The following is a 72,089-nucleotide window of genomic DNA, read 5'->3' as shown; positions in this document are numbered from 1 at the left end:
TCCACATCAACTTGTTGTCTTGATTTTGAGAAGCTGTAATGGCATTGCAATGATTTTAAATGTCTTATCATCAAGTGAGCTGTTTATGGCTGTCAGAAGGAAGCTAGGAAAATCTCAGCGGGGAAGCTACACCAATGGCAACAATAAAGAAAAAAGTTAAATGTGCAACAGACAAAACCTGCAACATGATGTTAATGGATCATGCCACGTCAGCATGATAGCATGCTGTTTCAAGCACGCTCATCAAGAGGATAGACAAATGATATCTAGCAAAACAAATTAGTACCGTAATGGTGCTACACAGCCAATGTTAGCATCAACATCTGCAAAAGTACTTGATTCATAATGATAAAGAAGTTTGGTGGTTACTGGTTGCAGTGGTGAATGTGTTAACTACTATTTGGTTAGTGGTCCACTGTGCTACCACCTAGTTCACCACCGCTCCACCATAGAACACATTATCTTTGTAGTAAGATACATGTATATGTACAAAATAAGTATGGATTCATTTGGTTTCATTTGTGTGGTCACTACTGTAGGATTTGGTCCCTTGACTTCTAAAGAGTGAAGCTATTTGGGCGTAGCTATTTAATTTGAAAAACAAACAAAAACCCACATTTCTTGAGGCCAATAATTCAATATAATACAGTATATAGTCAATGAAGAGTAAAACCTTTCTCCTTGATAGGATGGCCTAATTAATGGCAAGGATAATGAACTGAGTCCCATTTCATTGGACACAAAGTGCAAGACAGCAGCCCCATTATCCTGTTGATAACTGAAGTGTCCTCCTTTTCATCTCCACTCTTAATGTCATCAAATACCATTACTGATTGTCCAATTTACAGAGTGCTCTGGGATCTCACTGCTTGTTGAGGCACGGAAGTGCATCACAAATATGAGGTGAATGCTCAGTGAGGTGCAATCAGTGATGGGCATCGCAACACCCAGGGATATTTTCCACCTTACTTTTTAAACATGGCCTCATGGTATTCTGAGGTTGGAAGTTGCAGAATGCCAGTACAGGTTAACATATCTGATGCCCAGAATATTTTACACTTAACAGGGTGGTGTAGGAAAGGTGAGTTTGTCAGAGATTAGTTTTGCTGGAATTCGCACAGATTAAATTATTTCAGTGTTGAACATGGGGGACAATGAATACCAAAGAAAGCTATTGCTGCCAGATGGCAGCAGGACCAGTATCCTCATGCTTTAGAGATTGTAAAAATGGAGGTCAGAGTCGAGTAACCCTGGTGGCTTGGGTAAGTGAACCAAGATTGAGCTTAAGAACAACTTAGAGTTTCCTGATGCAGTCTGATATCATAGATACAGTATGTTCCTCCTATGTGTAATCTACTCACAGCAGAAGAGCTATAATGTATACTGTCATGCTTAAGGTATAATTTTACTTACTATACAATACTAATAAAATACATCCTGGCCTGTGGTTTTATTGAAACCCATCAATCATTATATTAAATAAAAAATATCACCACTACACAAATTTTAGATCATAAATTTCAGCAAAATAATGTATAATATATAGCTGTTCAATTGTGTGGGATATTGTTTGGATAAAAGTGCAATACTTTTAGGTTGTCTTACACCCTTTTAATTTGTGTCTATCAATTAAATCAATTTTAACTGTGGAATAGTATCCACACACAGATATGACACTGATCTTGGTCTCTTTGTTAAACAGGGCAAGTATTATTTTTATTATCCCTGCACTAGAGTTTACACTTCATTCCAGATAACTGAAAGTAATATTTAAAGATATAACTCCTACTCCAGTAAATAGCATTACCTTTTTGCTTGCAATTCTGAGTTCAGGAGTCCAGGAATGTAGGTTAAAAAAAACAAAAAACCTTTGCTTTGTATCTGCATAATTTCTATAGCAGCCAGAGGCCAAGCCCACCTCAGATTTTTGACAAGAGTTACACCCTCGTTAGAAAGTCTGTCTTTTATTTTTTAAGTGGAAGAAATTTTACATAAGACCAGAACAGTGTGGAAAAAAGAAAAATATGGTTGATATTGTATCTCCCTGTAGAGGGACATGAGAATATCTGATAAGAGGAATTCATTCTCCAATGAGATGTATACAGTATACTTTAGCTTGTGGTTACTGTTTTAAATATCTAGGCCATCATGTGTGAATCTGAGCAACTTGCTACTCTTGGCAAACAAGCTATTATTTATTTAGTTTCTATAAATTGTATGTGATCTCACAAACATAAGTTGGTCTACAACTGTCACCAACATAAAAAAAAGTGTCTTTGACATCATCCGTGGACTTTAACTTTAGTCTGCTACTGTGATTGTTCTGAGTTCTATCAAACAACAGCTGTGTGGGAAAATATGACATTGCAATAATTTTAAAAGGCACCTAACTTGTTGCCACATTGCTGACTATAAAGATTTTCAGATGTCTGTTGTAATAAAATAGATGGGCTGAGCACAAATAAATGCTTTTTGTGTTGATGAAACAGTACTGACAGTTGGGGAAGCATTACCGGTGTGGGTTTATATTCTTTGGGGATTATGAGGAATCAACACAGCTGCAGTGAAGGTGGTGTTAACAGAAGCAGATGTTATTTGTTTTAATACTTGGAGGGAGGGGGGTGTTGCTGCTGCAGGCATTTTTGCCTGAGACTCATTGTTTTTATTCCAACATAGCCTTGATATCTTTTTCAATAAACCGTCTTGGTAAACATACATGTTTCGTAGGTGTAGTGTTGAAATACAGTATAGGTCTTCATTAACGCAGACTAAGGACTTATATTCTGTTTTCATTTGTTTTCACATTGTAATAAAAATAAATTAGTCAACATATATTTACAGAGTCAACCTTAGGCAGTTGTAATACTACTGGACTTGGTGGACCAAGTGGAGGTTTTTGATGATAAATACAACAAATTACCCCCAACTGAATGGCTTTTTGTGATTTCTGTGTGACTGAAGCCATTCACCATTTCAAGTTTTGATCTGTATATTTTATTATTTATAGAAGATTATAGATTATTTGAATTCTCATCTTAGATCTCTTTTCAATCTGTTTACAGATATTTATTTTATTTCATCCTATTTTAACTGGGCTTGGTCAAGGTGCATTGAAACTCAAAGTCCAAGTACACCCTTATCTTTTCAGTTGATCAAAAACAATATTGCAGTAGGCACTGTATAAATCTTCAAACATTTTGTATGCCCATAAATATTGCTAGATTTTCATCTAGGACATTTGGCGCTGGCCAACAAAAAGATACCATTAGATTGATGGGATCACAAGAAAACACTGTGCCTTACTGAGACCTTGGGTATAAGACCATTAGCATTCATAATCTGTCCATGTGTGTCACTTGATGTTGAAATGAATACACTGCCTCAGCTAGGGTACATCACACCTCTATGAATAAGGTGACCAGATTGCTTGTGTTCTGATTACTTCAGGAGATAACATATACATTAAAGGAACATACCTGAAACTTAACCAAGGTCAAACCTTAAATGTATGGCACAGAACAGATCCTAATACTAGACCTGAAGTTTAATATCTAACAAGCAATTCAATGTGGTTAGAGATAACTGGGGCATGATGTATAGCATGTGCCAAGTTACATCATCTGACTTATTTGTTGCACCACCATCTATATGCTGTTTCCAGTAAATCTTCTGTTGATATGGCCTTTTTGTGTCCAAACTGAAAGAGAACTTGAAACAGCATCACATCAGGTGCAAATACAACCCACTGCTTGTAAACAGTAAACGAGGACAACTCTCAGCCTCTCGCTGCAGAGATACAGGTGGAGAAGGCTCTGTGCTCTTTTAAAAGTGCTGATTCTGATGTAATATTGACAGGTGCTGAGCCAGGCGAGGTCTTTGGGTCTGACACATTAAGGTCATATTACTTCCCTCCAACCTTTCTGCCTCTCTGACTGAGCTGAGTGCTAAAGATAGCTCTTGGCCAATGCAAAGGCCCAACTGTTACCATGTTGATGATTAAAAATTCATGGACCTTTAATGTTAAACATGGCAAAGGACAATGGGACAATACAGGTTTGAGACACAATGTGTTGGGAAACCAGTGTAAAGATGTCAGACAAACAAAACCTGTCCTGTCTGTCATTGTCAGAATGGAGGTTTATTACTTAATAACACATCAATACTTAGGTAAAATTTAAACACAGCCATAGGTTTGATGTTCCTGAACAAATTTTGTGATTTGCCTTACTCCTTTGAAGTTGGACAGACAATACCTTATTGAAGTGTCAGAGCAAAATTCAATATATCGTCTTGGCAGCATAAATAATGCATTACAGGCTCTTAGGGTAAAAAGGAGAGGAGGTTATAAATATGAAACATATGAGTTGTATTGACAAGGCCTAGCCAAGCTGGCACCCGTCATCAGGAGAGCTTGCAGTGAAACAACAGACAAGTGTCCTCTATCATCTTTGCCCTTCATTGGACTTCAGAGGTCGCATTTGTACACATTTTGTGAAGATGAAATCTGCTTATGTTGGACGCTTGCCATATACTGCTTACTGTAATTATTGTAAAAGGATTGGATTCTTTAATTCTTGATTTTTGAAAAGAGGGAAAAAGATAGAAATAAATAATTAAAAACTAAGCAAAACAAACAAGCACAGTATGTTTTGGGCATATTGAGCGATGCCCTCAGCAATAACACATGGATTCTGTTGACAGGTTTTACCCATGTGTCTATTTTAATATTGTAAACGACAACACCAGCCTCCTTGTTCTGTCTTTTCCTGACATTCAAATGTGAAAAAAGGGGGGAAAAAAAATACTAGGATATGTGTTCAATATTTTTTAATTGGAAAGGGAATAGAATGCTTTATTTGAATTCAAGGAGCTGCCATGATTTTTGAGCCAACTTCAAGACAAAATTGTAATCTAGATCGATGATATTTCATTTCTGTGCCCGGATGATTGGTGATCTGTCACAGTGGCAAAGAATTACTTTACGAGCTTTCCATAAGTGCCGGCTGCTGGCCAAATGGCCAACTACTCATTTAAGTCCAGCTGGCTACAAAATTTTAGATTCAAATAACGTCATTTCAACAAGTTGCAATTTGTTGCGTGTATACATTTTATCACCACTAGTCTCCACTTCAAAACTGTGCACCATATGCTCTATATAATGTGTATGTGCACACGCTAAAACAGACAGTGTTGTCAAGATAACATGCCTATGTCATATTTGAAAACGTAGCTATGCTATGTGCCTCAAACTGTAATATTAAAGTTGAAAATGTCCTAGAAAGCGCTTGTATTTTTTGCAAATATTATGTGGACTAATGTCAGGTGGCCCAAATCATGTTTTGAAAATAAAATGTGATGTACTGGAAGTTCCTACAGTAATAGTATATATGTTTTTCCTCAACCTACATTTTATCCATGGTTTACATTTCTGTCTCTCAAAGGAGTTTTAAATCGAAAGCAACTGGACTTGGTTATTTGTCTAGGAAGACTGGTCCTGGTTCCTTCTTGCACCTGACCAGGCTGGGACTGGTCCTGGTCCAGTCCCAGCCTGGTCAGGTGCGAGAAGGAACTGATGAAGCCTCTTGGATGAGAGGTGAAACGTCTTCCTAGACAAATAACCAAGTCCAGTTGCTTTCGATTTAAAACTCCTTTGAGATACTATGACCTGGACAAATGAGAATATTCACAGGCTTTACATTTCTGGTTATCCTGTCGTTGAGTAATTTTATCCTACTTTGTGTGTGTGACATGTCTAGTGTTAAATCATACCTACTTAGCTCCCATAGGCTTTGAGTGTATCAACAGAGAAGAAAAGGGAAAATTATGTTCCCACCCGAAATGAAGTTAGTGTGTGATCGAAAATAGTACCTTTGCTTTTCTATGAGTCATTTACAAAGAAGTCTCTTAGGTAGTTGATTTACACCTAGTTCAACATCAACCCAAGGCAGCATGCAATTTGAACTCTTTCAGTTGACATCAGCAGTTGTGATTTTCATCATTCATATATCAGAGCCAACATAAAGGACTTTTATGTTTTCACAAACATATGAGATGCCCCCACTAGTGTGATGTGTATGGACAGTTTATAGTGAAACATGTTGTTTGCTCCTTTAACTTGCAGATTTTATGAAGGAAACTGGAGGGATTATAATCAAAGAGTACTCTCATAAATACTCTCAGTGCATACTCATATTAATAAAAAGTGTACCCTGTGTTTCCTCTTTTCTTTTTTGTTAACTCAACATCTCAACCATTTTATAATAAACAATCTCAATACATCTTCACAATTGAACAACTTCACACCTTCACACCTGTGAAATATAAGAGGGAAAGAAAAAGAAAAGCTTCTTTTTCTCATTCCCTTATATATCACAGCTTTATTCTCCCCACTTGGGCGGTACAGTGGTTCGTGCTGTCGCCTCACAGCAAGGAGGTTCTGGGTTCTAACCCTGGGCTCGGGTCTGCATTGGTTCCCTCCGGATACTCCCATGGTCCAAAGACATGCACATTAGGTTAATTGGTGACCCTAAATTGCTGTAGGTGTGACTGGCTGTTTGTCTGTATATGTCAACCCTGCGATAGACTACCCGGCCAGCTGGGACTGGCTCCAACCCACCCGCGATCTGGATTGGATAAGCAGTATAGATAATGGATGGATGGATTTTCCCCACTTATTTCATTTACTATAGTCTCTCGTGTCATCTCTCCCCTGTGTGTGTCTCACTGACTGAAGAGGATTGGCTGTGTTACAACGCATGCAGTTGGTCTGTGAGTTTCCTGGGCAGCTAAATCAGTGCCCTTAAGGCAAGAAAAGCTGTGCCGATTAAAATAGAAACGCTCCGTCAAAATTTAATAATTCTCAATAATTTAGAGGTAATAGGTCCAGGGACTGCTGAAAGAACATATGTGGTCATCTTTCTTGGGAGGACAGTCTCTATTTAGTAAAAGCTGTCAAAAACATAAAATCCTTCACATAGTGTTATTTTGTCAATTTATAAGTAAGATGCTATCAAAATACAGTGGAAACCACTTATGATCATATCTGTCCAGGGGAAATTGATCACTATAAGCACATGGTTATTACACTTCTTCTTTTCCTTTTTATTCCTCATGTAGATTACCATCTAATTTGTATATTTATTACATAAATATAAAGTAATGAAATGGACAGCTTTGCTATTTACTGATTTTAACTTAAAATACCAAACTGTGCTGTGAACTTCTCCTGCACCAAGCCCAGTGTAAATGGTCAGGGTGGAAGCATTACACTCCTCTCACAGCAGCAGGTAGGTTATGTGAGTGAGCGGGGACGATAATTACTCAGTGTAAAAGTCCCAAAACGTGAGCAGAGCAGGAGCGGGAGGGCAAAAAAACTCACTGAAGCATGGAGGTGAAGATATCACATGGCGCATGACGTGTGTGCGCAGCAAGTGCGCACACACACACACACACACACACACATGTGCGTGAGCTTATGATGGGAGTGCAGGCAGGGATGGTTGTTACCGGTTGCTACCCACTGTGGCAGTCCAAAAACATTGTACAAATATGTTAGAAGAGAATCTGAGCATATGACAGGTTGCTGTAGTAGTAGACCCAAAATGAAGACTGTAAGCGGACTACTTGGTTACTATAGGTGTGTTATTTAAATAGCATTTCTGTTGGAATAATTCTATCCCAAGATTTTTGATCAATATAAGCAAGTTCTAGTGGAATTATGGTTTGCTTACTTCTGCTTGCAACTCTAACTAGTCTATATTCTGTTTTAAATAGTGAACTGTGCTTGTACCTTGCCTTGCAAAATATCCACACGTCAAGATATTCACTCCATATAGATACTTTTCAGAAAGTAACAGTCAGCTATTGAAGAGACTAGTGTGAAGCCCTATCTGCTTACTTTCCAAGCTGCAACTCATATCAGTTTTCACCTGGTTCTAGTCATATCTCCTTTGCATAATCCTTTCAGAGGGTAAGAATATGTTCTCACGTTGTAGACATGTACCGTAACTTCTTCAGGAGACCAGTGTCAAGAGCAGCAAATAGGGTTTTATACTTCCAAAAAAGTTGATTTCCTCTGGTGTGTTTCCCAATTCTGCGACCCCACTGTTGAGCTTTTGTCACTTTTCTGTCATTCCTAATTATGTCATCACATCCTCATACTGCTCCCTTGCCATCCTCGAGCCACTTTCCCCACATCATTCTGGCACCTATCTGCCACCTTTTTCTCACTCCAAGGACTCAAGCACAAAAAAGAAAATGCACTTTTGTGAATGACCTGACTAAATATCCTGGCTAAAGGCACATCCTTTTAAACCAGTGGTGAGAAAGATTTAACATGTTTGCCATTCTGTCAGTGTAACAGCAAGACAAAAAATAACAAAATAAAAAATAAATAAATAAAATAAAAAAGGTAAACACAACAGCAACAAAAAAAGCAAAGGACCTGATTATCCTTCAAGACTTCATTTTACTCTTGTAATCCATCTAATCCTTCGAGGTCAAAGCTATGGACCTAATTTTACAAGGATAGCACATTCAGTATTATGCATCGTTAAGAATGGTAAATGCAGGTAAATGGACTTGTTAGCATTAAATTGAAAGCTCGCAATAAAAGCAATGTCGGACAAAACACTTGCGGCAGACTTATTTGGTATTATGATATCCAAGGTTTTTGCAAAATATCAGCCCTAATAGTTTCATTTTTATCAGTTGGCAAAGTCCTTGACACAATGAGGCTAATGCTCCCTCATTCAATGAGATTACTTGTATTTACAGGATTTATCATGTTCTTTGCTGCTTTTTATATAATTACTATCTTTATCAAGTGATTAAAACACTCTGCCTTATATATTGCCAATGAATGGGTTTTTTCTTTCCTAAATGCTACATGTATTTGTGAAGCTGACAGTTGTTTCTTGCTACACAACCTCTACCATCTTCACATTGTCCGTTTTATATGTTCACTCTGAAACTTGCTGTCTCATTTTTTGCTTTGTGAAGAAAGTTTAAGACTGACCAAGTGTCTCAATTAATCAGACCTGTGGGATGCTGTGCAATCCGTTTTAGTGTAACTCGCACACTATTCATTACATAACTGGTTAAAAATATGTCCACTTGTAAACACTTTGAAAATTTCTTGGTGTTTTTGGCTGTTGATTTAAAAAAAAAAACAAAAAACAAAAAATTTTATAGACTACAATAATCAACAAAGTTATTCACAGTAATAATGAAAATATTTGTTAGTTGCAGTGATTATGACCTAGCGGGATGCTAGTCACTATTGTTATCCGTTAGTTGTCAGCCTATGGAGTCATGAACCTCGAGCATTACTGAAAGTTTCTCCAAAGTATTTGATCCAGCTCCCTGTGTCTACCGACTGTATCTCAGAAAGTACAGCAGGTAGATACACCCCAAGGAAGTGTTGTTCAGAAGCTTACTAGCTAAGCCCAACAACAGCCATGTCAGTGCACCAGCTCTGGGCTTTGTGTCTAAACAAAATCAAAGCCTTGAATCTTCTTTCTCTTTTGGCCAACCTTGGGAAAACTTGCATTTTCACATCTGGATGGAGCTACCTCAAGACCAAAGGAATATTCTATTCGTGATTTGCTTTCAGAGATTGCAGCACATGTGTATCGCTGTTAACTGGGCTGTGGAAAGATGCTAGTTAGTGTGAAGAGAAGACACTGTTGTATTATGGGATGTCTGTGTTGAGCTACAGGCAACCCACAGAGCTTTTTATCTGGCTGTGCAACCTGGCCGGATGGCATTCTCTTGGCACGCCATCCTTGTGACTGGCCACTTGGCTTGTTGCCCAGGGATATTTGGCTCGCTGTGCACAGCAGAATCACCCCATCCCCCTAATTCCCTGCTTTACTTCTCTTTCCCCCTCCCTCTCCACCTCTCTCTCTCACTTTCTCTTTCTCTGTCTCTCTCTCACTGGCCACTTGCCTAAGGACAACTGCAGTGCTTTGTGTGGCCTAGCGGGTGTCTTTATAGTGGCTTCATGGCCATGGCTTGTAGGAAGACAGTGCCATGATAGCTACAGACAACCACACAATTATACAATGTAGTCAGTAAGTCAGTCACTGCAAGGTGGCTTTTTGCAATGCATGAGTCCCTATCAGCTGTGACTCACCAAGGCACCAGTGTAATTCAATTGTAGGGATGGCCTTGGGTGGTGCAGAATCAGGGGACATACAACAGCTTATTATCCACCTCTCTGACTGTCTATCAAATTGATAGCTCACTCTTAGTGGCACCTCATTGACATTGTGTTGAATGTCCTGTGTCTGCCCTGCTTAATTGAACACAGAATTACCCTATTTGGACACGCTTAACAGAATGGAGCTTAACGAACGTAGAAAATAGAAGATTAGATCAGAGCTGACCTCTGGAACACACTCCATACACAAAAGCCAGAGGCTGCAGTCACAGAGATTATTAAAAGGGGGTGGTATGAACATTTTGTAATCTGTCAAATGCTGGCACTGCAAAATACACATAGAAAACTCAGTGGCCGTTATTCATTTACTGTTCTATGCAGAACCACTGTTTTTTTTTCATGATTTTATAAAGTTTCAGGAAATGTTCTTTTGGAAGGAATGGAAGAAGCAAATTCAGAGAGTTGGATGCAAGTTGACACCTCTTAAAGATTTCATCCATGTGTTTTGATGGAAGTGGGCACTCATCTTTTGTTTATTTTCATTGTAAGCAGGTTGAAAGCGAGGGCAAGCATTTCATCTGTGGAACAGAAAATAAAATGTCTATCGTAAACGCTCAGTTGTGCAACTCATACAAGACACCTAATGAAGGGCATCCAGAGCTGTTGCAGTAATTTCTCACCTCATGTTGCAAGGCTGATGCTTTGTCATTGTTAGATAACTGAAGCATTCCTTTAATGGAGTGTGAATTATTCTATATGTAGCTGCCAACAGGAGAGATTTAGCTTAACGTGAAGACTGGAGATGGGGAAAAAGCCAGCCTGACTCTGCTAAAGGGTAACAAAATCTGCCTACCTGCACCTTCAAAGCTCACTAATTAACATGCTGTATCTCGTCTGCATCTGTACAATTAGCTAAGTGTAAAAACACCAATAAGCCATTTTACAGCTGTTTCTTGGATTGGACTAGGAGCTTCCTCCTCCAGGCTAGTAGTAGTTTATGGTTTCAAGACCAAAACAATGACCTGAAAGATAATAAAATGCTTTGTGGGTTCATTACTACCTGCAACCAATCTTCCCTCCAACCCTGTGACAATGATGACATGGCTTAATTTCATTCTTTGTTAACTCATTCATTCTAGATAAGTAATCTACATTGCTTTCTCAAAGCCTTATGTCCCATCAGGGACGAAGAGGATTAAGATAAAAATCTGTATTGCTACAGCTTATAACTATCCTTCTGCAGAGAAGAAGAAAGTTGGCTTCTTGTGCTAAAAGTCATGATTTTTATGTCAAAATAGTTTGCAAAAACAGTTAAAAATGCTACTCTTTGATATGGGTGAAGGCTACTTTTTTCCCTCTTAATTTTGAATAGGTATGCAATTCTTGGAGGGTGAATTAATTTTATGAAATTGCTCTTGCAGTGTAAATAGCACTGAATAAATAATAATAATTTTAATTTAATAAAAAAATAAATAAATACATAATTTACTGTTGTACTAACACCATCATCAATGGAAACAATCATTATCAGACATTTGTTAATTTTAGTTTTAGCCTTGTATGGGTTAGTGTATGAAAGACCCACAGCCACTTTTGGTGATATGTTAATTGGATGTTTGAGGATTTGTAATGTTTTTGTTTACATTTCCAATTTTTAACAGTTTTTACCTCCTCCAGAGAGGTTTTCCACCAAACCTGTTGGACCTTCCATGGACCAGGGGAGGACCCATTAAAATTTTGAGCTGATTAATTTAAAGGGTCCATAATTCCCTTTTTTTCATCTTTTTTTTTTATTTTTTATTTTTACATTTCCGTCAGTTTCTTAGGAAATCATGTGTGAATCCTGATGCAGTGAAAAGAATTGGATCTATTCATGATGTTGATCTCAGAGTTTGTCGAATTTGTCAAATTGGACAAACTCCCATGTGGCATGTGTCAGAGTGTTGGGCCTTAGAGGAGTTTGCATTCTACTGAGTGCCAGTGTAGTTTTTGATGTAATTAGGTAAGAGCCTGGATTCCCATCCATGTGTGTATGGTATGCTGGTTCATGGAAGTCTATGTGTAACAGCAAAACATTTGGTACAGCTGCCAGCCATCTGTTCAAAGATCTCTACTGCCCTCTGCTGATGGCAAACCTCCTAAAGCTATCAAGCCCAAGAGCCCACATACAAATGGTATGTCTGTACTCAGAACTGTTGTTGGAAAACAGAGACATTTCTTGTGGATAATTCACATGCTGAGGAGCTTAGTGTTCGAATAAATAACTACCATGTAGAAGAGGATTTCCAGCAAATAAAACTGCTACATGTCACATCAGTGGATTTGTCTAAAGAAAAACTGAATCTATATTTCTACATTCTTGCAGTTTTTATATTCTAAATCCAGAAACCTGTATGTATTCTAAAGAAAAATATATGATAATGATGACAAATAATGCAAGTCTTGCAGCGTCTACCTGTAGTGGTTTTAGTATTCCAGTAGATGGAGCCAAATACTTATGAAAGAAATCTACTGTTAGGTTTCACAAACTTAAAGTTCATTATGACACAACATGTTCAAAGAGGCAGCCGACAAAGCTACAAAGTTTTACTTAATGTTGAACTGTGTTGAACATAGATGCTGTGGTTATTTTCATGTTGATAATCAATAAGAAAACCACATCATAACCATCCTAAATGAGCAATACCACAAACCTAAGCTCTTAAACCAAGCTTTAACAAGCTTTTACAGCCCTAAGTAATAGGCAGAAGACAGGTACATGTGCACCTGCGTTATATGAAACCTGACAGAATAATATTTCTTTGGCAGCAAAGGAAGTGGTATTATGCATCATCTCAGGTGCTGTATGTGTGTTTGTATGTGCGTGCATATGCACTCATCACTACAAAGATACCATTCACCATTTCTGAACAGCAATTACATTTCCCCTAAGAAAATTATCCAGATGGGTTTGAAATATGCAATAATTTGTTTCGTCATTATGATGCCCATTCAGAACTGCTTTTGCTTGTAATTATAACAAACCAGGCAGTATGCCATGCCACTGATGCATTCCTTTTGTGCTCAGAAGTAATTTTCTTTTCCTAAGGGAAAAAAGCTGTCTTGTGTTTTTTTAAGTGTTCAACCCACGCCCAAAACTACTAGCCAGTAAAGCACTGAAATTGCTTTAAACCTGGAACAGTGGCTCCAAGATTGCTACTGCTAAAAAAAAAAAAAAATTAAAAAAAATTGTAATGATGGAAATGGAAATCTGCTTTTGTCATTTGCTCTAATTTCAGGAACTAAAAGGCCATCTTTTGTATTTTTTTCAACTTTCATCATTTCAGTTGGTAGTCCAAAAGTGTACAACAAACCTCCTCGGCCGGAACGTGCTCGTTCAGACTGATTTAGTTCCAAGGTAGTCACTGGTTATCATATATTACAGTCTGTGACTCTAAGATAAGATTAACTTTATTAATCCCACAGGGGGAAATTTGCATCGTTACAGCACCAGCAGGATGTAGATGAGGGCAGGTAGCCCATCAAGCATAGTTAAGAGAGAGAGAAAAAAAATCAATCTGACAAAAAAAATATTTACACTGCAGGAAAGGAAAAAAAATATTTACACCATTAGTGTAATTACATGAGGTGCAATATTGCACAATGTTTACATGAAGTGTGGTCTAGTATGGTGAGAAAGAGCATTCTGTATTTATTTTGTGTTCTGGCTAATACACGTTTATGCTTTGTAAATTTTCCATTGCCTCAAAAGCACACATCTCATTTTACAAGGTGTATGAGTCAAAGCAGGTGCCATCACATGTCAAGACCCCAGGATTCAGCTAAGCTTCACAGTATTCTGCTCTCTTCATTAACCCAAGCCTGGCCATGCTGTGACTTTGTCTGGCTCATAAGCATGTGACAGTCTGTCCTAAGGTGTACAACCTGGTTAAAACTCACAGAGCTGTTCCCAACCCAGACACAGCACAGCCAGACCTAAGATAAACTGGTTCAAGCTATGGAATGCATTGCATTGGATGGATGGATGGATTGTAGGTGATTCGAAAACAAAAAATGAAAAAAGGAGAAACAAAGTAAAAGGAGTAGAGCTTGGTCTGAGCTATAGTCATAACAACATCAGTGTCATTATAGATCTCTACCATCTATAACTATAGCTTTCAATTTCCAGCCGTAGCTTCAAATAACAATGCTCTTTGATTTATTTCAAAGCAGATTTTATTTTACAGCATATTTCTTAAGTCTGCCTATATTGGTGCAATGGGGTTTCAGTTGCTAAAGGTCAGTTAATGGAAAAATCAATTCTGTACTCAAGTGGGGTAGCTGAGGCTTTACAAGTAGCCAAATGGACAGTTATGTAATCAATATGTGTTAAAAATAACACCCTTTCAGTTACATTTCAGCCACATTAAGCAGGGAATGGGAGAAATTGGGTATTGGCTTGTAACTTATTCTGGGAAAACGCTGTACAAGAAACGACTATTTTAAATAGTCCAGGCACAGAGCAAGAAAAAAAGCCTCAGGTGGTCCGCCAGTGCTGTCACATCTTGTCTGCATAACAATATTTCACCTGCATTATTGATTGCAGTACTTTGCATCTTTTAGTCTTTTCCAGCCACAATAGACCCATAAAAAACATCATGCATTATGAATCATGACATGAGACCTGTTTCTTATGAGCCTTGCAGGGGGCACAAAAACATCCTAAAAATTAAAGTCTTGAAGTTTTGGCATCAACCTGCTGTCTGCAGCCTGTCTGTGATGATCAGAGCCTTAGGAAGTTGGAGCTGAATTGATGGTGATGGATGTAGCTCCTTTGCAGTTGGAAAATCAGCTTCTGTCAGGTGCTGATGCCACTATTCCATGACCTGTCTGAATAAAGCAAAACAAAAACAGCAACAACAAATAAGTAATTCAGATGTAATCAGTTATTGTTAGAAATCAATGGAAGTAGCATACAATCTACAACACATAACCAGCTAGAGTAACATCCTGCACCTTGTCCATCAGGGGAAGACATCAGCAGTCTTTGTCTCCTTTTATGGACTTTGCTTGAACTAATAAAGCTGCAGTAGCCCACACTTGGTTTACTATCAGGAGTTATCAGTTATGTATTATTCCGTCTGACATGCAAATGTCTTTCTTACATCAAACAGGATATGTTCTGCTTAAGCTCTAATCATGCAGTCACATGTGATTTGTGTGAGCAGAGGAAATTCTCTCTTTCTGCCTAGAAAGCCACTAGAGACCCTGAGGAGAGCAGAAGCCCCATTCCTGTATTCCAGGCTCAATACAGGTCACTGTGGTCAAATTAGTGGCAAGAAATGAAACATAATGGGAATACGCCATTAATGAAGTGATGGAAGAATAATCACTTCTCACTGGGCACATGAATCCCTACATAGCAGGTCAAATAAGGACCATTTTCTTTGAGTTATCCCTCTGGACAGAAAACTAGATTATTTTATGACAAACAAAATCATTTCACATGAATGTTTCATATTCATTAATTACTTTTTTGTAATGTCACATTGGAATATTATTTGTATCACATTTATCATGCACATTTAAAAATGCCTTTGGGCCAGACTTCATATGTGCATTTTAGTGAACTTATTTGTTCTTATGCAAGAATATGTGTTTGGACAAAGGTTATAGTATTGATCATATAATCTATTGTTCTTTAAAGATAGATACTTAGGTTGGGTGATATCTAAAGAACTGGCATATGATTATATCTACAGTGACACATTGTAATATATTCATGCCGTGCACTCTAGAGCAACACCAACACTTACTGCGGCTTTACCTCAGGGTTTGGTCAACAGCTCAGCATGATGGCTGGGCCTTAAAAGCTTCACAGAGCTGGGATTTATTGCTTAGCTGTTATAATTGGCCCGCATTAGATTGTACAGGTGTACCTAATCACCACTTAACTCTCTAATTTGCAATTTATAGAGTTCTGATTCAACTTCGCAAATCAAGTGTCACTTTCTTTTTAACAATGATGGATTACTTCTACAGAAAGAGTTAGATGTGTCATTAGGTTTTGCAATACTTAACAAACTCAACGAAAACTGTGTCTTGTTGCATTATTTATATTGTGGTCTTAGCCACTGCTGTAGTTCCTCTTTATTCAGCAGTAAAACTGTTGTTAGTTCTTTAAGCTTTCCTTTGATTTTCTTTTAGTGATTTAGTCATTTTAGTTTTACCTCTCTGTTTTCCAGTCCTCTGTGCACAATGTAAAGCACAAAGTATTTTACATAATTTTACCCCTGAAAAAACAAATGAGCCAAAGTATGGTTCACATCATACATGAAAAATAGCAGCTACATACCGCAACAGTGAGCTGGCAGCTGTTAATATTTGGAACCAAGTGAATCGACATGAGCAGAGCGTTGATTTGATGTATTGTCCTCTCCACAGCTGCCCACTAATCACCAAGTACTGTGTTGAATAACAGAACATTTGCAGATGAGTGTGTGATTAACCATATGGAGCTTGGAGTACTGTAAGTTACAAAACACCATTTTCTTCTGGTAACTGGTTTTGTTCAATTTTGGTTTGTTCAATGTACAGAATATTTTGCAAGGTACAAAATTGAGAGACTGAATTTTTGCTGTATTCCAGAGTTACTCTGTCACTCTCCAGCTATCACAATAATGTAATAAGAGGTATAGCAAACAACAAACAAACAAGCAACCCTTTTTCTCAAAGTTAGGTTGTACAAAAGAAAATATAAACTGGACTCAAAACTCCAAACTTAAAAAAAAAAAAAAAAACATAAACAGATATATATATATACATAAAACTCTATTATCACATAAAATATTTGCACATCTTCACATTACATTTATCTCACTAATTTTAGTCTCTCCTTTCTCTCCTGTCCCTCTTACATACCTGTCCCTCTGTGTTGTTTTATTCTGACAAATATGATTTGTACCAAACAAAACTAAAGAAGAAGTACCTGAAAAAAATGCTATCCTGTGATGAAACTCTCACCAAATACACTGACCAGAGCCTAACTTTCTTTTGTTCGATCTCAAAATCGCCTGTATTATCACTCTGTTTACAGATAGTTGTATGAGAGTTTTAATGAACCACAATCTCATTAGTCTTCCTGCAATGCAAACTGCAAGAAAAACACATATTTCCTGGGGAACATATCAGTGTGTAGAACCTTACTAAATTCATATTGATATTGAAAAGGCAGGAAAAAACAAACTGTACACACAGCGAGCAACATCCTTTCAGTAACCAAAAGCAGGCAATGGACTGGAAATGTAGCCATTTCTTTTGTACATCATTTTATTAAGAAAATAAGTATAAAAATATAAATATAAAACAATATGACTCAGCATTCAAACGGCATGAATTCAGTGTATGACAGTTTTCCTACAACATACACTTTCCATTACATATTACACCTATATGATGAAAATGAATTCATAGTTTGACAAATAAACTGCACCAACCATTCACATGAACATTGCTTGTCAAACAAGGATAGCAAATAGTATATAGGATGTCCATCATTAAAAACACTTTGTACATTTACAGCATTTATTGGAGTTTGGCTCCATCCCTCCCCCACCCAAACCCAGTCCAGTGCCGTTAAACATTAATAGTATACAATACTACTATCTCTCCGGTCAATTACAAAACACATTGTCCACACCATTATTCACAAAAAATCCTAAAAGTCAAAGGCATCTTTACTGATTATGACCAAAAACAGTAAAACTTTGAGAATTATACTGTGTCTCCATCAATGAGAAAATTCAACTCAGTTCAAATCTTAATTTCCATTTCAGCATCCACACGTGGATTGCAGGAATTTTTGTCGCGCCTGTGTGCACGCACGCATGTATATGAGAATCAAATAGACAACTAGTTAACTAGCAAGCTAGCTAGCAAACTAGACAGATAAACAGATAGATAGCTCGATAGATAGGTAGACAGACGGTCAACTAGCTGGCTAGCTAACTAACTAGACAAACAGCTGTCTGGCTGGCCAGCTAGATAAACAGACAGAAAAAATGGGCTCGAATAAAAGAGAGACTGCCATGGCTTGTCTAGGTCTCTCGGTCAGGGCTCTTCCCTATGTACATCTCTGCCAACTTTTTGAATTGTGGTCCCCAATTGCTGAGGTAATCGTAATCCTGGTCCCCCTCAGTGGCAGCAGACTCCAGTGAGCTGAGGGATTCTGCCAGTGATCCACTGCCCTCATAAGCATACGTGGCCAGGGAGTCATAGGGGGGCGCTGTGGGATCTGAATCGTTCTCCTGAAGCCTCCCATTAATGAAGTCTCTGACATCCGTGTTATCCTTTATAGGTGATGTCCTCCGAAAGGGAAACAGCATTTCGGGTATGATGTCCCTGCGCAGCTTGTTAGCATCCATCACCTCTGGGTTGCGCAGTGTGCCAATATCAAAGGCCTGAGTGTCCTCCTCTCCACCCCCTTCATCGTTGTAGCTGACAACGTTGTCTCTGACATCCTCTTTGGAGATGATCAGAGGCTCCTTCTTCCTCTGTCTCCTCAGGGCAGCAAACAGCACCACGATCACTACACAAAAACAGTTGGAAATACAGAGAGAGAAAGCTCAGCATAAGATGTGTGCCTCCTAACATGTGTCATGCATTAAAGAGCACAGGGAGCAAAAGCACAGAGGGGAGACACATTTGCTACCAGTGATAAATCCCCAACACTGCCTCAGGCATTCACCTCCTATTATTAAAGATTCAGTGAAAAAGCTTTTTCTTTCTTTTTCCCTTGAACAGCATATTCGATGTATAAAATGCACAGTGGTTGGAAGATCCGTTTTTATGCTCTCCAGCACACAACTTCATATCTCATCTCCTTCATTCTTTTTCACCAGTAGAGGACAATCAGAGATTGCAGAGTGAGCATGTTTCTAGTGAGTGGCACTGTGTGGTAGCACGTTTTTAAATACTCTTAAGTCTTTAGAAAAAGAGGAAGCACTCTCTCATTTAGGACAAGTACAAATCCTCCTCCACCTGTGCTCCTGTGCTTCTCCTTCCTTTTCCTTTTTTGTCCTATCAGCAGGTACTGTAGTTGTCTGTTTGCCTCCCACCTGGGTGTTAATTACAATGCCTTCAACATGGGTTGGGTGGAGGTGGCTTTTTAAAAAGGATCTTTGTGAACATTTGTGACTGACCAGTGCCATGTTTTAGACAGTGCGGAGGACTGCAATGAGGAGGACCAGATAGGGAGAGCCGTTCCAGCTCAGCGCCTGCCTGTCAGAGTCAAGCAGAGGTGAATGAGACAGTCTGTCAGGGGGGTTCAAGCGCGAAACGCATCAGATAATGAGCAGATGTCATGATATTTTGCTCAAGAGGAGAGCTTGGAATTTAACCTTCTGTACACATGATATGTGAGAGAAGATCTGCCTACCACCAGCTACAGAATTTAAAACTTGGAATTAAAACAAGCAGATGGAAGAAAAGCTGGTCAACGCTAATTTGTTCATATGAGTAGTTTAGTCAGGGTGCAGATCAACTCACACACCAGACTCCAAAACAAGGAATCATGGCAGGAAGAAGGGGGTCCAAATTCAACACATGGAAACAGTTAAGGTCTCATATACTGGGCAGCGCACGCACGCACGCACGCACGCACGCACACACACACACACACAATTTTCTAGCTGCATTGCCCTGAACAGTCTGCAAGGACTTTTACATTCACGATGTTAAGTCAGCAATGCTCCTATCAGGTACTCTGCCTAGCATGGTGAGGCTTATTGACAGTTGAAACCACATTACTTATTGATATGCCCTTGACCCACAAGCACTACATGTTTCTGCTATTATGTAAAATGAATCTTCTAAATCTTTCTTTTGTTCCTGTACGCTGTTACACACAGCACAAGATCACAAGGAGGGTTGACATTGTGCTTCAAATTGTCGAGAAGTAAAATGCAACCTACTTTACCAACTGAACTGAATGTTAAGATATGAATTACTTGAAATTATTTTTTGGGGGGAAATTATACAACTTGAAATTGAATATTGGGAATTTTATAAAGATAAATTCGGAGAGTTCAACATTAAGCTTTCAGTTGTGATTGAATTGCAGTTGCTGATATAATTCGAATTATTATGGCAATATTTTGCTTCTGTCCAATCCTTGCCGTCCTTTATTTCTAATACTCTTAGAGTACTCTTCTGTTTGTATCAACAATTGTTTGTATTTAATGTTGTCACAATCATTGTTTTAATATATTGAGTTTCTGAGCTGCTGTCAGCTAAAGTGAGGACCACTGGCAGAATGTCGTATTTTCAGTAACATATTATGATGCAGTGAGTTGGGAGTCCAAGATTTCAATTGATCATGTCATGTTTGTAACGATAGACCATGTGATCTTTTTTCCCTCCATATGGGCACTCAGCAGCATGTACTTGAGCAAGCAACACACTCTGGTAATGTTATTGACTTCAAGATCCTGAATTAGCTGCAGCATGGAGCATATGAAAGTGAGGCCTGCCTGGGGTCTTTTTGTGAGGCATGTGCCCACACTGTGAACCCACCAGCAAACCACTTGCTTGGCAACCACTTTATGCTGTGGCAAGGTCATTCAGGCTGGCTGACTCTTATCCTACCTGGTCTGGTGAATCTCTGTTTGTAAAATTTCTCTTTCATAATGAAAGTGGCACAGGAACCTTTCAACATAACTGATGTTGATGAAATTGACTGTTAGCTAAACCCCATTCCAAAACACTAATTGTCTGGTCATAGTCTAGCAATCAAAACCAGGAATGGTAAGCATTGGATTTCTCTACATGATGAAGAGGGGTTCATTGGGCTCCACTAAATGCGATATTTGGTATCTTAAGAAAACATTTTAATTGCCTTTCTACAACCAAATACACAACCACCAGAAGTATAAGGAATCCACTTCCACAGTGTGTTTGTCTGTTCTTATGTAAGTTGAAAATATCAGCATGTCTGGGTTCCTAATTTACCACCTACATTAGTAACCCAGCATTGCCTGTAAAGCCAAAGAGCATATATTTAGCTAACCACATTATTATGTGGGGTTATAGGTTAAGTTTCACAAAGCCTGTTAAGAACTGACACATTTTTTGTGTGGGTGAGTAGAGGCTATTACATCCAAGTTTAGGGTAATGTTCTGTCCTGCTCTTTAGTGGGAACTTTACTCTCCAGCAGTACTTTACTTTACTCTCCTAGTTTTGTTACTTGACTTAGGGTTACGTTTTGCAAACTCAGTGCTTATATTTAAGGTTATTGTCTTAGAAACAACACTTACTTTTTGGATATATGCACAATAAAGCTTAACTCTAACCTCTGTTTGCTTACTAACTATGACTTTTTAACTTGTAACCATCCATACCCTATAATACTAGGGCTGTTGCTTTTGTCTTAAGTAGAAGCTTAAGACTTTTTTCACAGGGTTGTCATCATAAAAAAGTAGTCAGTTGGAGATATCGTTTTCTGCCAGCTCAAGGAGCTGACATCAATTAGCCAGATAGGTACAGCTGACAGCGCGACGGCAGTCATTACAGCCAGCTAAATCAACAGTTGTTAGCTAGAAATAAGATGACTGCTTTAGTTTTAAAAGCCAATCGTTTCATTTATTGTTTCAATTCTGTTAAGTAGCTACAAATTTTAAAATCTGCTAAACTGCATGTGGCTGACATAGCAACAGTAACAGTAAAGTGGGATATAGTGAAGGGCCATTTGTGAGTCTTAGAGATGGATAGTGTTGTTGGTGTTATATGTTGTATAGATTTGACCTCTCTGAGGCCAATTTGTGATTTATGTATTTATGTATTTCTAATCACACCAATATAAATAAAATAAAATTGACTTCGGTAGAAGAACGGATGTGCTGCTAAAAGCAGTGGTTGCAACCATAGTTGAATAAAGAATCAAACATTACAGGAATAACAAAAAGGGTTCAAACACACATGGTGACACCTGAACATACACATGCTCACTCACGAGGGGACTTACTGAGGAGAATAATGACACAGAGCAGTATGGCCACCAGAGCTCCAGTTGTGAGACCATCTGAGAAGGGCAGCACCTCGGGGCTACATGACTGCATGTTTCCACGGCTGTCACAGGCACACACCCGTACGATTAGTGTGCTGGTGCTGCTCTGAATGGGGTAGTCATTGTCTGAGATCACTACAGGCAGGAAGTACACGCTCATCTCACGTCGGCTGAAACCTCCCCTGCGCGTCAGGATATTGGCAGTGTTATCTGCGGAAAGGTGCAAATGGGCAAAGCTTGTCAGGGATGAGATATTTCAGTTAGCAAGATGATCTTACAGGAAAGAATTGCAGTCTTTATTTCCTTTTCTGTCTCTCCTATGACAGACAGCTCATAATAATTTTGCAGGGCCACTGGAAATTTCTAAGGTGCGTACATAGTAATTCAAAGAAAACACCAAACATTATACATTTTATCATTAAAAAATATTTATTCTTCAGAAATAAATTCAAACACCGCATTAATTAGTAATCACATAGTAGTCCTAATCCTAAAAAGCATTGAGGTTATGCATAGCAACACTCATGCAAAAAAGTCCAAAGTTAGTTTATTATAATTCCGGTCTTTTGGCTTTGTCTACTGCAATACATCCCAGTTGCTGAAGAGTTTCAGTCACAATTTACCCTGAATCAATGCTATAACTAGGAATAGGCATACCTCAGCAGTTACACTAAATAGAAAGGGAATAAACTGATCCAGTACTCAGACTGCAAGCTTCTTCATCTACCACTGCATTTTTCTCTCCCTTTGAAAAAACAAATATTTTTCGATAACATATTTTCTGTTATGTGATAGAAAAACAAAAAATCTGTCCAACACAATGCATTATAGATGCAGGATGACTTCCTGAATTCTGACTTTCATAGTGGCTTTACTGTAAATGAGGAAAGTAAAGGATACCAACATAATAAAGTCAATCAAAAGACCACAATAACACAATAGAAATTTATTTTTCCTATCAAATATACTGAATACATTTGGTTCCAATTTGTTATCATCTGCTTCACGTTAAGGTTATCGTCCTTAACTCTTAAATCAAGTCACATTTCCCCACTGGCGAATCAACCAGGAATTAAATCATAACGATTACAGTTTTAAAGTTCTATTTAAACATACATAGAGAAGCATTTCCATTTGTAAAAACGTTTATCTTACCTTCCCTGTCATCGATGGTGAAGTTTGGGTTGCTGGCACTTATACTAAAGACAAACTTGTGTCCAACAAGGGGTTCATCTGTGTCAACAGCACTTATTGTCTGAATCAGCTGGGAAGGACAGAACAAAGTATGAGCAGAGAAAGGAACACATGAAAGTTTGTAATTGTTTTTCTTAATAGGGGAGTCTAAAAACATCTAATCCAAAACACATGATGCTGATGGCAACAACAGAGACCATATCTCCCCTGTACTGGCTGAGAGTTACCAGTAAAGTACAGAATAGATTTTAAGATTCTTTGATTTGTTTTTAAAGTATTGCATGGACTGCACCAGTTGTGTCTCTGAACTGCTCGACCCCTTTTCCATCTCCACATCCCACAGCGGCTGACCAGTCACTGCTCTCCATTCAGGCACCCAGTGAAAATCCAAAACTGATCGAACATTTTCTGTTGTTGGCCCTAAACTGTGGAATAGTTTGCTACAGACTATTGGATCTCCTCCTCCACTGATAGCTTTAAAACCCTTCTAAAGATCTATATATTTTATTTAGCCTTTCAATAGTCACTAACCACACTGTCAATAGTCACTGTTTTTATTAACTTTTTCTGTGTGTAATGCTGTTGTTTTTTTTTTGTTTTTTTCAGATTTTTTCATATATGTTTTATTCATTTACTTACATCCTCTTTTCGAAATCAATTTTCTACATTATAATTTATTTCTTTGTAAAGCAAAACTGCACATTTTCACCTCAGTGTTGTGGAAAAAACATTCACTGAGAAGAAGTGAATCAGTTAGGTCAATCAGTTACATGCTAGAATAATCAGTAATTAGTGAGGAGTGTTTAGATAATTAAGGGATTTGCTGTCTCTTGAAACTCCACAACAATAAACACATGTGGCTCTAGTGTGAGGGATGGCTTTCCTAAGTATGCACCATGCATATGGAGTGTGAGCTTTGTGGAGAGAGACACTTCATCAGAAAATGTCAGGCAGTGGCTGGTAGATGACTCCCCTTAGTTAAACTGTCAGGGTTGTTCCTCCTCAGAGCAGAGCATCGTGGTAACAAACTGTTAACAACATGTTAACATGATGGATCTCACTCCAGATTAATTTAATTTTTGTCAATACATTTTGATTTCTGGCGATTCCACACATATACTGTACCCCTCTGTACTCTAACTAATTAAATTGTCAGAAAATGGCATCATTTGCATTGATTCACACAACATCACTTTACAGATATATTGTGGTTACTGTTATTGCACTAAGAATAACTGATGACTAATTACTGTATGAAGCAGAGTTACTGTAAAACCCCAGTCAGACAACATGATTTCTATGGCAGGGGTGATAATTAAACAACATAATCAGTAAAAGTGTATATAGATAGGTGGTGAAATTATGTACAACTGTGTAACAGCTTAATACTTTGTCACCTCAATAAATCTGAACCTCTGCTTCAATGATATATTATTAATTAAACAAATCCTTATTGGGATATTTCAAACATGAGCTCATGAATTTTAAGCACCTGTCCTGCTTTGACATTCTCACAGACAAATGTGTCGTAGGACATTGCAAACTCAGGGGCGTTGTCGTTGACGTCTAACACCTTAATAAACACAGGCACCCGAGTTGTCTGACGTGGATTATCTGAAATAGATAAATAGTTAAGGTTAGCATGATGGAGGATGAATCAACAACAAAAAACAAACAAAAGACAGGATGAAAGTAATTTAGATTGTGATTGTGTAAGTTATAAAACTGTGTTAGAAATTGAAATGTCATTTACTTATTTCAGTGGCCACCACAGAGATGTTGTGCCATTTGGACATTTCTCTGTCCAGTGCTTTCAGTGTTGTGATGGTGCCATTCACAGAGTCAATGCTGAACAATCTCTCTAGATCTGTGTGCCGATCGATGGAGTATCTGAAAGAATAACATAAAAATTGTTGTTTATACCGACACATGACTCCTTAAGAACTGTAAATTGAGCATGTTATGTTTATGCCACTGTCTTGGGCATTTGACTACATGTAATATTGCTCATAAAACTGACTGCAGTTCAGTTATCCTTTCTTATTGCGCAGATCTGTCTTCATACACTAAAGCACTTCTTAACTTCATAAAAATGTGTTTTACACAGTGCTTCACTTGTTTCCAAAAGAAAATGTATTCTCTTTTCCCCATTGTCAAGAAATGATACATCTGTCCTTACGCCTCCTCATTTGTCATCGTCAACTTTCATATTCCACTGAAATTTGAATATGCAACACAATACGCCATGTGGCATGGGCCGAGAGTGGCATATCTCTATGTCAGAGACGGGCAGGCGCCATATGTGTGGAATGGCGGCACTGAGCTGTGTGAATCGATACAGCAAATTAGGCTCTTTCACTTTGACTTTGTGCAGTGCCACAGAGGGCTTACATAATTCTGGGAAATAAACAGTGTCTCTATTCACTTCACAGGGCCGCTACCATTTTCCACTGGGAAATCACCAGGAGGGACCCATGAATAATATCCCTTTCTTCCCCCCTCCTCTATGACACATGGCTAGGCTGATGGATTAGATTTAGCCAAGTGGGCACATTTTGTCCTCACTCTAAGAGACTGATAAGAGGAGACTTTGTATTTCATGTGTTGCCTGTTTTCTTATTGATTTTATACTAGTTTAATTAAAGCTGGAACAATGAGTTTTGAAGCAATCAAATTACCACAATAAAGCATTGCACTCACTTGGTTGGTGAGGAAATCTTTGCTTAACAGGTCATTGATTAATTTCTAAGTTGACTAAATTGTGAGTACTCAATTCCCAAGGGGAATGAATTTGTTGTGAAAAGGTTGGAAAGAGATTTGGCATTTGGCTCTAACAGTCTGGCTCTGTTAAGGGTCTAAACACGTCTAGCTGTCTCTTGTAGCGTACTTGACTGGCTTGTTGTCAGCATCAGGGTCCCTGGCTGACACCACACCGACGAAGCTGCCAGCAGCTGTGTCCTCATGCACCTCGATGATGTAAGGGTTCCTGGTAAAAACAGGGGGCTCATCCACGTCCTCGACTGTTACCTTGACCGTGGCGTAGTCTTTGAATTGCAAACCGTGGATGAACCTTGCATCTAAGTAGGTATTTTTCACCTCCACTCTGAACTCGTAGTCCCTTTTACTTTCATAATCCAGTGCCTGGAGATGAAAGAGCGTCAAAAGTCAAGCTGTCGACTTTTCCATAAAAACAGTCAGCCTCCAGGATTTTGATAGGCAATTTATTGCATTTCATTTGTCTGCCTCTATCTTTTTCATACTCTAAATTCTAAGTTACAAATCCAAGTGAGAAATACTGATCTGGAAGGTCTTAGGGGAAAACTAAAAGGAGTTTCTAGCAAAAGACTGTTTTATATTATTCATTTCAGAGGCTTAGGGTATCTGATTTTACACTGCAGTTCAAAAATAAATTCTGTCGTCTTTCTTACATGAATAAACGTTATCAGGGGCGGTTTCTAATCTGAAACTGTACTATTCTGTCATTCCATTGAAGTGAAACGTACATATTAAAACGAGATAAAGAGAGGTCAAATTCAATTTTAATTTAAACATACAGTAAAACTTGAGCAGTCAAGAGAATCTCCTAAAGGTTTAATCTTCAACCTTTTAAGAGTTTAACTTTAAATCTTGTGATGAACATCTTTATTTTGTCTTGTTTAAAAATCACATTTTTCATATGTATTTAAAATTACAGTTGTATGAAAACATGTCACTTGTCAGTATTTTGTTGGTTCAGCTCTTGCTACATAGCCAACATTACCTTTAACAGCTGTTTACTCACCAGTCTGGGAGAAAGGTGGGGAGTTCAGCCTCAAACTTCAGTCCTTTACTTGTCAAGAGTTGTCTCCAGCGTTGGAAAGCAATGCTAATGTTAACTCTTACCTACTTTACCACTCTACTTCTATGTCTATCACTTCTTGTCTTCTACCTGCTAACCAGCCAGCTCCTACCCAGTTGGCCGACTTGTCACTTTCCCGTAAGGAGTCATTGTAGAGTCCAGTCTGCTCAGAAGGCGAATTATAACCATGTGTACTGTAAACAGAATGATGGCTGAAGCTCATGGCAAGACTGATAAGTCAACAGCTGTTAATGCTAACATTGGCAATGTAGTTTACTTACAAATAGCTCCTTTAATGTGCATAATACAAGGTTGTAAAGCACCTCAAAGGAAAATGAAATTAGACGTAAAAATGACTTTACCTTTTTGATTATGATGATTCCCTCTTGTGTGGTTTGGTCAGTGATGATGTTAAAAATGTCATGACCACCGACAATACTGTACTCCATCTCAGCATTGCGCCCAACATCTGGATCATCAGCCTTAATACGACCAATTGCACCTCCAATCTCTATGGACTCCACAGCAGTCACACGAAAGGAATCTGTACATGACAGTGAGTGAAACAAATTTATTGCAGTATGGTTGTTATATGAGTATGTTTAAAAGATTATCTTTGAACAAAGGGTCATCCATGTTTAAAGCCTATTAATCAACATGAAATATGGAGAAATGGCCTCTTACGGTTAGCAAAGCGCGGTGGGCTGTCGTTCACATCGGAGAGGGTGATGCTGACTGTAGTGGTTCCTGAAAGCCCGCCCATCTGTCCGGCCATGTCTTTAGCCTGGATCACAACCTGGTAGTTTTCCTTGACTTCTCTGTCCATGCCAGGCAGGGCTGTTTTGATGGTGCCTGTATCATAAAACAAACACTTTTTTTCTACCACATTCACCAGCTTAAAGCAAAATCTGTCTCTTATGAAATTACATTTATATACTGCTATTTTTTATTTATTTATTTATTTATTTATTTATTTTCCCAATTGTGGTTTGAGGGGAACATGTAATAACTGTCTGGGTTATGTTCCCTGGGAATGCTCTGTGTTTCAGTTATTTATACCCCAAGTCCTGTGCCTGGTAAGGTTTAAACAACAAAAGACCCCAATTAATCATAAAATAAACACAGCCTTCCTCAGCTCTAATGTCAGTATTTTTTATTTCTTCAGTATCTAACTAAGACCACACTCTCTATCTTACCTCATCCAAGTGGCCTGAGTGCCACAACACACTTGACTTTGTAGATCCATTAATTAACTGTATTTCCTCATTATTTCGGTAAAAATTTAATCAAGGTGCCATTGCATTTCTAGTATTGGCTGTTTAAATCAGAAAGTACCACTGTGTAAAGTGTATAAAGGCTTATTAATGTATGTTTTCTTACATAATAATAATGTTGTAAGTGCAAAGAACGGTGTTTATAAACATTTTATAACTGCAAGCACCAATATCTTCTTGAAAAGGTTCAGCTCTTCATATTTTATTTACTGATAATTTGAAAGAGAACAGAATTTGAAATTTAAATTGAAATCTCATTCATGTGTTCCTAAAGGATTTCTACAATAGTAGCTAAGACTAAAATCTTACAAGTTCTTGCAAGATTAGTAACACTGAGAGGCAGATCCTTATTCAGCTTGTTTAATTCTCACAAACACAGTGTCAGAGATCTGTATATAGACTTGCATAACATTAAAAACTGCATCCAAAGTGATCCTGCCGGGTTTGGCTTACCATTTTCAGAATCCACAGAGAAATATGGTTGTCCCTGTAGGATGCTATATACAAGCTTGGCACTGTTCCCATATGTTTGATCATCAGCATCAGTGGCAGTAACAGTGACAACAGATGTACCTGCAAATAGAACATGCAGATTCAATTTTAAAGCCAAAGCAGTGATACCACACACACCGAGTCAAGACACGATCAGGTGTCTTGACTCAACATATTTTTATTTGTTTCTCCGTAATATGAAGAGAATTTGCTTTAAACCTACTAGCACAATGTAATCCTGCGGACAGCTTTAATACCGGCAGTGCCCTGATATTATTTGTCTTTTAGTGGTAGCCAGTGACTAATGTGTAATTTTCATGTCAAACAACAGGACTCTGGAGTAAGTCAAATTAGTGGGCTACAAAGAGACGGTGACGTCTCAATAAAATCAATCAGGAATTGAGCATTTCTCGCCATTTCTTCCCTTTTAGAAGGCACTTGCCACAGCTGCCTTGTGTAAATTATTGTTTTGATTAAACCACAGTGTCTTAGTAGTTGGATCTCTTGGAAATATCAGTGAGACTGAAAGGCTCTTTTTGTTGAAGTATATTGTCAGAATCAGAGGTGTGGCAACATTAGGCAAATACTGACAAGCTTCTACTGATGAGCCAAGGAGCTGAAAATTAATTACTAATCTCATGGATGCTGTTATTACAGTCCAGCCTCTGAGTATTGGGACAGTTACACAGTTTTGTTCTTCAGGCTTTGTGCTTAAGCACATCAAATTGTAAAGTAAATAACGAAATCCAATGTTAAAGTGCTATGTCTCAACTTTATTTTGAGTAGGTTTTCATAAATATAGGGAAAAAAATGAGAGATAAAGCCCTGTTAGCACATACTGTCCAAAGTGTGGGGGTTCAAAAGTAATTGGACAGATATATATGAATCCAAACAAAATCACCATATTTCATATGCTGTGGTAAATCCTTTGCAGTCAATGACTGCCTGAAGTATTTGACCCATAGACATAAGCAGACACCTCCTTGGTGATGCTCTCACTGCAGCCTCCTTCTACTCTTGCATGTTGTGTGGTTTCTCCGCCTTTAGTCTGGTCTTCAAGAGGAATGCAGTTCGCAGTCAGGTTGCGATAAATGATTGACTCGGCCAGTCAAGGATATTCCACGTTTTCAGTCTGCAAAGCTCTTTGGCTGCATATTAAGGATCGTTGTCATGCTGAATGATGAAATGTCACCCAATGAGTTTTGATGCATTTGGCTGAACTGAGCCACAGAATGCCCCTGTATACCTCTGCATTCATCCTGTTGCTTTTGTCTGCAGTGAAACATCAACAAATGCCAGGGTGTCTGTTTCCATTGGAGCCATACATGCCCAAGCGATAACAGAACCACCGCCATGTTTGACAGATGAGGTGGTGGCTTTGGGTCATGAGCTGCAACTTTTTTCTCCTCACAATTTCCTCTCTCCATCATATTGATAGAGGTTTATTTATGTCTCATCTGTCCATAGAATTTTCTGGTGGTTTTTTTTGTGTATTTCTGTGAACTACAGCCTGACCTTACTGTTGCTGACGGTTTACCACTGGTTTGCATTTTGTGGTGAATCCTCAGAGGTTGTGGTAATGAAGTCTTCTCTTTATTGTTGACGCTTCCTCACTGGTGAGCGTTCTTGACTTGCAATGCAGACATAATGTTTTTTTTCTTCACCATTGAAATAATTTTCATGTCATCCACAAGAGTCATGCTCCTTGGTTAAACAGGTCGTTTGCCATTTTTATACTTTTCATGTGCACACCTTTTTTTTCTGTAGAATGTTCCCAGTTTGTGATTTTGGCAGTCAACCAACCAACTCTGAATCTCCAATAGTCCATTGCTTTTTTGAGCCTCATTATTATCGTCTTCACTCGCATGGCCTCTTCTTCACTCCTCATTGACAGCCACTCTACCTCAATCTAAATGGCAACTCTCAGTCAACTCTAAGCCAGGTCTGAGCGCTTTTGTGCACAAACCAAAATTGGAATGACACACAGCTGTCAAGGAAACATTAAGTAGCCAAGTGTCAAATGATGCCTAACTTGAACACATGTTAAAAGGACTACATCATCCACAGTTTGTCAATATTGACGAAATCCTGCCCAATTTAAAGATAAGACTTACATGTGTGTTGAGGCACAGAGCCTGAAGAACAAGAAATGTTAATCTGCACATCTGAAGTGCATGTGCTCATGGACACAAACTTTTGTTATTAAAAGTGTTATTTGGCAATAAAAAAACAATATCACACATATCTTGTGCACTACATGCAAAGTAAATAGATGCTAGGTGCTTGAATGTCTTTTATTTGTGTAGAAAATAAATGAATGAATGCTTAGGCTTAGAAAGAACTCAGTTCCTCTATACTGTCATTGTAGTCACTTCCGTTTTATGTCCTGCATAATCGACCCTAGCATTTCAATGATGCCACATTGCAAATACTGTCCTTGGCATTCAGGGGACCTCTGCCGTGTCCTGTTTGGGTCTGACTGTCTCCGTGCATACTAATGAACCCCTGAACATCTGTCCCACTTAGCCCCATCACTGCTAGCATAAAGGGAGCTGCTGATTCTTCATGGCTGGCTGGCTTGATTAACCAATGTGTTCAGTCTGAACATATAAGGCAGTTTATTAGTCCGGAGACGAGCAGTGGTGACCCTGACCCACCTTTGGCCATTATCCATGCAGCTGAGAAATCTGAGAGCAGTGCATTATGAATTCCAAATAGGACATTGTTATTTGTCATATAGACAATTGGGTTTTGATTTACCTTTGATTGCTCCAGTGTATTAATTTGTGGTTGCATAATTGAGGATTGATTTCGAGTTTCATGCATTATTTTCATGAGCTTTGTTTATATTCATGCCAATTGGTTTATTTATATTACTTGAATGGATTGAAGTGGAGTGCAATGAAGCAAATCCTTAATTGGAAAGACTGTGACAATCTAAACTTTCAATATTTCTACTGCCTATTAAAAATGGCAAATGCCAATACTTGTTGTGAATGCCCAATGAGCCTGACTGAACGAATAACAATCACAAAAGCAGCAAATAACTTTGAAGAACTGAATACAGTGTCACATTAGGCCAGTCCAGCTTGACTGATGAGCAACACTGTTCATTGTTTTGGTTTTTCTACATTGCCTGAAAAGTGTGTCTTGAAAAATTCTGATAATCATGTAATTAGATAATTCTTAAATAAATAATGATTTTCTTCATAGATTTATCAGCTATTTGTTTTCTCAATTCATCGTTAAATCATTTGGTGTATGAATGAAAAAGACAAAAAAATGCAATTTGCAAGAGCACAAGGTGACTTCTTCAAAATTGCGTATTTTGCATTGGTCTGGAGTGATATAACACAGAGAAAAAGCAGCAAATCCTCACATTTCACAAGCTGGAAACTGGACTGAATGTTTGGTATAGTAGCCAATTAATTTTTGTTGATCTACTTTGTTGACTACTTGATTAATTCACTAATCCATTCAGCTCTAAAGTAAAAACAAACCATTACTTACCAACTTCAGACATTTCAGGGACACTGGCGAAGTAGATGTCCTTCGCAAACTTTGGTGCATTATCATTGATGTCATGAATTTTTATATTAAATTCAGTGTCTGGCTCCAGCTCTGCATTGGTGTTTCTGTCCAGAACCTTGGCGTGCAGCGTGTACATAGCTTTCTCTTCCCTGTCCAACCTCTTGGTGGCGTGAATGTCCCCAGACTTCTCATCAATCAGGAACAGGGTGCCTGCCCCGTCTCCAGTCAGCACGTACTTCACGTTGCCATCACCTTTGTCCATGTTGGAGTGCAGCTGAAAATTAGAGAGAGACATTTTATACATGGAAACAAACTACAGTGAAACTTGGAAATACAGTGATGCTGTGGGAGATATTGCTCTTGTGTTATTCACTTCAGGCTTATAAGAAAACACATGGCTACAGCTTTAAGTCAGACATTAAGTTTGTGTAACCACTGGCAACACTACATAGTTTTTAAATTGCACTCAACAAAAAATTATCCAGAATATTTACATGTACTAATCATTGCCCTTGAGCGCCACTCCACACAATAACAAAACGATGCCTCCCTGTTGCCAACAAGAGGTCTGTTTGCAGTACTTTGTGCTGTTATTGACTGGCTGAAAAATTGACTAGTATACATACATTGAGTAAAATGACCCTGTTCTCGTGGGTCTTTTCTATTTAGGTATTACTGAGAGAATTGTGCTTCTCCATAACTCCCCAGTTTTATCTTTATGCCCCAGTTGCAATTCTCTTTTTTTGTCTTTAAAATAAATAAAGAAATAAACTATTAAAGGAACAAGTGGAGGTAACAGTTGCTAACTTTTAACTCCCCACTCTCTGCACACATCTCTTAGGTTGGCCAGATAAGCTCTCTTTTTATTTTATTTATTTATTTATTTTTGCCTCTCAGATTGGTTCTCTGTGGATCGACTATGTTGTACGCTTTCCAGAAAAGTCCTCAGAGTCCAATTTGTGAGCTCTGAAAACATAATTGACTTGACTTGACTGGCCCTGTGTTTTGCTTCCTATTTTATTTTAAATGTCCAAGGACCAAACTTATCAACACATTTTCTCAAGTTCACTTGCTGAACATGCAGTAAATAAACATTACATGATACGTGGGTTTCAAGGGAATCAATATATTGAATATATGTGTTGGCAAAGGGGACTTAAACTACATTTAAACCATAGTCTAGATGTCTGAAAAGACTAGGCACTCTGGAGAACTGTGAGATAATGGTGTAAACCCACTGAGGAATCTATCTGTTTCTGTCTCAGAACAGTGCCTTGGCACCCATAGTGTCAAGTGTGACATACTCCATTACTCCAAATCAAATTAGTCTTAGATTTTTCTTCTAAATTGTCCCTCTGAAAAATGATGAAGGCCTGACCTACAGCAACAATTGCTAAAATTAGTCACCTCTGACCTATCCATCACCTTGAAGCAGCTCCACGTGTCATGGAGGAGTAATGGTGGCGTACTGTGACAGACACTTGATTCAAGCTCATTACTGTACTGAATCTGTCAGCAGATATATTTAGAGCACTATCTCATGGGTTCACATTTTAAATGACAAGTAGTTAGAGACACAGAATATACGTCAGTAACTTATTAATATTAATGTCTGCGTGCTGTGAGGAAACTAATTATTTTTCCTGCAGTTGGAAGAGTGATGTCAACAGTACAACTTTGGATGGAAATCAGAAATGTATTGCCAGAGTACTAGCTATTCTCCGGCAGAATTAAAAAATGGGGAACGCATGTGAAAACAAGATGCTGTCAAGTTCAAATGAGCAATATGCACTGTATTTGGCGTTGTGTTTGAAAATATTTTCATGCAGATGAACTCCATTATCCAAAGTCTATTAAATAGGAATATCAGTCAGCTTGAATTTTCACATATATTCGTGTTCTGGGACAGCCTATTCATTGTTTGTGAATATGAATTCTCTCCTGAGCTGGAGACCAGTGAACCAAGGATTTATGATGTGTTATGGATGTGAAGGCTGCAACTGCCATTGACTATGAATGACAGGCTAATTTTGGAGCAGGAGGGTGTGTGTATGACTTTTTGCATTGAAATGGGCTTTATATCTGCAGCATGTGCAATTTATAAAAAAATAATGTCTTCAATGGCAGAGTCACCTTTTCTGTACTTTGAAATTCATTGTCTATGTAGTGGTATTGGCTGGATATCATTAAGACATGCTAACTACCCAACGCTGAACTCCTCTGCCACATAAGAAGAACATGTTTCATTACTGATATCCAGGACTGTGATTCTTCAAATACACTGTTGTGCTTACAGTGTAATAATTAGGACAACGCTATTTCAGATAATGCCACACCACAGGAATTGCATTTTTCTAAACCTTTGGATTATTACCACAGCTCCCTGTCTTGGTTGGTAATGCTGTTTTTTTAAAAAAAAAAAAAAAGAAACCTGTGAATCGATAACCCTATGTAGCCAGCTGCTTACATGATAACTTCACTTGTGGTATGTATTTTACATTTTTACCACAGTCTGTCTTAGTCTGACATGGGTACATGCATACCCTTAGCTTCTACTACATCAACTTCCTAATCACTGTGCCATCAAGGTGGATGTTTAGGATTTGGGTCAATTTAATTTATTGAATTTAGTGTCTCAAAGTGTAGAAACCAAGCTTAACATATACCAGCAGTGAGTTTTCATCTGCTAAAGTGCACTAAACTCTGCATCTGGCATGTAGAGTAAACATAGTGCATGTGGTACAGCTAGAAAAAAATGGGACTGATACTCTTGTGTGTACTCTAAAGTGTGGCACAAAGTGTTTTCACACAGCCTTAACAAAATCAAATGTTAGCACTACCTCACTATATTTGCAGAGATTTAGAGGCTCTCCTTTCAAGGCCTTGCAGCACAAACACAGCCTTTTCAAGGCCTTACAACAGAAGCACAGAAGAGTGCCTTGATGAGTTAAATCGCCTTGCACAAACACTGAGGAATTGTCAGTAAAGCAGCAAAATCATTGGCAATTCTTGTCAGGTCTCTGGTAAGCATTGCTCGCTGCTGCAAAGAGGAGATAGGAAAATAGAGTGCAGAACGGATACAGAATAATTACTCTTCTTCCCTTTCTCCCTCTTTCTCTTAAGACATAGACAAAAATTCTTTGCTATAGGAGCGCTGTACTATAATATATCTTATATAGGTTAAAGTTACAACTTAAAGTATCTGTTGTGTGCTTTGTACTTCTTCATAGCTCATTCAAGTTCTACAAAATTAATGCATGAAAGTATAGGACAAGGCCATGCAAAACCTCAAGGATACTTATTGGCAAAATATTAACACAACAAAGAGAGCTACCTTGAATATTCAAATTTAGGGCAGCACATTTTGTTTACAAGGCACAAAACAATGCAGTGTACCAAGAATTTAATAGGATTTTGTTCACTTCAAACACACCACTCAAATGCTCCAGAATCCAAAGTTTGTGGTTGTATTGCTCAGCATTGCAAGTGTTCACACTTCACAGCCTTGCTTAAGAAGTAGGGCACCACAGCTGCACACAGTGAGTGCTCACACTCATTAATGGCTCCATGAAAGTCAGTTAAAATAAGATTTGAGGGTGTTACGCTTCATACACGCACAGCCACTTCATAGTATGTTTACGGTCATAAAGTATACTAGGCTTTTTTTCACTGTTGACAATTGCTGCTGAGCCAGAGTAAGTGCTCCAAACCTTACTTTTACCAGTGCAGTTATTTTTTTAATCATTCTGTGAGGTATCAGTCAGCAGCACTCAGAATGTAAACCTCAAAGCAGTGTGTCTTTTGAACACCTTGATAAGCAATATGAGCTGCATTTATTATGTATTGGAGCTGCAGTGGTGCACTGCTTCCTTTTCAGTTGAGAGGTGAGCTATACAAGGGTGTGACTGTTCTTTACATCAAATTTGATTGCCGTAATCAAGAAATCAACCTCAAGTGACAGTTGGTGAGAATGTGTGGGTTGATTGGAGAGGTTTGATTGAATGTGAAATAAACAAGGTCTCCCACAGTGCTCTGCAAAGACCATTAAATGATCTTTATGAGGGCGACCATCAAGGCTTTGATGGCTTTGTGCTGGGCATGAAAGTGCTTTTTGCATTTGGTCTCTGTTCTCCAGCTCTCTTTCCGTCTCTCTCTACCTCTCTTTCATTATCTATTTGTTATCGGTCAATCTCCATCTGAAAATGTCTCTCTATCATTGTGTCTTTCTGTCCCTCATCATTCTATCTTGTTCTGTCTGCCTTCTGTTTACCTGTTGTTATATCTGTGAGGGTTGCAACAAACAGTTATTTTCATTGATTGATTTTTCAATTGTGTTGGCGATGAATCGATCAATTGTTTTGTCTGAAAAATAATATGATGTTTTGAGATTGCTTTTTCTGAACAACAGGCAACAGCTCAGTGTCAAAAATGTTGAGTTTTCTTAATGCATGAACCAGTGACAAGTGGCAGATCTCAATATGTATGAAGCTGGAATAAGAGAGTGTTTGGCCTTATTTTTCTAGGCCCAACTATCAAAATAGTTGACAATTAATTTTCATCCAATATTTGCAAACCTAATTTCTATCATTTTTATTTTATTATTTTATTACAGATTGGTCTGCCAATTACAATCAAATTCACAATCTCTTGGAGGCCGCAGTAATGTCGTGTTTACTTGTTTTGTTTGACTAAGTCTAAAACCTTAAGATATTCAATTTATTGTCACAATTTGGGCCTAAGGAATCTTATCAAAATTTCCGATTAAGCCTCTGTTGATTGACTAATTGATTAAAAAACTAATCATTGCAGGTCTACTTGTTTTCTATCTATAAAAGCTCCCCATATCTTGCCTGTATCAATCTATGTCTCTCTGTTGCCCTCACAGTCTGTCGCTATATATAAAAGCCAAATTTAAACTGATGGAATTAGTGATAGATCGCTACAGCTTCTTCTCTAAAGCATAATGGCAGAATATGGCTGCCCTATTCTCCCCCTCAGTAATTTATTACAGCCTCATGTTTTTCTGACAGTTTAATAGCAAATTATATTGGACACAGGAAGAATGGAGAACTGGTGAATGTGATTGCTGTCATGCCACAGAAGTTGGGTGCTAGAAAGCATCAAAGAGACAAGAAGAAAGCCACATCACACCAGTCACTGATAAATCAACGGATGGCCCCATTTATAGTTAGCATTTGCTTTGCTACTTCATAATATAACACAGCAAGGTGAATTTCATTGGCCTTCTTGATTGATATGTTTTCTTCTTCCTCCTCCTTCTTTCTCTATTCAATTTATTTTTGCTGTTCCCTTCTTTTCACCTACATCAGGATGATGGTTTCTGCAAAAGAAGTTGTCATATCCCCCTACTCAACCTTGCACAAGACACTTGTTTACTCCGGAGAATGAGGTGTGTGATGAAAGCCAGCTTCCTCTGAGAAAATTGGCTGTCGACAGTCACCTCATTTCCTTCCCCTGAGTTGATAACTGTAGCGTTCCCCATCACACCTGTCTTTATAGTGCTAGCATGGGTGAGCTGACAAGAACCTCTCTGATCTGGGTGGGTGGAGAGGAGGAGCATTGTCCTGAAACTCAACTTTTTTTTTGTGATTCTTGGGAGAAAAATGTATTGCAAGAGCTGGAGTTTCTGAATTTAGAGCCACTCTCCTGACATCTGAGACTTAGACTTAGGATTTGGTCTTGTGCCTGTTTTGAGTCAGATGTCTCTGTGCTTTGACATGATGGGTTGAATTTCTAGGTATATATTTACTGTATTAAAAAAAATTGTGGAATTACAGTCATTTTTCAAATATATATAGTGTACATACATAGTAGAGAATTCCTACAAAGAAATTTAAATACATGTTGACCCTTAAACACATGCGGTATGATTTTTTTTTTTTCAAACATTTGAAGTATGTTTGATTTCAAGTACTGAGCAAAAGGTGTCACTGTCTATATATTTCATGTCTGTTTCTCTTTGTCTGTCACAGGGTTGCTGTGCCTATAAAATATTGTCAAGGGGTCAATTTGGAATGAAGAATTCTAAGTGAGTTTCCTTGTTGGCTGTGGTGTTGAATAGGGCTTGCCAGGAGGAAGTTTCAGCTCAATTGCTCATGACTTAAGTATCTTTTGTATCATTTACTGACTTGAGCAGTTGCTTGGTTGTTAAGTGGTGTTAAAAGAAAAAAAAAAAGAAAAATTATAAAAAAGCATTTGTGTGGTCATCAATAAGATATTGTCATTACATTGTTGGCATGTGCCCAGCAGGAAGTGTTTTTATTTATTTATTTAATTTTTTATTTTTATTTTCATTGAACAACAGATGTGTTAAAACATACAGTTTAAACTGAGAGAGACTCAAGGCAAAGAGGGCAGTTTGTGTGGACTTGCTGTGGATCTGATAGCGCCAGTTAACTGTGCCTGAAACAGCCAGGTTTCTGACAGCCCATTCGTCTTCAGCCAATTACATCAAACACTACTTCAACGAGCTAAACCTTCTATAATTAGTCTGCAGACAGTGTGTTCAGGCATGTTACCTTGCCGACATATTGATGGTCATTTCCTGTGTATTCCTCTAGCAGAAAGAATTGATTCCACATCCATCCACGTTTGGACCGCTGTAGAATCCTCCCATCACTCTCTGCCATCCCAAACAGATTCCCAATATCCCCAGGTGTTAAAGGCAGGGCAGCACTGGGCCACAGGATAGAGAGCATCAGGAGGAGCAGAATCTGATTGGTTATCATGGTATCCAGTCAGCTGGGAAATGTCCTGGATGACTTCTGAATTATGGTAATAAGCTTCTGATACGATGAACACTGGAAGGTAGTGTCATCAGAACAGACATTGTATTCCTCTCTTTGATGTCCTTCAGATCCCTGTGAAAAGAGGAAACTTTAGTCAAGAAGCACTTTAATGCCACTTAGGTATTTCTGTCACCATACACTTTAAATTCTAGCAGTGACATAGCATGCAGACTACAAGAGGGCAACTCTTAATGCACACGAAAGCTCAGTGCAGATTTACTGTATGCTGCGGGTCTCTCAGTTTGAGCTGTACCAGGGCCGCAGCTAATTATGCAATCAACACGCATAGGAATTCCTCCATGTGCACTGTGTGAATGAAGGAGACTTTAAAAGTCATAATTTGGTGATGGGAGCTGTCTGAGACCAGTGAATGAAAATGTTGTGTTTTAAAGTTTTAAAATTTTTGAAGTAACAACTCTCTAAAACTATTCAAACCCAACTTAGAAAATGATTCCTTTATATATAGACAGAATATAGACAAAACAAATGCAGTAAACTTTTAAGGAACTGGAAAGCAACTGAAGGAAATAAAATACATTAAAAGGAAAGACTAGTAATAAAGAAATTAAAGCCACTGCAATTTAAATGTATAACCAGTCTTCATGGTGCATTAGCAACTTAGTGAAGGACAAATTCAAATTAAATGTAATAACTACATCGTCAAATCCTTGTCTGCTCTTTGTTTTGTGTTACAAATGGTCAGTCTTCCTTCTAAGAGGCTTGTATGTCTTTATTGCATTTGTTTTCTTCTTAATTTATTGCAGCTACCCTGCATATTGTCCTTTCTGGTGCACTGATCCATTTTTCTTTTCTTACTAATATTGATGCCCTTTATAAATACTGATAAGTTTTCTCTTATTTATCATTAACTGTTCTGCAATCTATCAATACAAATGTGCACTTTGTTACAGGCAGGCATTTTCCATGGCAAACTCACATGCAAATGACATGCAGTTTAGTAAATCCAGTGGAATTCACAATCAGATACCCTTATCATATCTCCTTCTTTTCGTGTGTTTGGGGAGTAAAGGAGTGAGCCGTGCTTCTCTAATTATAAGTTGCATTACTGATGATAATGCAAACAGTGCTTCAAAGGCAGTGAGCATGTTTGAATAGCTTAATACATGGATCTCTGGGAGCAGAATGCTCCTGACATGAGCAAAAGCCACCACTGTAATATGTTCCACGGAAACTCTTTTTATTCTTATGCTCAGCTTCATGCTCATTCAGTTACATTGCAAAGCTACAGGGCAAATTCCATTGACGCATGTTGGGATGAATTGTCTTGTCCCTTACCCATTTTCCCCCAAATTTGTACTCCGGTTTTTGTCTTTGCATCCATTAGTAATGGTTAATGCCATAGATTTTTATTCCCTCAAGACATTGTGATGTACTCTACAAGGGTGGAATCTATATAGACGTGATAAATTGCCAAAACCACCAAAATTATCCCCAGGTGTCTGTTGGGTTTTGTGTCTGTGATAAGGTATTTTGTGTTATTGGGAGTCTTCTTCCAATACTTCACTAAGGCAGTGTCCCCACCAGGACTGGTCCTGATAGGTAATTTGGATATGCATGCATAATTTATGGTCTTTTCGAAGTTAATCCAATAAATCTTGCCTCTCTTTCTAAAAGAGCCTATTTAGTAGGGTTCCCATATGAAGGCTAGAGCACCATAGTTATCCTGACAGGCATTCACTGGGTACCTCAGGGACTGCTGTGTAAAAGCACATGCTAGTTTATCTATCCCTTTGCTTTTGTTCAGAGCTCTTAAATAAGCCGTGTAATGTCAGTGGGGGTATTTACATGAACAAAAGGCCTGTTACTGTCTATGAACAAATTAGTATTATGGTTCCGTTGATGATATTGAAGTGTGCAATATAAATGAAGGAATGTAATCCTTTAAATAGAAAATCATGTAACTGAGCGAATGAGATCTCAATGTAAAAAAAAAGAAGCTCATTCTGCTCTTTCTCAGTCACTCAGTTTTGGTCACTTTAATTTGTTTTATCAGCAACATTCTTAAGTAACGCCCATGACCAGAAAACACTTTCACTGAGTTAAAAGTAGAAATACAGAGAACTATATAATACATCTTAGGGCTAGGTACGATGGTATGGTAGAACTCACCCAAACCTTTCAAGCATCTATAAACATGTTGAACCAGATACTGTAAATACAAATACTTTGTCAGCTATAGTGTAAGAGATAAAATAAAGATTGTGTTGTAAATAGCTGATACATTTTTTATGTTATTTTCTTGTGCATGCCCTTAATGTAGCATGAGTGTGACACATGCATTCCTGAAATCAGGAAATGCCGCCTTGCAATTAATCTAGTCTGATGCTTGTGATTGCATTTTCTAATTATCATTCCAGCCTGTCCTTGAGTTTTAATAGCATTCTGGATATTAATCTTTGATGTGGTGTGCCTATTAAGCATAAGGCCAGTGCGTCTTTTCAGAATTCTTCCAAACACTCCATTAAAGGATGAGTGAGCACGCTGAATCTATGCCAGAGCCTATAGACTCAAGCTGAATTATCTCAAGTTATTCAGCCTATTAAATAGCGGGGGTTTATTAAAAAAATGTTTATGATTAGATTAAGATGTGGGGAGCTTATGGCTTTGCATTAAAACCCAGACATGCGAAGGGACGAAATTGTTAAATATGCTTTTAAAAGTGTTGTCTAAGGTTGTTATTCTAAATCTTAGCTAAGACACATTCTGGCAAGAGCTCTGCTGTGCCCCATTTCTGTAATCTGCGAAATTATCCATTTTTATTTTGCTGAATAAGAATATCTTTGATCAGATACATAAACTAGCTGTTCATCATGATATGCTTTTCTAGGAAAGCACAGCCTTGCACATTAGTCTATATAAATTTGTATGCACAGGCGTCCCAAAATTAAAATGCAGGCTTCCTCACACACATTAAACCGAGTCCTGCAAGTAAGCATTTTTACTGCTTCTCTGATTTCAGTAGGACAGTAATCATAGGTGCAGCGCGCAGCAGAGGTCTGGTTGCTAAACCTTTTAAAGAGGTCTTCCATGCATAATAAATTGATACTCCTCTATACATGGGAGGATATAAACACCTAAATTGACCATCTGGTCTCTGTATTGCTTGCAACCTTTAGCACCAAGAATAATGTCAACGCACCGCTCTGTGTGGCTTCACTTTAATATTGTGCTCCTCCTCAGTGTGACAATATTTGGTATTTTTTGAAACACAAAAACTTGAACATGCCAAATAAAACAGATTGAATTAACTGGGATCACAGTGATTACAAAAAGCGATTACAAAAAATATCTATAAAGCTTCAATGGGTAAAGAAAAGTTCATTCAGAGCATATTCCACTTCCTGTGTTAAACTGTACATTATCGTACAACCACACAGCTCCACAACCATGCAAACTAACACACACAGATTTGCATATGAGTGGGCCGATATGACTAAGCGACTAACATCCAAAACCTCATATCTGCTACACGTACATCAACCAATTTTTAAATTGCTGGCATTCAAACATCATTGAAATTGTAGCTGTGTGTTGTACTATTAAGGAATTCAACAAGTGACTATAGTGTATATAAACCATAAATTGATTGGAAGAGGAACAGACAAAGATGGAGAGAGGGCAGGGGAAGGTTGCAAGGTCACCAAACTGGTGTCATGATTAATCTTGGCGATTATTTGTACCTGTACCTTTTTTTATTTATTTTTTTTGGTCCAATAACATGATTTACAACTGGTAAATGCAGTATGTTTGCAGCAGCAAACATTAACTATATAAGGGTGTTGGCTGCAAGAAGCCAGTGCCGTGTGATTGTCAGTTTGAGTAGCACCAGTGATTGCTTGTTGGTATTGACAGACCAGCACAGACAGGAGTGTAAATCTAGCATGAGGGGCGTTGATGCACCAAGATGCAGCAGCTGTACAAACCTCCACTTGGTGGAGCCCTAGACCTTCCCAAGTCAGCCTTCGCTGGCTGCAGTCCTCAGCAAGCTTTACTCATGTTTTGAAATCCTCAAAGCAATTTTGTGATACAGTGCACACTTCATCGTTGAAAAACTACTCCAAAAGGGAGGGAGGGCCTTCTTTCTTGAAAATGGTATGTTGACAGTGAAAGTCTAATATAAAACACGCAATTATTAAAAAATATATAACCTTATTTATGGTAAGATGTCTTCAGGAGAGTATATGCATTTTAAAAGTAATAATTATCATTTGTCTTGCTAAGGAAAGAAAGGCTATCCATGCTTATATATCCAAACGATAAGAAAATACACACTGGTAAAAGATATTAATAAAAATACTGGTATTTAATAAAAACTGATTAAAATGGCAATATTAGTTGCATTATTTTGTTGAGAAAATACCCTCATTTTCTTCTCCTAGTTTAACATTTCCTCTCTGACATTTCTAGTGTTTGTCAAATAAATATTCATGTTTAAAACCAGCTGTGTGAATGCTCATGAGAGCCTCTCTGCCTGTGTGGGAGAACAGATTTCCACCTCTTTTCATTTCAACACTGAAAGGTCACTCCATATCTGACAATAATTCAAGGAGCATGTTAGTGGCTAATTTGCACTAAATAATAATGGCATTACATGGATGACCTGCTGCACACCACTATACCCTAATATATCACTTTGGTAACTGTAAAGCTGTTTGTGCATGAGGCAGCATGCAGAGGTCTGGGCAGCTAGAGAGAGCAAAAAAGAGAGTGACGGGTGGATTAAGTTTGTGCCATGGAGGATATGCACATGTACATACTCGGCAACACTGTCGGCTGCTCTCGTTGCACTGCTCGAGCACCACGATAAACACCATCATGCGTTTTTAGAGATATGAATGGTACAGTGCCTCTCCATCAAATCTGCCCATAGCACATCACAAGTATGATTCGCCCGCACTGCCTCTCAGCAGACAGACAGATACCTCTCTACACACACACACACACACACACACACACACACACACACACACACACACACACACAGAGCTTGGCATGGACACTTGAACAGGTGCACACATAAAAGAAGATGCACACACACTTAGAGACATTCACATATATTTCATCTTAACATAGAGAGGCACCTACATGACGCAAATATATACATGCACATATGTCCACTGGTGCACAGTGTAGAGTCAGAGCAGCACTTACGTGGATGTAGCGCCTTGTATTGAGTGACAAAGTTAATGCTAGTCTTTATGAAGGCACAGTATGACCCCAAGCTGTAATGCCCACCTTAAAGTTACGTATACAGTGACAGGTGTATTGGGCTGAGTAGTACCATAAAAATACTTAGTAGCATTCATTTTTAGGCTTGACTCATCATGAATCATTAATGATCTTAAAGTTCCTATTTGTCAAAGGAAAATATATAGAGAATCTACTCTAGCACTACTACATGCAGTTTCTCACATGAGCACGAGTAAATTGACAACAAATTCAAATCAGAGACAAATCAGAGAACTGAGCAACAAATCTAATTTTTTCCTAGTTTGTTTGATTTAGCTGTTATCAACCTCTTTGAAGTTGCAACACTTCTCTTCTTGAGATGCTACTGCATTAGTCTAGCTTTGTCACAGTGTAAGGAGCAGATCATCCCTGGGGTCTGAGACAGACAAAATATAAATATATCCTTAAACATTAATCAGCAAAAAGCCCTTACCTTTTGATTTTTACAGCTGAGCATCCATCTGTGTCACTGAGTGCACGGTACGCTGTTCCTACTCCTGAGCAGTGCTTAGCGGTGGAGAATCTGACTCCTCACGGCAGAGCTTACATTCCAAGACTGACAACAGCACAGCTGGTGCGAATGTGTATGGGAGTGTGTGTGTGTGTGTGTCTGTGTGTGTGTTTGCGAGAGAGAGAGAGAGAGAGCGAGAGAGAGAGAGAGAGAGTCTCCCGCCCGCTTTCCTCCCTTGCTCTATGCTTCTCTCTTTCTCTATGCCCTCCCTCGCTCCATTTCTCCTCCCTGCTCTCTGGCTTCTTTCCCCTTTACTCCTCTATACTTTCTATCATCTCTTCTCTCTCTGTCTCTCCCTCCCTCTCTCCTCCTCTCTCTCTCTCTCTTTCTCTCTCTCCCCTCCTCTCTCTTTCTCTAGCAGTGCATCACTTCTGGCGGTGGATGTCACCCAGGCTGAAGCTGAGGCGACTCTGCCCCTGATTGGCTGCCATTCACAAGTTAGCGATAAAGAAAAGGGAGGGAGAAAAACAAGAAGAGAAGCAGAGGGAGGAGGGGGGAGGGGTAAGTGAGAAAATAGTGCCCTTACATCCCAGTGAGCATCAGTTGACTGTGGAATGGAGAAACTGGGGAGGTTAGAGGCTGAAGAACAGGGTGGACGCTAGGAAGGCACACTTTTTTTTCTCTCACTGTGAATGCATCCAGAAAGCTTTCTCCATAAGAGGCTGCACTGAAAGCGACTGCTCTGATGGATCGACTGTATGATGTGCAATGTCTAAAGCAATCGGCCCCATCTAATCTTCTTTCAATGACAGTGGAATGAAGGAGAAAAAGGCCATAACTTGTAAATCAGCCACGCAGCGAGGGGTGTGTGTGTGTGTGTGTGTGTGTGTGTGTGTGTGTGTGTGTGTGTGTGTGTGTGTGTGTGTGTGTGTGTGTGGGGCGGGGGGGTTCTTCTTGCTCTGTTCATCTTCATCTTCGTCTTTTGTCCCGCTGACTTGGCCGGCAGTATGTGGCAGGTGCACATGCAGTCCAGGCACTCTGTCATCTCTTCTCATTACATGTCTCATGTTGGATGCATATCCATACGTCTCCATTCAGTATGTGCTATTCAGGGTGATATAACATTTTATTTCAACCGAAACTGAAGGGAATTGTGGAGGGGGGTGATGATGTATCACAGAGGTGTTTGATGCTGCGGGCTGAGACAGAGAGGGACGGGGAGCGATACATCATTAGATGCCGATATTCGTCCCCAACATGTACCTTGAGCAGATAAATGGTTGGATGAAGTGACTTTGAAATGCATGGGATGCCACTCAGAGCTTCTCTGTTGATGAATAATTTAAGAAAAGCAGCAGTTTCACTAACCAACCTCATCTGCGATTAAGTTTTATCTTCCAGTATCAGTGTGAATAGATTATCAGCTCAAACTCTTTGCACCAGATAAATAAAAATGCAAACAGGCCAAACTAATTAACATCCGAACAAGCAGAGAGGTAGCCTCCCTCTGATACCAAGCCAAGTCCTCACACTTCATAATTCACTCCCTCATTGTGTTTATGCTGCTGAGAGATTAAGAAGTCGGTGTGTTTGTATTTGTTCATGTGTGCATATGTTGGCATCTGTAGTGTATTTGTATGTATGACTGGGGAGGAGAGGTACGTCATGTTCACTTATACCCATGTGTGTACGGGATGGATGCACGTGTGTGTCTCTGAGTTTGTGTGTGTATGCGGCGTTCCTCACTAACAAGCCACTGGAACCAAAAAAACAAAAAAAGCAGGCTATTTTGTACATCTCTGCATAGAATTAGTATTAATTTACTTGCTATTTACACCCCTGGGATGTTAATTACGCTGTTGTTACACAGCCCAAACAACTCTGTGCAAACATCAGAGAACAGCAACACGCGTTGTATCCGACTGTTTCACAAAATATAGAAACATGTTTTCAGAGCCAAAGTTCACTAATACCTGATACACACAAAAATTCCAATCTTCTCATCTTAATTTCACAGGCCTTCAAGGCAAACAGTGTCCAAATTCCCATTGTATTTTTCTTTCCCCCTTGATGAGGACTCCATTACATTAAATCAAAGTTTTCCAGGCTGAGGAAACAGCTTCCATAAGTAAGGGTGTCTCTTGATCCTCTCCCAATTCTCAGTGTCAGCTCCCATCAGCATCACTAGCTTGTTGCACTTGCATTCACCTCCACAGTCCTAGCTGCTGCTGATTAGTTCTCTGATTTCCCTTGCCTTCCCCAAGGAACACTCAAGTGCGGCTGTCTACCCACTGTTTGCTATGCTAGCATAACAGCGGCAGCTGCTGATAGGTTATTGATATAGCTCTGTTTATGGCAATGACAAGACCGCATTAGATGAGCACTGAAAACCCAAATTTCCTCTCCTATTGCGGTCACATGAAGATCCTTTACAAACTAGTAAGAGGTGTAGGTTGAAGGTTGCTAACTTTTTTACAATAGGCAGCGTATTTGATGTAAAAAGTAACACCAGACTAAATTAATTAACGTGCAGATAATCGTCTTAAGTCATTATTTATTTTATGGAATGTCAAATAGTAGTAAAAAAAACACCCATCCCAGTTCCTTATAATCCAGTGTAACCTCTTCAAATGTCTTGTTTTGTCTGACCAATAGTCCAGAACCAAACACATTTCATTTGTTATAATACTGAATGAAGACAATCAACAAATCCTCATGTTTGAGGAGCTAGGACCAGCAGAATTATAGCATTTTTGCTTGAAAAATGACTGAAGCCATTAATCGATTATCAAAATAGCTTCACATGAATTTTCTTTCAATCAAGTATTTGATTGTTTCAGCTGTATTACAATTTAAACAGCTGTCTTTTAGTATACCTTGATGAATTGATTATCTCTTAGTTATATAGTCCCACAGACTTCCACGCTGTAAATGTATAGAAGTGAAAATACGTAATTTATGGCAGATAAAGCAACTTTGATGAGTAAGATGTTGTTTTTGCAGCATTGAAAAACGTCATTTTTTCTTTTAGCATAATTTATAAGTGGTTTAAAGCATGTGTGATTATTATCTTTTGTCACTTCAAAAAATTGTATTTTAGGTGTACTTTCAATTTCAGTATAGTTTATCTTTGTTAAACATAATTTATTTGACAATTACCAACAACCCTAAAGTTATTCTAGCATAAATCCAGAGATAGTTTGTTCAAATTAAACCAACTGTGTTCATTAGTTTTGTTTTGTTTTTTTTCCCCATTGTATCCAAATGTTGATTCAGATTCTTACTATAGCAAAGTACATTTGCGAGTAAGCTTCAATAATTATGAAGGAAGTCAATTAAATAATAAAAAGTTGAAAAAGTTACTGGAAAACTTTCATGCTCAAGTGGATGCCGTTGCATTAGGCATATTAGGGAATGAGTCCAATCCGCCTTTGGACATGGACGCCTTTACAACATACACCCAGCTCTTAGCTGACTGAACCAAGCTGCTGCAGGTTCAGTGGTTGCTGCTAAATAACCCAAACTGTGAAGGCAATCTGTGCAGTTTGAGTCAGTATTCCAGGAATACCAGCTGTGATTTTGGGGTTGCTTCATCTCTGACAGCATTGTCCGCTTTAAAGTCTGCATATCATTGAAATCATTGAGACAAAAAAAAAAAAAAAAAAAAAAAAATTGTCAAGGGCTGAGCTGAGTGGGGAAAATTATCTTACTTTTTTGAAATGCAGACAACATGGTGTAACAAATCAAATACAGCATTGTGATATTATAAGGTGGCATTTACTCTGTCTATTCTGAAAGATTCTGATTATCTGATTATTATTGAGTGCAGTGGGTGTCTCGTTTCTCCAGTTTCATAACTGCAGGAGTAGAATATTCTGACAAAACTTCTGCTTCAGTAGAAAGTACAGTAGTAAATTAATAATGACGCCAAGTGTTTGCTAGAGCTCCATCGTTTTCAGAAGTTATCTGATGGTGGTGTTCTTGGTTATTATATTGGAAATGTCAAAACATTCTCTTTGATTACAAACTGTGGAGCATGTAAATACAATATATTATGCCATTATTTGAAAACACAGTGCAGTGGGTCCTCAGTATTTGCAGGCATATTTAACTCAAGATCAAGCATATCTTATCTTGAGCTGGAATTATAAGTAGTTATTCAATGTTTCAGTGTCAGCATCGAAGTTATGAGGCATTGGCCAGTACCTGGAGCCATCTCTTCATAGGATTTCCCTGAAATTATTCCCTAATTACACTGACAAGGTGTGCAGAATTGGAGGGTAGAGGCTAACCCATAATGACTGAGTTTTATGTACATACATTTCACACATTTACTGCAGCTGAAGCTCTTACTGAAACCAACTCACTCTGAGTAAGAGGGTACACTGTAAGTTCAGGTCCTTGCTCAAGGACACTTTGACAGTTTCCATGGCTGATAATGGACACATGTTAGCTATTATGGGGACTGAACCTGTAACCACCTTGGGTCTTTGACCATCAACCCAGCCCAGTGCTTTTCTTTTCAGTCAAGGTTATTCAGGAGTCTTATTTACTGAGGGGGTCAGCTTTGCATTTAGTGTTTCACTATCTACCAAGGCTCTGATTTAAAGGAAAGTTTGATTTGATCCAAATTTAAGAAACTGCAATTCCGCTTTAGCACAACTGTTTGCGGACACTGCAGCATTTTTCATGCTGTTTAGCAAAAGCATTTTCTTAGGGTGTCTTACATAGTCATATGATTCAGTACATACCATAACTAAGGTTGCCCCTCAAGACAATGCACAGGAGAGAAACACAAACATCAAGGAAAACATGCTCCACATACAAAAATGCTCAAAATACAAAAACACAAATAAGAGTGAAAGTACAAACCATGAAGGGAAACAGGTTTCAAATAAGACATGCAAGTACAAAAACACATACAAATAGGGCAAACACATGCAACAAGAACTGCTACCCTGTAAATGGTTCAGGGCGCTAGGGGGAGTCCACAGAAGCAGGTCTGTTAACCTGTACAATAAGATATATTTTGATCTTGTATCTCTTACTTCTGGCAGCTAAAAAATACTGGAATTCAACTTTGAACCCAAATTCAATCTTCCCAAAGCCAAATTTGATCTTCCAAAAGGATCTATATTTCAAAACACTACAGACAAGTTAGCCAGCGGTAAAATGGAGAATATCTGAGATTTCTGAGCATATTTGTGTACATTTCAGGTGTTATTGACTAAAACCACATATTTGAAATCGAAATGGTTACTTTCTTTCCTGAAAAATATATCAAAATATAATCAACCAAACTTAACAAAGGGTTAGGGTTAGCATGTTTCCTTTACTGTTTGTGCTCCTCATCTGTCTGCTTTCACCAGAGGGGCGACTTTAGCATCGATGAATTATGAACCCCACAGTTGCTCACTGAGATGCTCTTCAGTCAGCACATCTTTCTGTATTGCACTAGATAGAACTTTTTTTTTTTTTCCTTAGGTAAGCTGCTAATGAAAGCAGCAGTTACTGTTCTGCAAAACTGATGAGAGAAAGTGAGGTATCACCAAACTTATATGACTAGTAGGCACATTACCCCAATAATGTACAGTGACATTTGTGTGGAGTAAGGTGGTGTGTGGAAAGAAGTGCTGGATAGTGGTTTATGAGAAAAACTGTAAGGATGCTCCTGTCCCAACCGAACCTCAACCTTTATATTCACTTGTTTTGACGAAATTGGCACACACACACACACACACACACACACACACACACACACACACACACACACACACACACACACACACACACACACACACACACACACTTACTGGATTTTGTAGTGCAGCACTCAGCTGGGGAAATAAGTCATTTGTTACTACAAAAATGATTATGACTGTCTGCAACAGTTGTAAAGGAAGTTTTGTCATAGGATCTGTGAAAATCAATAGCAAAACTTGCTGCTTGCTGCTAGTTTGCTGCAGCACACGGTACTAAAAAGCACACCTTTGTTTTGCATGGACATACTTTGCCTTGAAAATCTCTTGTGAAAAGAGAACATCCCTGCCAAAACATATAAATCAGATCTTGTCATTTTAACAGTTTGCAAGGTCAGCCTAAAAGTTTACATTTGAAAACGAACTCAGTGAACATGCTGCAACAAAAGAAATAGACAGAGAATGATTGGAGAGTTAAGCTGTTTTTTTTTTTTGTTGTTTTTTTTTTTTTTTGACAATACGTGGGAACATTTTGAAGGTTTGTGTCTACAAGGGGTATATTTTTGAGGCATCTCTCTCCCTCTATCTGTCTACTGTTTTTACATCTACTTGCACGCAAGCATCTTCTATTTGTGCAGATTATTTTGAACTGCAACAAAGAGAAGTGGGAAGAATGCAGCAGGGGGTATGTCCAAAGACCACAGAATTTTTCAAAATGCAACATGGTGATGCCTTCCATTAGACGCCATCTGCCTCCTAAATGACCACTTCTTTCAAACCCCACATTTCCAGTTTGTAATTCAGGCTTTATTTTAAAGACTTCAAGTCTCAAGACCCAGCCAGATATAGCCGTAGAACTCTCCCTCCAAAAAGCCAGAGAAGGCATTATACAACTATTTTCACAGGCAGAGTAGTACTCCTTGTGACAAGTAAACAGCAGTTCATGTATAAAATTGGTGGAGTTTTCCTTCAAATAAGCTGTCAAAATTCATACAGTACATGCTCCCCCACAAACATAATTCTACTTCCTGGAGTACTGCTGCCCGAATATTTTGATCAACCAGCATGTCTCAATACATTTTAAACAGCAACGTTGTTCCACATCTTGTTATACCATTTACATTTCATGAGCTAATCATCTGCTCCTTGGAAGTGCTTGATTGATGCCCCCAAGCCGTGGCTGATCTTCTGACCTTTGAGAAGATATTTGAATATTTTATTTTAGAAAGGACAGCAAAAACAAAGAACCAAAGCACCCCCGCAACATGCGCACGCACACACACGCACACCTGAAAAAAACTGAGAAAAAGCTAGAACATATAAAGCATCATGTTGGTAAGTTGTACATACGTACCAAAAAAGCTGAGTCAGCAATAATCACTGCTAAAGTGAAAAAGTCCAAGAGTTTTCAGGAAACAGAGCTTTTCGAAGATATTTGTAGGTGTAATCAGAAAGGTAAATCTACAGTTTGTGTGTAGGATTAATTGTGGTGTTGCAGTTTTGATGTGCGTCATGATACATTCTGGGGACTATGGGGGCGGCTACATCCTATATAGACGTTAATGATAGGTGATGAATGCTGGCGTATGCACACCTTCTACAGCCAAACTCTCCATGGAGTCCACTGCCAGTCCTTTATTGGCTCTTTCCCTATTTCATTATTGAACTGTTCTTTGCGTTGGGCAGTGATAAACAAATGTGTTATCCTTTCTTCCAATATAATTTAATGGAATGTGCTTTGTAATCATTCTGCTGATTTTAAACCTCCCACCACGGACAGCGTTTTTGTCTTGGAAGACGCCTTTTTGGCAAATCCACTCACCACTAAAATTGACTCAGATTGTTGGAGCCCCAAGTAGTGCTTTTAAAGGGAAGAGAAAGAGGTGATTTGATTGGCCATGACTGATACCAGCTTCTACAACACCTACTGATAATAAATACCTCCTCACTGTTTCCAGCTGTGCTGCTGTTACATCACACATCCCTTGACTATCTGAGCTGTGAGCTGTGCACCAGTGATTCTTGAAAATAGAGACAAGAAAATCTCAGTCTCCATGAAGACCACAAGTAAAATTGTTTGTTTTTTTTTCTTTTCTTTTTGCATATGAGTTGTTTGTTCACCTGTTTCTACAAAGTACAAAGAGCAGAAATCGACTTTAAGACAGGTTACAGGCTATGAGTAAACCATATATAAGTAAATTGTTGTTCAACCATGACACTTTTATGTTAGCAATTAAGGTTTAAATGCACACTATATAATTGAAAAGTGGTTCAAACAAGCATCATTGTCAGATTATAGTATTGTCAGTTACAGGTTCACACACCAGAAAGACAGACATCCAAATACCATTCACGCAGTGAATTATAACTGAGCATTTAGACCTAAGGGGTAAGCTCAGCACGAAATACTGCCTCTACTATCCCAGCGGAGAGCCCCGAGTGCCCCTAAAGGTCTTAAGCACCAATCAGTTGGTGTTAGAGAGTCTGACTAATGTTGCAGTGTGTTGTCTGAGTGTCTATACATGGTGCATTTGAGTCACTGTTACAGGCAGACAACTTTTTGTTCCCCAGGGGTCTCACCGTGGTTCCCTTCCTCTCTCCTTCAGATCCACCATGAATGAATATGTGTTGCAACACATACAGTAAATTCTAGCATAATGTACTGATAGTCGTAGAGTAATATTTACTGCACATATGCTGCAGTGGAGGAGTGCTTTAAGTATCTGCTTTTAGGTGTAGGTATTTTGTACTTCAGAGACATCATTACAGTAATTTGTGGTTCTTCATCAAATTAATTTTATTTTACTTTTTGTTTTTTCTTTTTTTCTTAAACCATGACTCCAACCTCAAACTGGCATTGTCAGTGTTGGTGGTTGTCATAATATTACATTCACTTTATTATTGCAAGTAATTTGTGTTACAGTCCATAACTCATTTGTTTCCCTCAAACCATGAAAACAGAATTTCTTTTAATGCTTATTTCACATTTTTACAAAGTAGGTCCAACAAAATAGAGAAAGAACTGTGTGCTTTATTTACTTAAATCTGTTACAATTTCTTTCTTTCATGATGCAAAGTAATATCACCACAAAGCCAGTAATGGCCAGTGCTTTGTTTTACTCTAAGGTGTATCAAACATGTCACAAAATAAATGTAAAAAAAAAAATAAATAAATAAATAAATAAAATGTCCTTCCTATACTAGAAATGGAAGTTTAAGAACTAGTTGAATATCGTTATTAGTTGTAATATAAATATAAAAACAATATCTCTGATTCAAATAGGTATCTCTTTGCTTTGAAATAGCCAGTTGAGATGGGTGTCAACCTCCCTGTGGAGGTATCCTGAGTGTCCAAATAGGAAGTGATGCTGCAAAAAGCCTAGAACATACTGGAAGAATTCTGCTGCATATCCCATCTAGCCCCTGAATACAGCAGGATCTCCAAGAAAGGCTTGGAGAGTGGCTGGGGAAAAGGCATGGCAAGGTCCTTGATAACTGCTGGGAAGTGGGAAGATCAATAGCTCTATGAAATATTTCACCAAAATTTGAATATTATATGCTTCAAAACCGAAGTATAGACATTGCAGTATACTTCATTACACTGCTGCACACATTATGATACTCCTGTCAACACCACTATCCTATGAGTAGTTTATTAACAAATTTAATGCAGGAATTATATTCACATAAGACAACTATGCACTTCATGATCTATTTCCATTGCTCACGTTCATTACCGATGCAGACAATAGCATCCTTTATGCAGCAAGAATGGTATTAAAGGTGCAATATGTAACTTTTCTGCATTAAAATTTCTAAGTATTACTGGACCAATGTTATATATTTTGTTGAGTTTTGTAATTACACTATCCCAAATGTTTCTTGCAAGTTTAAAACCCAGAGATCTTCATAATTTTCAAAGTAAAAAAAAAAAAAAGAAAAGGGGGCTTTCAAAATGGGCAAAGTAATGGGCTGTTTCATTTGGTCCCTGGTAATGTCATATTCCCTTCCCACACTTATATGATACACTTATGAGACCTTGGTTGTTTCTAATGCTTGCACATCCTTAGGGAATATTTGTCTGTTTCATTTATTTATTAATTTTTTAAATCATTGGCTGTGGTAACACAAATGACATACATTTTTCCAAGGGTGTGTATTTTGGGGGGAATTTTGGAATATCAACATTACCTCCTGTAATATGTCTATAATACACCGCATACAGAAAGTAGTTACTCTCATGACCTTAAGGACAAATATGTCCCCATTGAAACCCATTAAAAGTGCAATTTTTGATCCCACTGCTATTACAACATAAAATTTCATCTATTTTATTAGGCTTTCATTTCAAAGTTCTAGCTCCAAAATTTTAGTTTTTACTACTTTCCAAATTAAGCAATATTTTGCCTATGGAGCAAATGCATACATTTCCCTGTTTTCCACAATGAACATTGCTGCTCTATTATGGGAGTAATATGGAGGACACTGGAATCCTTTACTTTTCTTTCTGCATTGGGTGACCCACATATCATTTTATTTGTTATTATTCATCTAGTGGATTTTGGATGTAACAAGTTCTTTTTGTGAAAAAAAATGTACTGTAAGCATTGACAAGCTGCATGTGGCATATGTGGTAGGAGGGAACTATAAATACAACCTTTTTTTTTTTTTTTTCTTGCAAACTATTATATTTTAGTTTGTGTTATACAGAAGTCATGTGCGTCACTCTGGGATTGATGACATGCATGTAGCTGTTTCCATTATTTTGCCCTTGCTACAATTCTGTGAGAGAGTCTAAAGGTAAATGAAAGACCTGGACTTTGACACTGACATGCAGCAGACATTCTTCCCTCTCCAGGTTATTAATTTTCTAATTAATTCTGTAATTCTTCACAACCAATGTGCTGATTAACCAGCAATCACCACACACACATGGTGATATGAGGGGCTAATACGTTCAGCTAGTATACATCCAAAATGGCTTAATGAAAAGAACCACCACTCTGATATTAGGGTTTATCTACCCTCTTTTTATTCATTTTTCAAGCTGTAATTTTACCCTTTAGGATTACATGGAAACATACATACATATCTGTCAGTCTTGATCAACGCGTAATCATTTACAGAATAAACCTTCATTCCACAGACACACACACAGTTTGCCAGAAGGACATAAGCATTTACAGGAATACTAAAGCTTGAAAACCTAACATTACTCAAGGGCGCAAGAATAATAGCTCGAAACATTTCAGTGATGATCGCCTTATATCCAGCCTATGAAAATTTCTCTTTGCTGGCCACCTTGACCTCTGTCAGGACAATCATAATAAGATAACAGGTCATTCTAAAGGCATCTTAAGTTATTATCGTTATATTTGCTGATTGATGACAACAGTATGATATTGGGGCACAGGTAGGAGCAATTTGGTTATTGGCTTATAATATTAATGATTATCAGTGATAATCACCAATACATATATAGGTGTTTACTACAAGTAGTAACCTCAGGGCACCACCCTGTCACCAGGGACCAATGACCAAATTGATGGCTCAGAATACAGTCTCAGAAGGTTGGTTGAAGGATAAATTTGAGCACTGACTGTTGTGAATCCAGCTGTTATCAAATATAATCACAATGATCACAGACAATGACGAGTTAAATTATAACAGGATTTATTAATAAGAGTAATAATTATTCAAAATAACATTACTTAATATTAAACCAATTATAATTCAACTATAACTAAAACAAACATTGGTTACTAACTAGATAATTACAGGCAAAACACATATGTAACGACCGTGTGTGTGTGTGTGTGAGTGAGAGAGAGGGAGAGGATGGTGACGAAGTCACGTGAGTGACGTGTCAGTAGGAACCAAGATGGTGGCAGCGTGAGGTACTCGCTAGAGCCAAGATGGCGGCTGGCCACAGAGTGTGAATGGCGTGAACAACGAGAGCAAAGGGAGGGTCCTTGAGCTTTACGTGTTATGATGCGATCACACTCTAGGGCCTGAATGTGAGAGAGATGTAGATGAGGTGCATGATTGGGAGAAAAGAGGGAGAATAAAGGTGAAGAGAGGAAAGAGAAAGATGCAGAACCAGAGCAGCAGGGTTCTGTGAGTCGCCGAGAGGTCCAGTAAACTCTTTCTTCACCACACAGTGACAGGGCAGTGAGTTAACACTCGTCGGGCCTGACACTGGTCCTCTAACCACACAGTAACAGGGCAGCGATGGACTTTGGACTTTGTTTTGTCCTTAACAAAGTTGGTGCTCGTCCTCACGGAACGTGAAATCAGCTGATTACACAGCGATCTACGTCGGATCCGAAAAGAAAAGGAAACAAACAAAGCAGTCTGTGCGCTCGGCCCGCGAGTTGAAGACTGTGACCTCGGCTTTAAGAAGTTTTGGAAAAAGGTCAAATGTTGCAGATTGCTCCCTTTCAGCAGCCGAGTCACGGAGAGAGCTGGAGTAGCTCTCTACTGTAACTGGTGCACGGGAATTAAGGGTCACAGCGCCGCTTTTTTACCTGAGTGACGTCACCGGGGATCCCTGCTGGGAATGCCTGGCCTCGGCCAATGCCGGCGCTGAGTTTCCCTTCAAACTCTAATTCACACATAGGTGCGAATTGTCGGGGTGGTTTTGGCTCCATTGCTAGGAGGGAAATGTAGTCCTCTCCTTTGTTCCCTTCAGGATGCATGGTTTGAGGCTCAGGCTTTTGAAGGACATGTAGGCCTCTCCATTGTTCTTCTCAGAACTCATGGCTTGAGATCTCAACAATGACATGGTAATGGGAGTTGCTTGTGCTCTTACAAGTACATAACTACACACAAGGCATTTCACTTTTAACCATTCAAGACATATCATAAGCAGCCACTTACATCCTCTAGTGAAAACCATTGATCCATCAAGGACCAAAAATAGTCTTTGTAGACGTACCCATTTGCTCATTTGAGCTGAATTTCTCCTACTGAAGCACTGTAGACACTAAAAACATATTACAAATATGTTGTCAAATACAATGCAAAGTACTTCGCACAATCTCTAGAAGCAAAAAACAGAGCTTCTATTTGTAAAACAATTTTGTTTTTGTGGATGTGGCGAAACAACAACAGCACCGTTCTGCATGCATACATAAAGCACTGTCCACAGCAAGTGCCTCATCTGGACATCATGCAAAAGCAACGTGTAACAGAAAGCCTTGAAAAAGATACAATAGTAATATTAGAATTTTAAACATATTCCATGCTGTGAAATTGTTTGTCCACATTTTTGTAGATGCTTTGCACATGCAATCATACATCCCCTGGGAATCATATTTGCTGTCATCATGGAGGTCCAGTACAGAGTTGGCTATATACAATTGTCAGTTTAGTGCAGACACTGTGTTTAAAAAAAAAGAAGAAGATTGCTGCGGTGCGGCTCTATAACAGTTCATTCAAAGTGTGCACAGGTTCCATCAAATCATTTCCATCAATACTAAAAATGTCGTTGTTCATTGGTGTTTAACAGTATAAAAACATACTGCAGCTGAGTAGTGATATCAGTCAGTTGTGCATGTACCAATGTGAGCAGGAACTGAGACCGGGAAATCACATCAGGCCAGTCTTTGAAATTGTGATGGGAATCTATGTTGATTTAAACCTGCTATAGTGATATGTTTTCCAGCTACTTGTGTGCATGGGAAAAACAACTTTGAATACTACAGTGGCATATTATCAGATTTTAAATTGATAAGGTGAACTTGTTCGCAAACAGCTGCCTTTATACATATCTGGCAGTGATGGATTAAATTAGCGTTGATTTGTAGCCATGTCACTGGCTGCTTAATGACTTCAAGTGACGTTCAAGTTCACTCTCCTTTTAGTTCTAATTTTGATGTCTATTTTTGCCATTTAATGTTGGGCAGCATCCAGTGTGTTTTCAAAACTTTTCTACTGAAGAGTGCATGCTCTCCAGCTGCATCTGGAATGTCAAAAACTAGTATAAAATAAAGGTCCTTTTAATTTTGGAGTCCAAAGGGACATCTTCACGATGCTCGTTTTGACAAGGTAACACTCCAAAAATGTTTTATAGTGAGAGAGATTTCTGAAAAAGAAGAGCAAGAAAGATTACCTTTCAGAGGCTGAAACCAGAAGATTTTTTTTTTTTGATTTTTTTTTCTTAAAAAAAAAATTGACAACATTTTTCGTGAAGTAATTTCCTTTTAAATGATTAATTTACTGATCATTGCAGCTGTCCTGCTGTGCCTTGCATCTTTTCAGTCCTTGGGTTGTTGATCTGATTTAAGTTCAGTACACTGTAACAAAGTTAACTGACTTGTCCTTAGCCCTACTGTACTCTCCACTCTAGGGTATGGAATCTACGTTTGGTCCATTCTAAGTAAAAAAGTGCTGCTGAGAAATAATCTATTTTGGTCTGACACCTGCTTCCCAGCCCAGTTTTCTTACAATATCAGTTGCTGTGGCCAACAGTCTATATCTTTTATTGAACTCACTCTTTCCCTGAGCATTTTTCCGACAGCTAGTAGAAGGTACCATGTAAAACTACTTTCAGAACAACTCAAGCTCCACAGCATACCTCCACTCCTCTTTCTGACAAGTGGTGACACAGTAACTGTCGATCTTTCCTCCCCCATTAAGGAGGAGGTTTCACATTTCTCTGCTTCAGGCTGCCAGCATTCTTTTCTGTCTTTGTATTTCTCTTTGAAACTTGCCATACTCAGAGAAATCAAATCATGACGTATCGAACAGCACTGTTCTCAAATAGTGGCTTCTCTGACAACGTTGGAGACAACTTTGAATGTCTGGTATGGCGTATTGTTACTTGTGGGTTGCTGTTATCTAGCAAAGAAAAAAATAGGTATCGTTCTGCTGACTGCTCAACTGTAAAAATATGTTCAATCTGCGACACTGCTGTTAGATTCATGGCCATCACTTATAAAGTTTTAGACATATACCAAAAAAAAAAACAAAAAACAAAACAAAAACCGAAACAAAACCAAAAAAAAAATATGTTTCAGTTGATATGTTTCAGTATCTTGAACGAGAGACAAACCAGCACAGACTGCATATACTGCAATAGACAAGGTACAGTTCTCAGTGTGGCTAATTGAAATCTAGTTGTTGAAATCTGAATCTTAATTAAGGAAGAAATATTTGATTTAGGAAAGCTGAATGCAAAATTATGACTTAAAGTCAAAAAAAAAATAGCGTGGGCTCAACATTTTCTTTTGGTTTCAGTATGATTGCAAATTATAATTTTTTAGCAAGTCAAATCCATCTCTGCTGGTTCTGGTTCTAATATTTCTGCAGTGTCCAGTGTTTGTTTCTCAAGCTCACTTACTCATCTGTTACTTGTTCAGTAATATTCCCAAAAAGAGAGACTGATTGTGGTGACATTGTGATTAAAGACAGGAGGTACCCAGGTGCTGTAAAGGTGTGGATGTCTGTCACTCGCTTCTACACATCCCCCTGGCACCTGTACTGACGATAGCTACTGGATGGATTTAACTCCTTTGCCAGATGCTTTCTTGGCTCGGGTGTATTCCTGGTGTAGATACTCTTGAGGCCAGGGCTAAAAGCTTTAGTTACATTGCTCACTTTTCTTTTTCATTTAGTGTATTTTACAGAATAGCTAATTCTCCAGGGCAATTTGGCTGTGACAATGTGCCTGGTTTGTTTGCACAGTTCATCATAATGATGCGCAGTTTCTGGGAAAGTTATTTTGGAAAATTTATTCATTTCATTATAATGTGGAGTTAAAAAGAAAAACCTCAAGAACTTGGTGATTAAAAGGGGAAAAATGTAGCAGACATCAGAAATGGAAGGAAAAAAAATACAGACAGTTATTTACAGCTGGTGTGAAAGTGACAAAAAAAAACATCATTTGACAGCAGATACAGAGAAGTTACAGTGAAGTGTAATTAAGATGAAAACAAGGATGTCAGCCTTTCTGGTTCAGGTTGTACTACAAGCCATAGATCATTAATGTGGTGAGAACATTCACATGCACACTAACAGTTTGATTGCAAGCAGTAATCAACTAAATGCAGTATGTACTATATATTTATTGCCACTGCATTGTACACTGCCACATTTCAGCTGTAAAGAAATCATTAAAATCATCAAAATAAATCATTATAATCATTAAAAAAAAAAAAAAATGCGTGTGTTTACATGCACAATTTGAGTGTAAATTCAATAAAGTAATTGACCAAATGTCGAAACTGTCGTGCTGTCTCTTATATCTTATTATCATTTCAAAGTAAGGCTAGTCAAAGTAGGCCTCATCCATTAGCATCAGTCTAATAGGCAAGATTGTCTTTTCGAAAACGTCATCAGATAGGTTGTGTAGGCAACAGCTTGTTCCAACTCATAAGGAGGAAGCCAGTTGACGTTGCACATAAAGTGACAAAGATCACGAGGGGAGGAGGTTGTTGTAGACGAATGGATTTTATCCAAGGGTAGGGACACTGGACCTGTATGGTTGTTAAGGTTGGAGGGCTTGCTGTAATAGGCTGAACTGTATAACTGCTGTAGCTGACAGTGAGCAGATGTTGAGAGTGAGTAAATGAGGCACTCGTTTTGGAGATAACCAAAATTTTGCAACATTTGAATCAAATTCTGCTGATAGTTGTGGGGGTGTTTGATTATGTTGCCAGGCGAGTGGCAGTCAAATCTGATGAAACCACACCAGTTGGTGCACTCTTGATGATGAAGATGAAGGGTATTGCAGTCTGGTAACTGCATCTGGCAGTACACAGTCTTGTACCAAAGTGTCTTCAATGGCAAGCTTGTTTTCATCATTGCTTTTCTGCATACCCAAAGATCATTTTTTCACACTACCTCTTGATGTTTTTTGACTTAATCATTCAGTAATGTATGTGTCTGCCACCTTACCTTCAGCAGTAGTAGTAACAAGTTATTTTTCTACCTGTATTTTACTAGACTTTGCAACATAGAGAGACACAAGCACAAACAGAATACAAGGTGACTGCTGCAAATGACCCAGTTTGCACAAAAAGGAGTCGTTTTTCAAATTCTTAATTATTTGTGAATTGGTTTTGGGACATGACCCTGGCTGAGTGACACTTGTGGGTGGATGGGAGGTTATTCTGTCACTCAGTGAAATCATATTGCTGTGGACACTCACAATATAATGAAGAGGTCAGAGCAATCAGGTATGCAGCAAAAAAAGAAGAGGTCAGGCATAGAATTAGATGTGACTAACATGTTTTTATTTTTTTCATTTTATTTATTTCTTTTGACTCTGAAAATTAGATGTTGAGGGAGGGCACTGGAGATGCTAGACAAAACCAGTTTGTAGTATGGCATCATGTAACCCTGTGCTAAATTAAGGTGACTGATTATTTTTAAAAAAAATTACCCTACACTGAAACAGACAAACATGCACTGATCCTGAGTTATCTAGCAAATGAATGTTGAATAATCAGAGTATTGGCTTAGAATAAGGATGCATTCTTCCAACAGGTGTAATATTGATTGAAATGCATAGAAATCCACGAGTGGAGCAGTAGCCTAGGGCAATGTTAATTATAATCATCATCCACACCATTCACAGGCTAATGGTGGTTCAGCAGCTGCTAAATGGGAATCACAGTGGATAATGCTGTCATAGCTGAGATAACCACATTCTGGAGAGAGGATGTTACTTATTCCATATTTATAGGTGCACATAGTAATGCACCAAAAGTATTCCATCTGACAAAGGGTAGATGGATGGGTTTGGGTGTAGTGAAAGGCTTTAGCTAATTCACTTAATGGATTTTAAAATCACACATTTGCACCTTGTGTGTATTGATATTATGTGGGCTATTTAGCTGATGAAGGCCTATTTATTTATTTATTTATTTGTTTATTCATTTATTTTTTGTTTGTTTGTCCAAAAAGTTTTGGGAGCTCAAGACCCAGACAAAACCAGCTTTAAAATGGTTGAACGGTTAACTCTGCTCACCTGTTAGGCAGGTTTCTAGCTTGCTAGCTTCTCACTTCTAGCCATGACCTTGTCAGCTATAAAATTTATGAACTAGCCCTGCGAGTTGTCCCTTAATCACTAAACCTCTACCACCACATGTTTATTTGTCGGAGAATTTCGCTGTGCCACTGCCAGGTGTGACTGGGCCTTTAATCCATGGTCTCAGCTATCTCCCTTTATTTTCCTTTTTTTTTTTTTTTTCTTTTTTTTTCACCTTTATTAAATTAGGCTGTTTTAGAATCTTTAATACACAACTACATTTTCTGCAGGCACAACACTGTTCTCTTATGTAATGACATTTAAGTTAAAGGAGGATTAAATGCAGACAAGATTAAAATAATGGTGGGACAGAAAGATTCTTGGCAGTACATCATTACAGTACAGTATTTTGCTCTGAATTAAAGTTGATGTACTATTTTAGACAGCTCATGAGAAGTCCAGTCTTTAGACATTTAATTTTTTTCCATCCCAATCACCAAGATGGTAGCTTGCTTTTTTCCCCTTTACTTTGCTGACATCTTTTTTTCTTTTGACAGCATTCTGAAAGCATTCTTTAGTTAGAGCAATATGTACTGTACAAGTGCAGACCAAAGTAGAAAGACTGAATATCAAAAGTTTTGAAGTATACAAGAGATGCACTATGCACTCCTGCACTCCTGTGGACCTCTTTCCTCTCCCCTTCCCTTTGTATTTACATCTATCTCTGCATGTCTGTGTGTGTGTGTGTGTGTGTGTGTCAGATGTCTGTATTGTACAGATCGTGTATTTGACCACAACCATATCTCTGTTTAAGACAGCAACATGATACTGCACCTCTCTGGTCCCTTATATTTCCAGCGTGTGTACACATTTCTCTCCAACTCTGAAAAACTAGTAGCTGTTTCTTTAGAAAATGTACATCGTGTAGAATGACTGCTTGACTAAAGTTTGAAATAAATTCATCTGGATGTATTTTAATTTCATTGCAGTAATAGTAGGTGTATTATCCAAGTTTTTTGTAACTGAGGTGACTCATTTGCATAATGCACGAGAGATAATTCCATTCCAAACTTTGTTGTTAAAGGCCAGTCACTGTATTGTGCACAATTGATGCTGCAGAATGCACCGTAGGGTATAGTTGTTACTTAACATCTGTTGAGCTGAGCGAAAACTTGAACATTATTATACCTACTAGATGGTAGACAGAATACCAAGCATAGAACAGAGGTTTTCACACATGCATGACATGTTTTCTACAGATGCATGGCATCAGGTCTCCTTTAGGAGACTTCATTTGCTATTTACCATACATTATTGTTGCATAGATCATGTATGGCAGTTGTATAATCAACCATTTTGAAGTCTTTTTTGAACTGGCTATTTCTCAAGGTGAACTTTACTAAGAGATCAGCTCTTAATACCAAATAATCGTCAAGTAATTAACTAATTAATCCTTTTGCAGAATTAGGGAAATTAATAAAATGTTCAGAATCAATTAACAAGAACAGGACAGCAGGATCATGGGACATCCCTGTTTTCAATATTGAATACCACTCATTGACAGCTCCTTGGTGTATAGTAAATCTCTCTTTCAGTTTAAATTATATTGCAATGAGCTCCATGCAGACTGCAAGAGAACTCTTTTGAATAATTTAATGTGGACCTTTGGGACGGAGAGCAAAGACAACTCCTGTGACTGTTGAGAGCAATTTCTCCTCTTTTTGGATATTTAAGTGCACAGAATAATAAGGGAGAAGGACCAAACCTCCCTTAAGTGTATGTGAATATAAGAACTCAACAAGTGGACTATTTGTGTGGAATGAAAATTTTTGTTTGGTGATAATCTACATCTTTTTAAATGTCTCACTTTGTGTCTGAAACATTCAAAATGATGGTTCATTGGTTCAATCCATGACTAGTCCTGTCCACATCTTACAGTTTCCTTGAGCAAGAAACCAAACCACAATTTCGTCTTGATGGACAAGCCGGTACCTTACATGCAGTACAGCCCATTTACCTCCACCTTCAGATGACTGTGTTCTTTAGAGCTGCAACTAATGATGGTTTTCTCAATTAGATGATTGTTTCATCCATAAAATCTGAAAAAAAAAAGAAAAATGCACATCACACTTTCCCAGAGCCTCCTCAGATGTGTACTTATCTATGGCCAAGGCTAGAAACCCAAAGACACGTAGTTTACTATAACAGAAAAAAGGGTCGTCCTCACATCTGAGAAGAAACCAGTAAACTTTGGGCATTTTTGCTGAAGAAGGACAAAAATGAGGAATCAATTATCCTTCATTCAATTTACAATTGACAATTGATCATTTTAACTGTCTTCTCGACTCCAATAATCAATATGTATGGGAAACTGTTGCTAGTCTGGGTGATCCAATTGACATTTAACATTCTAGCCTACAGCTCGGTTCAGTATTCAGCACATTGTTAGTCAAGCTATTTTCAGCATTGGCATTGTGTAACACAGAGTCATCTGTTCAAGATAAGTACTGCAGTGTTGAAAATAAACAACAAATGCTTGATTTTGCATTTTGTGCCAACATTTCACCTTAAATATGACTAAATGTTTAGTGAACTTTATCTTCTGCAACTTCAGGGATGTACTTCTGTTTTGTGCAGAGCCAGCATCAGTATATTAACAGACTGTATGATACAACTAACCCAAATTACTACAACTATTTGGTTGCTGAGAATATCATTGTGCATTCATTTTGCACACCATCCAAATATGCTTGTCTCCCACTGGCCAACAACCTACAATTATCAGCCTGTCACAAGCTGCCACTGCACACAATGTGTACTTTTTTCCCTTATAATTTGCTACACACTAAACAAATCTGTGCTTTGTTTTGGGGCACAGAGTGACTGCAGCCATATTATTTCAAACGGCGTGTCAGTTTGTTTCCTTGTCAGTGCAGTTCTTGTAAGGGGTCACAGGAACATTTGCAGAATGTGACATGAATGAAATCTTTATTCCACTGCTTTTTTACATAAATGTAAGAGTTTTAGACCTTCTGTCAGTTTGATCACATGAAAAAACAGTCAAAATATTTAAGTGGAAAAAAGATGAAAAAACCCATTTGAAGGCATTGTCTCGGAACTTAAAACCCACTCACTACTTAATCCACATTTGCAGTGGCAGTTCCCAACAATGTTTTAACAAGCGCAGTGGGGTATTAAAAGTATCTGTTGGTTGTTTCTGATTAGCTGCCACTGAACCCTGACTGTAATCCCATAAGCTCAGCCTCACAGCATACAGACTCCGAACAAACCTACTGATGGGAGGAATTGCAGAGGAGTTGTTCTTCTAACTAGTTCTTCTAATCCATCGTACAGGGCTTATCATGTATAACCTTGGATGGAGAAATCCTTGGATGGCCTTGCTGTCAGGATGACCGTTCTGTAACCAGAAGTTTACAGCATCATTCTCTGCAACAGACAACATGCCCATCAACAACAATTAAGCCTGGATTCACAAAAATTTGGTGCACCTACCCTTCTCTGTGCAAAAAAGAATGCATCATCAAAGTGACCCAATCAGAGTGCTATGCGATTCATTAACTCCATGCAATGAGAGAAAACTGCCTCACAGAGGTTACTCAAAGAATAAAGCCTCCTAAATTATATGTAAATCTCATCATCTTGCTGACATTGAGCTTTTGTGTATTTGAAGTGGTGCTAATGCATCTACATGCATAAAAAATAACTTCTGTTCAATCAACCTATGCATAGAATCCAGGTTACAACTGATGGCTGAGGTGATATTATGGCCTCATTAATTTGTATTTTAGCAAAAAACACTTTTAAGGTACAAAAATAAAGGAGGGTATTATTCAAACTCAAATTTTCACATATTTGCTAAGCTGGACAGCAGCTCTGCACCATCTATTTAAAGAAACAAAAAATAAAATGGAGCCACAAACCATGCCTCTCCTGACATAATGGATAAGACAGATTTGACAGACTCGACCTTTTTTGTAAATTGAGCAAAAGAGCCAGAGAACCAAAGTTCTCTATAAAAGGTAAATTGTGTCTCAAAATAAATTTGCAAACCTGGAAAAACCTGGGCTACAGATACACCATAGCTTGTAATTATTATTATTATTCAAATATAAGCATCATAACATACATTGTAATTGTTACAATGTTTTGGTTTGACCCTCAGTTAGGTTTCCCCATGAGGAAAGAAAGATGACAGTCATCAATCATTCTGAGTGACTCTGGGTTGATTGGCGTATCTATCCTCATTCAAGCTGTCTGTACCCATTAGTGAGCAAAATTATATGGAGGCCGTAATGCATTTACAGGTGATTATACTATTTTCTCTGCTATTAAGCTGCTTATGTGTTAAACTTGACTTTTTTCCAGCTGTAAATATGGATTAACAGAAAAGGTTATTAACTGTTGCATATTTAATGCAAGACCAATTAATTAAAGGTTTTCTGGGTTTAATCTTCAAATATCAGTTTTTACTCATGTTTAAAGTACCTTTTCTCAATCTATGTCAAAGAGGCGGGCATTAAATAGTTCCTAAACTTACTTGCCAGTGATACCATCAGTGGGGATTTCAAACTAATGGAAAGTACAGGACTCTTTTTCCTGGATTCCTCAAGCTTTCTGTTCTGTGGCCTCCAGGGGCAACAAAGAAGCTGCAGAGGGAGAGAGTCTAATTTCAGCCAGGAGGAGACCCTGCACAGTTTACTCTGATATTGCCAACAATTACAAATTGTAGCGAGCATCCCTGCTTGATTAGCAAATTTGCCAATATATTGTTGCATGTACCATTGCAATACAACCGATCTATCATTATCAGCTGTAGGTACTAAAACTGCTCCCAAAACAAGAAAAGTGCAGTGTATACAAACATCATGATTTAAGTTTTTTGAAGGATTTCACTGATCTAGATCAAGTTCTCAAATGTAAAGTGATAAAAAAAAAACGATGGAATTGATGCTACATTATTTAACATGTACAAGCAGATTGTTGAATGTACTGTTCAGAAAAAGCCATGAAAATAAACAAATAGCAGATGGTCAGACAGCTACTGACCAACACTGACTCTTGGAAATTATCTTTATATTCTACTAGTTTGTTGCAGCAAACACATAATGGCAGCTGAGTTACATTTCTTATCATCATAATGAGGGAACATTTTGAATAGACACATCTGCAAAGTTACACAATATTGTTACTGGAAAGTTTCTATTAAAATTATGATAAATGTTTCAGTACTTAAGTTTATATCCTCACAGGTTGTACTAAACCCACTTTCAAGTATACCTATACCCATAATCGCATAATTACACACGTGTGGTCCACCACAACCACTTACCTATGACTATTGTGTAGTACAAACATGTATCACAGGAAGAAATTGTATCCTCCCCAAAATCAACTTGACAAAACAATTTGGTAGTATTTAAACTGTGTGCTGTCCTTATACCTGAACTAACCTGGTTGTATTTGGTGTATCTGGTGTTTTTCAAGTAGATTAACTTGCTTCAATGTAACACCAACACAAGCATTTTCATGTACAAAGACTTTTTAAGTATACCAAGAGATTATTGCACTCCATGTTGTGAATGTTTGAAACAAGGAAAAACATGGCTGTAAACAGGAAAGAGGCATTCTGTTATTTAGCATGTTTTAAATCATATTGGATCAATAAATGCAGGGAACATTCACTGGAAAGGGGTTTAGAATTGTTAATGATAGAGGTGGTACTGTATATCCTTAACTGAACACCATCTTCTCTCTCCCTGTTTAATACATGAGCCCACACACTCATACACAGTATGACTTTAGTCATGATGTATGACTATTGTTGATTTAAGTCTGTGATCTGCGAGTCCTTGCTTTTTGATGGGTCCTCATTATCATCACCACAGATTTACAACTGCAGGCGGCCACAGGTCAGTAAAGACAGAGGTTCAATGCCTTTCCATGATGGGCTGATGGATGAAGTCACAGTCCGAAAATGTGTTTTTGAATTTCTGTGCTTTAAGTGTTCCTATGCACAGACAGCCATTTCTTCCTTTTTAAAATATTGTCAGATATTGTCAAACATGGAGGCAGTGGTGTTTTAATTTCATTATTATTGCTGTAAAATATTGAGAGCATAATATTTTTTAAGGTGTATAAACACACCCTTACGTGTGAGACATTTTCATTATTTCTGAGTTTTTTTTCACTTTTATACAATGAAACTGTTGATCCATGTTGGTAAATTAAATCATTGCAATAGCAAAAGTGAGTGTAAAGTGGTTTAATTGAGGAAAAGGGAATACAGACATACACCAATAACAACAAATATGCACCAAATAAAAAAGGGTTTGGTTTCATTCAAACTGAAAAATGTAGATAAGATTCAAAAGAAGATATAAGCATTCATGGATTCATTTACTGAGAGATATTTTACAATGGGGATACACTTGTAAAATTCAATTACAGCCACATTAAATCAACACAGCGAATCAGTGACAAATAAATGCACAGGTGCTTATAGATTTACTTTCCATATCCCCATGGGTTGAGAGTGTAATAAATATCATGGCAGGCTCAATGCTTGGTGCCATAAAAAGGTCACACTTTGTAGATTTCAAGAATATCTAAAAATAAAATATCTTATCATGTTTTATGCATTATTAATGATTGATCGTTTTACATAAGGAGTGGGAGTTATCTTTCTCAATGCCCTTGCCAATCATCTTGTGTCACTACAGAAGGTTTGGGTTCAGCATCTGATATGTCAGCACTGTGGCCAATGAAATGAAAATCCTGCTGTCCTGGGAATCTACATAGTGTTTCTGGAGGAACAAATGATTCCCCCATCAAATTCCTTTTTTCTTTTAATCATCTGATTTGCTGATTTTACAATAAAGTTAGCATCTTATTTAAGTGTTTATGCAGGTGCTACCAGTGATATTGTGAAGGCCCTGTGGAGAATTTGCTCTAATACTCATCCAACCAATTCTCTACTTTAATTGTTTGGAAATTCTAATAACAAAATAATAAATAAATAAATAAATATGTACATAAATAAATATAAATTAAAAACAAAATAATAAATTCACATTTCCTGTGTCGCAGGAAATAGGTCTCGTCTGTCCACCTAGTCCCCACTCAAATCGGTTTACTAGGTTATACCTGGAGAAGTAGCCCAAGAAACAATGGGAAGAGATGGCGGTAATCCAGGTTTGTGGCTATATATATATATATATATATATATATATATATATATATATATATATATATATATATATATATATATATATATATATTTATTTTATTTTTTTTTAATTGAATATTTTTAACAAGCCATTTGATTGATTTATTTATTTCAACAAAAAGATGCTGATTATTGACATAATAGTGACACATAAGGATAGCCTTATCAGAGCACCCATCTCATTTTGCATGTATCTTGTGTCTTTCTGTTGGAGTATTGAATTCAGATGGGAAATTGGCCCAAGAATGAGGTAGTGATTGCTGACCACCCCATATGTTTCCTGTCATAGAAAACTTCAATAATCTAAAGAGCATCTGTCAAAGAATAATGCAGTCAGCAGGAGCTGTCCATTTCCATTTGTGAGCAACATAATGCTACGATCTGAGAACTGGCAGGAGGCAGATAGTATGGCTCATGGTTATTTTGAATTTATGAATCTTTAAATGATACTCTGGGTCATGTCAGCCATGCTAATTATGAAATATTTTCAATGTGACAAGTGCAGTGTGGTCTCCTACAAATCTGTAGTGTTATGTCAAAATGGCGATAAACTTTGGGCTTCAATTAATGCAGTCGCTGTATAAAACTATACCTACACAAAAAAGACACCGCAATAGTTGACAAAATGAATGAATAATTCATAAAAATACACAAAACTCATAAAAAGATGATTTCTGTGAAGAGAAAGGAAAATGGAAGTGAATAGATGCTTCTTGGTTATATTCTACTGTCCAGTCTTACAAGTTTTACTCAGGAAAACATGTTTTGAGCACAAAAAAACATATCTTATTGAACAAGTTTATAAATACTCAGTACATCTAACCTTGAACTTTTAGCCTTGAACATTTCCATCGGAACAATGGAGTAACCTCTGAATGGCACCTTTACAGTCGTCAACACTAAACAAGGAGTAAAAGAAACACACAAAAAAGAACTGCTCGGTTTTCAGCCAGTTAAGTGACTGCTTCCACTGTTTAGTTGTGGTTAATGTTGAAATATTGCTGTTCATAGTTAGACCATGCAAATAATGTAGAAAAGTAAAGTCATAAGAGTTAAGATGTTGTACTGTCAAAGATTACATTGCTAATCAGTTGCAATGGTAGGTCTGTTGTTTACTTCTATTTTTTTGTATTGCTAATTGTTCAGCATCTTTTCAAGTTAATATAGAATTACTGTTACTTCTACATCATGTGAATTACAGTATCAAGTTGCCTAAAGTGTCAGCCCAAAAACATGATGTGTCTTGTGATAAACTACAACACATTTTGCTGGATTATGTTACAGTTGATTGTATTTTAATTGGTGTCAGCATGTAGTGAAGGTATTGGATAAATAATCTAGGAATGTACTTAAATTATTTTTAATGAGCAGAACCATATTCACATGGTTCTTTTTTAGTCCCACTTTCATTTTTTCTCAGTGTATATATATATATATATATATATATTTTTTTTTATATTATAAAATATTTATAGCAAGATGTCCATATCAGTATCTTGGTTTCTGAGTACATCCAATACGGTGGGGAAAGTTTCAAATGATGCGGGGCAATTATCCATTATAGATTAATTAAACTTGCCAGCCCTTTTGTAATCTAAATCTAATTGACTCATTAGAACATAAATTACATAAATTAATGGTCTGGAGAGTGCATGGACAAAAATAAAAGATTATTTTATGCTGCTCATGTCTTTCAGGGAAGAGAGGTAAATTGTACAGTGGGGTCCAAAGGGGGGCTGGGACCACTTTACGATTCACACTGTATTTACAGTTTACTTGTTAGCTTTTAATAAGACGTCCGTATTTTTTTTTTCTCAATTTAAACCTCATTTTACACATAAAACACAGTGTATACAGTACCCTGCCATTGCAGTGAGACTAGAAGTAGACATGTATGATTTGAATGGAAGTTATTGATTTGATTACAGACTGTTAATGAAAGCCAGCAGAATAACTGGCAGTGTGCTAACAGCATTCCAGCATCCTCCACTTATGTGTCCCTTGGTTGAAAGATCCTCAATATTTAAATAAACATAAATGAGGCGCTGCTAACAGGAAATCGACAGCACCCATCTTAAAATACTGTGATATATTAAACTACTTGCTGAAATGAATGGGTGCATTGAAGA

General features: G+C 38.0%; 1 protein-coding gene across 1 annotated transcript; it reads right to left on the bottom strand.

Annotated features, from left to right (window-relative positions):
- Positions 1 to 17,449: 17,449 nt before the first annotated feature.
- On the bottom strand, positions 17,450 to 45,154 carry cdh10a (cadherin 10, type 2a (T2-cadherin)). Its single transcript, XM_071484631.1, has 12 exons — positions 45,024 to 45,154; positions 39,071 to 39,412; positions 32,511 to 32,805; positions 28,962 to 29,081; positions 27,919 to 28,086; positions 27,597 to 27,778; positions 26,284 to 26,537; positions 25,150 to 25,286; positions 24,889 to 25,010; positions 23,358 to 23,466; positions 22,161 to 22,412; positions 17,450 to 18,728 (listed from the first exon to the last, which is right to left on the bottom strand). Exons 2-12 carry the CDS (start codon positions 39,278 to 39,280, stop codon positions 18,238 to 18,240), a joined length of 2,340 nt encoding a protein of 779 aa, XP_071340732.1. The 5' UTR covers positions 39,281 to 39,412; positions 45,024 to 45,154; the 3' UTR covers positions 17,450 to 18,237.
- Between the last annotated feature and the right edge of the window lie 26,935 nt (positions 45,155 to 72,089).

Source organism: Trachinotus anak, unplaced genomic scaffold (genome assembly GCF_046630095.1).
Source record: "Trachinotus anak isolate AG129_WGS33_773 ecotype Australia unplaced genomic scaffold, CSIRO_AGI_Tana_v1 ptg000009l, whole genome shotgun sequence".
Classification (NCBI taxonomy): domain Eukaryota; kingdom Metazoa; phylum Chordata; class Actinopteri; order Carangiformes; family Carangidae; genus Trachinotus; species Trachinotus anak.
The sequence above is the reverse complement of the archived record's forward strand: the minus strand, read 5'-3'. Positions and strand labels throughout refer to the sequence as shown.

Coding starts and splice junctions, on each gene's coding strand:
- cdh10a (XM_071484631.1), bottom strand. CDS start 39,280: ATGATAACCAATCAGATTCTGCTCCTCCTGATGCTCTCTATCCTGTGG. Junction 32,806..39,070: donor ACCATCAATATGTCGGCAAG/GTAACATGCCTG, acceptor TCTAATTTTCAG/CTGCACTCCAACATGGACAA. Junction 28,087..28,961: donor CTCTGTGGATTCTGAAAATG/GTAAGCCAAACC, acceptor TTTATGATACAG/GCACCATCAAAACAGCCCTG.